At 42.5% G+C, this 72,089-nt stretch overlaps 3 protein-coding genes and 2 pseudogenes across 3 annotated transcripts; 2 read left to right on the forward strand and 3 right to left on the reverse strand.

Annotated features, from left to right (window-relative positions):
• The first annotated feature begins 14,862 nt into the window (after positions 1 to 14,862).
• Positions 14,863 to 20,533, forward strand: LOC139470068 (peptidoglycan-recognition protein SC2-like). The gene is made up of 5 exons (XM_071252358.1): positions 14,863 to 15,088; positions 16,759 to 16,822; positions 17,515 to 17,709; positions 18,336 to 18,449; positions 20,281 to 20,533. Exons 1-5 carry the CDS (start codon positions 14,879 to 14,881, stop codon positions 20,478 to 20,480), a joined length of 783 nt encoding a protein of 260 aa, XP_071108459.1. The 5' UTR covers positions 14,863 to 14,878; the 3' UTR covers positions 20,481 to 20,533.
• Positions 20,534 to 23,405: 2,872 nt separating this feature from the next.
• Positions 23,406 to 28,407, forward strand: LOC139470069 (peptidoglycan-recognition protein SC2-like; annotated as a pseudogene).
• Positions 28,408 to 29,638: 1,231 nt separating this feature from the next.
• Positions 29,639 to 38,988, reverse strand: LOC139470501 (uncharacterized). The gene is made up of 5 exons (XM_071252904.1): positions 38,714 to 38,988; positions 38,193 to 38,283; positions 32,597 to 32,723; positions 30,571 to 30,672; positions 29,639 to 29,792 (listed from the first exon to the last, which is right to left on the reverse strand). The coding sequence occupies exons 1-5, from the start codon at positions 38,986 to 38,988 to the stop codon at positions 29,656 to 29,658; spliced, it is 732 nt and encodes a 243-aa protein (XP_071109005.1). The 3' UTR covers positions 29,639 to 29,655.
• A 12,544-nt stretch (positions 38,989 to 51,532) lies between these two features.
• On the reverse strand, positions 51,533 to 66,355 carry LOC139470391 (uncharacterized). Its single transcript, XM_071252809.1, has 7 exons — positions 66,046 to 66,355; positions 57,430 to 57,510; positions 56,431 to 56,910; positions 55,280 to 55,340; positions 53,593 to 53,707; positions 52,211 to 52,387; positions 51,533 to 51,649 (listed from the first exon to the last, which is right to left on the reverse strand). Exons 1-7 carry the CDS (start codon positions 66,353 to 66,355, stop codon positions 51,533 to 51,535), a joined length of 1,341 nt encoding a protein of 446 aa, XP_071108910.1.
• A 4,593-nt stretch (positions 66,356 to 70,948) lies between these two features.
• Positions 70,949 to 72,089, reverse strand: part of LOC139470109 (uncharacterized) — a 10,479-nt pseudogene continuing 9,338 nt past the window's right edge.

Consider the following 72,089-nt stretch of genomic DNA (forward strand, 5'->3'; position numbering starts at 1 on the left):
TGCTGGAATATTGTAAAACCATACTACCTCACTCATATTTATGAAATGTCCTGTCAAGTACCATTAACCCCAACTAATTCACTCCACTGTGAACCAAGTCGTTATTGTAATCATTAAACTTAATAACTGCACATCCACATGCGCGCCTAGCTTCATTGGCTATATCTTACTTAAGATCAATACGTGCCACAGTCTAAGACTCCCAGACCCGTGAAAATTCCGGGGTAGAATAGGTCTTCAGCAACCCATGCTTGCCTTACCTGATAAAATATTAAGCCAAGTGTTAAATGTGCACGAATTTGGCTTAAAACGGTATAACTCTATTATTAGCTCTTGGTTATTGTTGCTGGACTGCTGTGCATCAAGGTTGTCTAATGATGGTGAAGCTGTAAAGACATTTAAGCCAAGTTGGTTTAGTTGAGGGGAAATGCATGAGCTGCAAAATGTATCACATAAGTTCAAATGACATTATTTTAAATTTATGATAATCACACACCAATGTATTTTATGTAAACTACAGAACATATATCACCAAGGCATGCATATCAGATTCACGTTAAGATATGCATATAACGTGGAAAGTTCTATTTACCTCTCCAGTAGAATTGGGTAGCACAGGATGCTTGTGGAATGTCTTGACCACTACTGCTCCACACGATCTGGAAACACCCGATATTTAAACAATATTTACAGCTTTTAATAACGTTCTGAAATATTGCCACGGTGCTCATGTTTAGGAACGTACGTGTTATTATCTTGAATAGTAAATGTCACATTTCTGTGGAATAAATTACAATCTGTATCAACATACGTTGGCGTGTGGCAGATGCAGCTTCCGAAGTAGACGTTCAAAGTTGTAGGTGGTCGCTACACACTGGAACCGCCTGGATAATATGGGGAAATATTTTATATATTTCTAAAAGGGAGTTAGTGAGTTGGGTTTAACGCCGCTTTTAACAATATTTCAGTTATATCGCTGCGTGTCAGCTTAATGTTGGAGGAAAGCCCGAAGTGATACAGGTTTCAGACGTTTACCACTTCGGTGAAACCCACGAGCACGGGTATGGTGCTGACAAACCTAGAAACATAATCGAGCTAATTGTAACTCTCTCTGTCTCTCTGTCTCTCACTCCCCATCTCTCTCTCCCCCCATCTCTCTCTCTCTAGAGTGAGTGAGTCGGGTTTAACGCCGCTTTTAACAGTATTCCAGTTATTTCACGGCGTGTCAGCTTAATGTGGGAGGAGAGCCCGAACCGGGATTCGAACCCACAATCATTGGTTTCTGGCGTGCCCAAGGGACGCAACTCTGCACAGCGAATCGCGGCGCCTGAGACGACTGGGCCACCCGTGCCCCCGAAAATGTTTTGTACAGTCTGTATACATTGTATTAATATTTATACATGTAGTATTGTTTCACAGTAAAAAGAAATAGTTACTACTATTCTTTTAAGGGTTATTTATAAGTTAGTAATTAGGTTGGAGTGTTATATTGTTTTTGTTGTGTTTATCTAAGTACTTACTCTCGTCAGACAACGAGCTGAACAAGTTGAGACTGGCTGTAACATGTGGCTTTCACGGGTCTCTCCGTCTGAGGTTGTCATTATTTGCACGATCGAAACAGCACGTGACATCTGTCTCGTGCGCCACGTAATAACGTCTGGTTTGAGTAATCGGAAGTACTCACAGATGTCAGGCTTCAGAACTTGGTGGCTGCATCCCGATTTTCAGTTTGAAAATTGAAACAATTTCTGTTTATGAGTAACTGAAGTTGTTTGTTATAAACACTTGCACCCCCCCCCCCCCCTTTTATTTCGAAAAAAATCTTATTTCTGTATAAATTACCACCAAAGACAATAAATAGATCTTAATTGTGCACCCCACCCCACCCCTTTTCAAAAAGCTGTATCCGCCCATGCAGTATATTGATCGGTAAAAGTGTTGTGTGATCATGAAGAGCACATGTACCTGATAGTATCGCCATGAGGTGTACGGCAGATGACAGGCGGATAGAATGTCGCGAAGTGTAGCATCACATTACGTGTGCTCTTCCTACTCAGTTACGTGCGTCTTCCCTCTCATATTCATGTATTGTGTTATACAAACACCTGGACATGCAGGTAGCAACATCGGTGATATGATAGCAGAGAAAGGTAAATTTCATATATTTTATTCTGAGTGAGTGTGTATGGTTTTACGCCGCTTTTAGCAATATTCAAGAAATATCACGGCGGGGGACACCAGAAATGGGTTTCACACATTGTACCCATGTCGGGAATCGAACCCGGGTCTTCAGCGTGACGAGCGAACGCTTTAACCACTAGGCTACCCGACCGCCCCTATTTTATTCTATTCTGAACAAATGTCAGATATTATATTTTGGGGGATATATTTTTGTAGTGAAGACATAAAACATATGCCCCCAATAATCATGAGCCCGTACCTTTTTGTTCAGTATGCTGTATAATACGTAGAGAGACACCAAACATGGGTTGTTGGCAATAACATACTAGTTATTTGAACATGATGTGGAGGAAGAACTGATTTACATTAGCCGTTACTAAGGGCGGCTGTATTTGTGTTTGGTGAGTGAATGAGTGAGTATGGTTTTACGCCGCTTTAAGCAATATTCCAGCAATATCACGGCGGGGGACACCAGAAATGGGCTTCACACATTGTACCCATGTCGGGATTCGAACCCTGGGCGTGACGAGCGAACGCTTTAACCACCAGGCTACCCGACCGCCCCGTATTTGTGTTTAGCTAAATACATATATGATAGTGGCAGTCTTACATCAATACAGGTCCTGGCTTGAGGCTTTAGTGTTTGATATTTGTTTGTTATATAACGCCTCCGTGGTCTAGTGGTAGAGCGTCCGCCCGGAGAGCGGAAGGTCCGGGGTTCGATCCCCGGCCGCGTCATACCAAAAGACGTTAAAAGATGGTACTTGTTGTTACCTTGTCTGACGCTCGGCATTAAGGGGCTAAAACAAGGACTGGTCGGCTCGGAGTCAGTATACTGTGTCTGAGTTGGGTATTCATGTTAAACTGCGACATGGTATCTCAGTACTATAAATCGGCATCAGTCCGGACTAGTACAAGCAGCCACACATACACATACACGTGCATGCACGTCGCTATATAAGTGCAATAATCTTGGACGCGACGTTAAACACCATTTCACCTCACCTCACCTCCAGCCGAGTGATTGACATAAGCAATTGGGCTACGATGACATGCATCAACCAAGTCAGCGAGCCTCGCCACCCTGATCTCTTTCGTCGCCTCTTACGACAAGCATCGTCACCTTCTACTGCAAGCATGGGTTGGTGAAGACCCACCCAGATCTTCACAGGTGCTTCACATGTACCTAGCTGTGCCTCTCTAAAACATGAAACACGGGTGGCAATGTCGTAATTCTCATGAATAATAGAATAGAGATTGTTCACGTTGTTCAAATAAAACTCGTCTGTCGAGTCGCCTTGGGCGTTGCAATTCTGCTGTTCAGAGTTGCGTTCCTTGGGTGGGTAAAGAAATCCGAATTGCAGGCAGTTTTGTGGGAAATGGGTTTGGACCAGTGGGTCTAGACAAGTTGTATATATGTGTCTGTATGAGTAAATAAATAAATAAATAAATAAATAAATAAATAAATAAATGTACATGATCACAGTGCAGTAATATAAATCAGATAACAGCAGCTAGGCTTTTTGTAACATGGCTAGTGTCACGGATATGTGCTCCTGATGTCAGGATGTCATTAAACAAGAATAAAGTAATACTTAGAAACGTGGTAAAAGTTCAGTTTTATTGTTACGAGCTGGTACACACCGTTTATGTTTCTAGGTTTGTCAGCACCATACCCGTGCTCGTGGGTTTCACCGAAGTGGTAAACGTCTGAGACCTGCATCACTTCGGGCTTTCCTCCCACATTAAACTGATACGCCGTGATTTAACTGGACTAATTTTAAAATCGGCGTTAAACCCAACTCAATATTATACACGGCTAGAATATTCATTAAAATAAAATTCTCACAGTTCAATTTGTAGCATTCGGCTAAAATGATCGAGATTGTCAGATGTTTTTTACGACACCACATTCGCTACTTTAGGCCATACAAAATAAATTAATAGATTTTCATCTGAGCCCAACACCATAGGTTTCTGGCACGTCCAAGGGACGCAACTCCCTAATAACTGAATCGTGCCATACAGTCTTGTGGATAATAACTGAATCGCGCGATACAGTCTTGTGGATAATAACTGAATCGTGTCATACAGTCTTGAGGATAATAACTGAATCGTGCCATACAGTCTTGAGGATAATAACTGAATCGTGTCATACAGTCTTGAGGATAATAACTGAATCGTGTCATACAGTCTTGAGGATAATAACTGAATCGTGTCATACAGTCTTGAGGATAATAACTGAATCGTGTCATACAGTCTTGTGGATAATAACTGAATCGTGCGATACAGTCTTGTGGATAATAACTGAATCGTGCCATACAGTCTTGTGGATAATAACTGAATCGCGCGATACAGTCTTGTGGATAATAACTGAATCGTGTCATACAGTCTTGAGGATAATAACTGAATCGTGCCATACAGTCTTGAGGATAATAACTGAATCGTGTCATACAGTCTTGAGGATAATAACTGAATTGTGTCATACAGTCTTGAGGATAATAACTGAATCGTGTCATACAGTCTTGAGGATAATAACTGAATCGTGTCATACAGTCTTGTGGATAATAACTGAATCGTGCGATACAGTCTTGTGGATAATAACTGAATCGTGTCATACAGTCTTGAGGATAATAACTGAATCGTGTCATACAGTCTTGTGGATAATAACTGAATCGTGCGATACAGTCTTGTGGATAATAACTGAATCGTGTCATACAGTCTTGTGGATAATAACTGAATCGTGTCATACAGTCTTGAGGATAATAACTGAATCGTGTCATACAGTCTTGAGGATAATAACTGAATCGTGTCATACAGTCTTGTGGATAATAACTGAATCGTGTCATACAGTCTTGTGGAAAATAACTGAATCGTGTCATACAGTCTTGTGGATAATAACTGAATCGTGTCATACAGTCTTGTGGATAATAACTGAATCGTGCCATACAGTCTTGAGGATAATAACTGAATCGTGTCATACAGTCTTGAGGATAATAACTGAATCGTGTCATACAGTCTTGTGGATAATAACTGAATCGTGCCATACAGTCTTGTGGATAATAACTGAATCGTGTCATACAGTCTTGTGGATAATAACTGAATCGTGTCATACAGTCTTGTGGATAATAACTGAATCGTGTCATACAGTCTTGTGGATAATAACTGAATCGTGCCATACAGTCTCGTGGATAATAACTGAATCGTGTCATACAGTCTTGAGGATAATAACTGAATCGTGTCATACAGTCTTGTGGATAATAACTGAATCGTGCGATACAGTCTTGTGGATAATAACTGAATCGTGTCATACAGTCTTGTGGATAATAACTGAATCGTGTCATACAGTCTTGAGGATAATAACTGAATCGTGTCATACAGTCTTGAGGATAATAACTGAATCGTGTCATACAGTCTTGTGGATAATAACTGAATCGTGTCATACAGTCTTGTGGAAAATAACTGAATCGTGTCATACAGTCTTGTGGATAATAACTGAATCGTGTCATACAGTCTTGTGGATAATAACTGAATCGTGCCATACAGTCTTGTGGATAATAACTGAATCGTGTCATACAGTCTTGTGGATAATAACTGAATCGTGTCATACAGTCTCGTGGATAATAACTGAATCGTGTCATACAGTCTTGTGGATAATAACTGAATCGTGTCATACAGTCTTGTGGATAATAACTGAATCGTGCCATACAGTCTTGTGGATAATAACTGAATCGTGTCATACAGTCTTGTGGATAATAACTGAATCGTGTCATACAGTCTTGTGGATAATAACTGAATCGTGTCATACAGTCTTGTGGATAATAACTGAATCGTGTCATACAGTCTTGTGGATGATAACTGAATCGTGTCATACAGTCTTGTGGATAATAACTGAATCGTGCCATACAGTCTTGAGGATAATAACTGAATCGTGTCATACAGTCTTGTGGATAATAACTGAATCGTGTCATACAGTCTTGTCGAATGTGTTTTGGAACTCGGATTCTTCATGTATAGATCTAAATACTACAACAATGGAGGCAGTGTCACTTGTACAGTCTTTCTCGCACTGGGTAAATCAGTTGAAGGAAATTGGTTATTTTATTAGTGAACGATATCAGATCAGCTATATACCTGATGCTTTAGGGCCGGTTCACACAGTGCAGGTTATGGCTCCCGTTTGAGATCAGACAGCGCTACGACACGAAAAGTGAAAAAGTCGGATTACTATCCTCAATGATCTGGAATATCCTATCATGGTCTGAACGCCGTCGTATACGTTCTACGGATCGGGAAAGGTCCAGAGAGGTCGGCCAAGCATTCACGACAGTATGGTGCATCCCGTAACATTCGGGAAACTCAACCGATTTTGTCTAGTCGGATTACAATCGTGACTATGTCGTGACAGATTCTGCTGTATCGGATCAAAATCGTTACAATGTCCTGTGTTGTCTGGACGGTGTCCTGTGGATCGGGACGCTGTCGTGATGAACGGGCATGAATTGTTGATTGCCGTTTCTTGTCGATTGAGTCCAGATTGCGTCTATATCTTGCCGAATGTGAACCGTCTTTGTCTGTTCACTGTCCGCTCACTGTCTGACTTCTGTCGGATCGCATTTAGGAGAATCGGGACGCTATCGGGGCAGATTGGGTCATTTTTAACCATGCGGAAGATACCAATCGGATGAGAGTCAGATTGAGAACGGGAGAATCGGGACGAATTCGGGCGGAAACGGCTGAATCGTGACGTTTCCTGACCATTATCTTATTGTTTGTAAATTTCCCGCCACGAATCACAGGATCGTGATCAAACTTTTGACAAATTTTAATTGGGAATGGTCCTATCAAGGACGGCAGTGAAAATCCTGAATGTGTGACTGAGCCCTTACTTAAACTTCCCGGCCAAATTACTTTGTATTGAATTTTCCAATCAGGCTCGTATGCACAAAGACACAGATCATCAAAGAGGGGAGCACATTTGGTGTCCATGGGCCTGTGCATGCCTACTTCTTTTCTAAATGTCGTATTCCAAAATTTCACAATAAACAAACAGACAATCTATTGCATCCAGAAATAATTCCTCACAGGTTTACAATTTGAAGATCTAGATATCTGAGACTCTAATCTAGAATTCACTGTCAGGAAGAAAAGACAGTAGGACTAAGTTGTTGTTGGTTTGTTGTTTAACGCCGCACTCAGCAATATTCCAGCTATACGACGGCGGTCTGTAAATAATCAAGTCTGGACCAGACAATCCAGAGATTGATATCATGATCATCGATCCACGCAATTGGGATGGATGACCTGCATCAACCAGGTCAGCGAGCCTGACCAGCCGATCCCGTTAGTCGCCTTTTACGACAAGCATAGTCACCTTTTACGGCAAGCACGAGCTGCTGAAGACCTATTCTACCCCGGAATCTTCACGGGTCCAGTACGACTAAGATTGAGTGGTTCAACCAAACTCATATATTGCGATTCTTCAGTTGTCATTATTGATTGCATCAATGCAACCTTGTCAGAAATTGACTTGTTGGAACTGTTTTGTCACTAATGCATAGATCTCAATATGAAACAGGGGGCACGGGTGGTCCAGTCGTCTAAGGCGCCGCGATTCGCTGTGCAGAGTTGCGTCCCTTGGGCACGCCGGAAACCTATGATTGTGAGTTCGAATCCCGGTTCGCCCCGATTATGTTTCTAGGTTTGTCAGCACCATACCCGTGCTCGTGGGTTTCACCGAAGTGGTAAACGTCTAAGACCTGCATCACTTCGGGCTTTCCTCCCACATTAAGCTGACACGCCGCAATATAACTGGAATACTGTTAAAAGCGGCGTTTAACCCGACTCACTCAATATGAAACAGACGAGGCGGTATTATTGGTTTGCTTTATTTCTAGTTCAAGTGGGTTTTGACTTTGCCAATATGAACAAACATTCTGATTAATATGCATAAGTAAACAGATCCACAAGAAGGGGAGCAGAATTGGTTCCCATGGGAATGGCTACACTTCTTCCCTAAATGTCTTGTACCCATATTTGTTGGACAGAACAAGACGGGACAGGCTCCTCACAGAGTGGATGACTGGAACGACCGAGAATCAACTCGGTCCGACAACTATCAAACCCTAACTACACTACTAATGTTGACGGTTTCATTGTGATATGTTGGAGCCTGACCTTCTTCTGTCATATGTCCTGATACATCGTTTTTATTTGTTAAACATCAGATCATGAACTGATATTTCTGTCGTGAATGGAAAAATACCGTGAACCACCTTCCAGTAAATCAAATCTCTATTAATTTTCTGTCGTAACAGTGTTTGGTTTCTCATTATTTATATTTTCTGACCCTGCTCATTGATTAGATGTCAATGACAGGATCGAGGCACTCCCGAATTTAACGGGGTAACATAATCCCTCTATTGATTCCCTTAACTCCGAGACTTTCTGTTTCTCTGATTTTTTTTCAAAATAACCAAGCACTGAATCTGTCGCTACCGTAGCCACCATTTTAAATGTTGAATTTGTTATAATTTTCAAAGGTTTTTGGGATGCGTTTTCTTGTATAACATCCCTTTTCAAATGCGTATAAGCTTTCTGCCAAAAGCTATTGCTCCTCATCAAAGCATATAAGCCGTCTTCATATAGTATTAGCCCACTTGAAACAGGTATTGGCGCTCTCTTCGACTCTCAGTTGACCCTCTTCAAATTCGTATTGGCCCTCTTGAAATCCGTATTGACCCTGCATCACAACTGCATGGTTCAAGCCGATTTGGGCATGTTAGGGACACTTCATTAATAATGTATCTTAATCCTATATCTACCTGTATGAGAATCCTATATCTACCTGTATGATAACAACTTGCAGTCGCTGTACTATAGGCTGGGGGGCCTTTAAATACAAATACACTATATAGTTGTCAGTGGCACGAGTATATGATATCCCTGAACTATGTCTCTGCACGTCATCCATACAACGAGCCCCAATTGTAATTATCTAACGTCAACATTTGGTGGTCACGCCTGTGCTTCAGATTCCCGTTGGCCTGGAACACACGACGCTTGAAACATGTAACGTCCTGAACTGCTGAGGAAAACATCAGTCTCCTTGGCCTATATTTCTAACACCTGGCCCATCATTTTACCAGGTAATAGGCCACGTGACTAATCAGTATTCATGACAATCTGTGAATATGTAAACATCCGACTGGTTATATGTGTGCGAATTGTCCTCCCTCACAGTATAGGCTGGGACCACTGCTTCCTCCACTGTATCGCATGAACAGGTAGGTTGCCATGGCGCATATTATTAATATAATCACATAATGCATTATGAAGCGCCGGACTTCAAACGCAGATAGCTGCTATGGCGCTATATTTTAACCTGGTCAAGGGATCAATGTTCACCCAATGATATTTAGATATCATACGTAGAGATTACAAGATAACTATTATCCAGAAGATCAACACGGCCTAAGGAAGTTTTTAGAATACTATTGATGCAAGTACCTACTGTCATGAAGCGTATCCAGAAGAAGAAAAAATGTAAATTGTATGTTGTACCTACAGAATCTGGAATAGGAATATGGCACATTTCATTTTAAGTTTTTATGTAATATAAAAGTAAAAAAAACAAACATATGATGAAAACATAACTTGTGATTTGTTTTCACAACAATGACTTCCTGAAATATTTCTTATTGTTTTTATCGATTCCCGACATGGGTACAATGTGTGAAGTCCATTCCTGGTGTCCCCCGCCGCGATATTGCTGGAATATTGCTAAAAGCGGCGTAAAACCATACTCACTCACTCACTTATTGTTTTCAAGGAGCAATATTAAGTTGACACAATTATAGTGGTATACTTGACACTGTTGACATATCTACAGTGGTAAAAGTATTAATATGTTTTCACAATTAATCTTTCCAACGTAATGTCTACATTGTTGTTATAATATTTTATGATGAAGTAGATCAGGGCCCACTTGCACAAAGCTATCTTAGCTCTAAGACTATTGTAAGCCTATATTAAAGTGTGGGAGTTACGATCATCTTAGCGCTAAGATTGCTTTGTGCAAGTGGGCCCTGCAGCCATTGTTAAAATTGAAACCCAAAACGCTTCTGTTGCGTTTTTTCTTTTTCATCATGAACCATACTTCTCTATGAGTTACCTCCCTAATTGTAATATGTTTTCTCCTGTAGTCTGACACGTCCATTATTCACACTGTCTAAAAGTGCTAATATCTCGCCACACGGAAACTGGTTAACGTTTCACGCATAGCGATGTGCTATAGGCCTGTCTTCGCCCCTGTCGACAGACCCGATTCCCGGAAATGGGTCAACGTTTAACCGTAGCGAAATGCTGTATAGAGAAATAGGTCCGACAGAGCTAGACTGGTACCCTGTCCATCGCCTCCTAGAGGCTACGGGTGAGGAGCGCAAGTGCTCTAGGGCAGGTAAACCAGTCTGGGACAGACCGTAGCTCCTTCTTATGATTGTTGCCGAATAACGCAAACAAGTTTCGTGTGATAATTTCGAGCTAGGAATGTCTCAAAAACATTTTCATAATTTATGTATTTCGTATTTGCGTATATCATTATACACATGTGAGACAAAAGGTTAAATTCCGTTACATTTTTCCAACGACTATTCATCGGCATGCCCCCATGTCAATTTCTCAAACCCATGACAAATTATACCAGCACGTGTGTCATGCTGATTTTACTAAGAGAGTGATCATGACAGAGTTTCGCAAAATCATTATGACACAAATGCGTGGGCAATAACTTCTCTAATACCCCTTATTTCTTCATTCTTTTGAGCTCCACTTTAGAAAAGTGGACTAAAGACGGTCGGCGTCTTAGAAAGCAACAATTGTCGAATGACGTCCACAGTCTTCAACCATGACGTCCATTCTAGTGTGACAAAATGCCGTCCGGATGACGTAGGTAATATTCTGGTGCGCGTGAAATGACTTTTCTGAACTCTGCCATGTCTAACCCTATGGGTAATACATCTTATTCTAGTCTAGGTGCATTTTAGTTTCAGTAGTGAGGACACAACTAATTATAAGTCAGTTATCATTTGATATCCAGCAGAATGGACGATTACTATTTTATTCTCGTTTTGGTCTTGGACATAAGAGATATACACAAACAACATGTAAACACAGACATGCGTTAGTGAGTATAGTTTTACGCCGCTTTTAGCAATTTCCAGCAATATCACGGCGGTGGACATCAGAAATCGGCTTCAGACATTTCACCCATGTGCAAACACTTTTTGATGTTTTCTGTAATCCAGGACTAGTTTATGTAAAGCAAAATACATATTTCGCTATGAAAATATCTTAATAACGAAAAATTAGTATTCAAGAGGGTGCCTGACGAACCTCATCTTTTGACGTCGCATGGGGGAACTCCCACTTGTATGTTTATTGCTCATGTATATTTAATGTTTAATTCCATCAGGTGTTAGCTAAACTTACTTTTTAGACGTTAACTACTAGTATATAACCACTTGTGTCTTTGTTGTATATATTACATCTTTTGCAAACGCTGTGCTTTATCATGATAGTTTTTTTACTGGTGTTAGTTAGAATGGTAGCCCGTGGTATCGGATTAACGTTTGTCAAAATCACACTCTGACATCACTCAAAAGTTGATTTCGAATTAGCGTAAAAGTGTTTCAAAACTGTTTACAGCTAGACTCATATCACTTATCACTATACAGTATACGTTGTTCCTCTTCTCTTCAAAAACACACACTATTTATATAACAAACCTGAAGTAAAGAAAAATACTGAACTTTCCCTTCCCCTTATTCCCTAAAGCAACGTGTGTTCAAACTCACCCTGACCCAGTCGTCTAAGGCGCCACGATTCGTTGTGCAGAGTTGCGTCCCTTGGGCACGCCAGAAACCTATGATTGTGGGTTTGAATCCCGGTTCGCCCTGATTATGTAGCTAGGTTTGTCAGCACCATACCTGTGCTCGTGGCTTTCACCGAAGTGGTAAACGTCTGAGACCTGCATCACTTCGGGCTTTACTTCAACATTAAGCTGACGATATAACTGGAATACTGTTAAAAGCCGCGTTAAACCAAACTCACTCACTCACTAAAACTCACCAATTTGGACATATGCGCTGCTGGACTTGGTTGTCACCTCAAAGAACAATGAAGGTCTAATTCAGAGTACAGTAAACTACGGTTATAACGAACTCAAAGGGACTACTATTTTTAGTTCGTTATAACCGTAGTTCGTTATAAGCATATATTCAGCATAACTACAGCAAATAGTCGGGACTAAAAACTTAGTTCGTCATATCCGTCAGTTCGTTATCAGCGTGTTCGTTATAACCGTAGTTTACTGTATTATCCATTAATGTTCAAAGATTCCAAGCGACATTTTGTAAACAACGAATCACAGAAATGGCAAATAAACCAAGACAGCTTCATAACTTCATGAATGGTCTTTTCGGGAATGAAGAAAAATGTGTTTTTCCTCCGACGAACGAACAAGCTGACGTGAATAGCCTTTTTTGAGTTGAAAATTCATGACAAAAGAGCATTTCTTCAAAACAGTAATACACAGACCGCAGGAATGTAATTGAGTCAAAGTCTGAGTTTAGCAGAACAAAGCTATTCCATTTTGAGCCTTCTGTTCTGATCACATCATCCAATATCACGACTTGCTTGAGCGATCCTGTCCCCAGTAAGATGACTGCAGATCACATGATTGATTGATTGATTGATTGATTGATTGATTGATTGATTGATTGATTGATTGATTGATTGATTGATTGATTGATTGATTGATTGTTGCTGAAGACCTATTCTACCCGGGTCTAATCTTCACTGGTCGCAGATCACATGAACTCTTTACTTCCAGTTATAACAGGTATGATCAACAAGAACTCATGTCAGCAGGAGTATTTCCAGATGAGCTTAAAAACGCCACTGTCAAACCACATATTTTAAAAAACTGAAACATGATTCAACCATCTTAAAGAACTACCGATCTGTTTCAAACTTGCCATATCTTTCCAAGCTAATTGAATAAGCTGCTTCAAAGAGACTCATGGAACACCTATATGCGAATAACATCCTGAATAAGTTTCAATCACCTTACTGGCCACATCACTCAACTGAAACTTTGCTGCTTTGAGTACAAAACGATCTACGATAGATAGTCGATAATGGAGACGCCGCAAACTTGATTGTATTGGACATAATCGCATCCGACGATACTGTAGACCATGAAATATTCCTTCGCATGCTTAAACATCAATTGAAGGTGAAGCCTTGTCATGGCTCCAGTCATTTTTAAAAGACAGCAGTCAACCAGTATTAACTGCAGACAAACTTTGATAAAGTTCCTTACTTTCATGTGCTGTCCCAAGGTTGTGTCTTGGGCCCAGTATGTTTTCTCATCTACACCAATCAGCTTTCACATATGATAGAGAACTTTAACGTCTCCCACTACTCCCATGCAGATGACTCTCAAACTTTCTCTCCTGCTTCACAGTCCTCGAGCTGATAGGAACATGCACTATTGGAATAAAAACATGGATGAACAAACAAATGTTCAAACTTACAGACGACAAAACCGAGGATCTTGTTGTTGGCATAAATCATCACCAAACTGATACAAGAAGTAATATTAACATCGGTTCAGCACAAGTCACTTCGCCAGGCTTGTGGAAGACCATGGTGTTTGGATTGAATCGGACCTCTCCATGGTGGCACAAGTAGACAGAACATGCAAATCATGATAGTACCATCTCCATTCCATTAGATACGTCAGAAAATATATCCCAGCTGAAAGTGCTCATGTTCTAGCCAGGTGTCTAGTGTAAGCGAGACTAGATTATTGCAGCGGGCTGCAAGCTGGCCTGACCAACCTCTATGATCAGCTTATACAACACATCGCAGCCCAAGCTATACACTTAGTTCGGTCCAAAGTATTCAAGTTTTGAAAGGAAAACCTGTACCTTCTTATCAATGTATACATATCTAAAAACTGTCATAATTCTTTGTAAATAAAATGCTCATGGCTTAAATTATGCAGATTCTTTGGGTCGAAAAAGGGTCCATATCATAATTAATCTTTCCATGTATTTTTCTATTTTCTATATCAAATCAAGTTTAGGTTTATATTAGATGACATACATTTGTTATTAAAATATCATTTTTACTTCATAATTGTATGTAGTTGCGACTGACAGCTTCCTTGGGTATTACTCTAGCTGCTAAGCATCACAAGATAGTTAAAAATAGCTGAAACATTCATTCTGTGTGTCTCAACTAGCTCTTACGACCAGATCAGATTGTTCGAATGCCACTCGTCAGAGCCCTTATTATTGTTTGTTTGTTGTTTATAAACTGAGTATTAAATGCAGTTAGATAAGACTATTCGTAATTTTGTTGTCTTGTCACGATGAGTGGAAAAGTAGTACTGGTAAGTGTTAGAACACATCTCCTGACCGTACACATGTGTGCACTTAATGGCTTTCTGGACCACGCGCTTTGTTTAACAGGGCGTCTGTTTAATTTGATAAAAGTATTTTCATTGCTCTACCAAACTTGGGAAGTTCAGGCATCAGCCATCACCCAGGCAACTGGTCATGGTGTATCATGAAGTAGAAACACCGTGTTCATTTGCTTTCTTCATTGCAGAGAGGTTTCCAGAATAAACATGGCGCTTATTCTCATCTTCCTTGCCTTCTTGGCAGCAACTGTGAGTGATGTTAGAGCTGCACAGTGCGCATGCGCTACTGGAAATGTTAATGTCCGCTCTGGGGTGGGAACAAGGCATTCGATCCTGGGCGTCCTAATAAAAGGACGCTGTACCTCCTTTGAAGGCGATCGGAGATCCGGCTGGGTACATGTCAACTTCAACGGCAGGGTGGGTATTTGAATATGATTCTTTAATTTGAAGTTTACACGATATACGGTTTTTCCTTTGGACGAGAGATCGGTCACATGGCCGCGACAAAAACGTTCATAAGTGTATGAACGACATAATTTGATGATCATACGTTTTTCACGCGACCGTGTTCTTGAAATGACGTTAACACTGATGGACTACTTCCACATTACTAGGGGAACCCCTGGGAATTCCTTTGCACGAATGCATACAGGAGCGTTTCTTTCTGATCATTAAGGACTATTAATGCATCAATATATGTAGGTCAGTAATGTCACATCACAAATGCATTATAAACTCATCTCATGAGGGTTCGTTACACAGCGGGCGGTCGGGTACCCTAGTGGTAAAGCATCCGCTCGTCACGCCGAAGACCCGGGTTCGATGCCCGACTTGGGTACAATGTGTGAAGCCCATAACTGGTGTCCCCCGCCGTGATATTGCTAGAATATTGCTAAAAGCGGCGTAAAACCACAATCACTCACTCAATTTTATCTTAAACTCAGCGTTTCAGTATACATTTAGCAACGCAGGAGAGTTTGACTGCATGATCGTTGACGAATATCCTCTCTACGACCGAACCTAAGTGAACAAAAGAAGAAATGCACATCCACAGTGTCGAAGTATCGACTCAATCCCAATCTCATTAAAATCAGATCTTAGCTCTCGCTAGCGCTAAACAAAGATCTGAGGACATTCCATTACGGGTCACGTCAGAACGACCTTACACCCGACAAATCAAAGCGTCGCTTACTAGATCATGAGAGTGACAGCCGGAATGTGTTTTTCTAGGCAGGCAACCTCGAAAGGAGGCGTTGCACAGTATGTGGGAAGACATTCCGTAAAGTCTGTTTGTTCAGTTTTCAAAATCTTAATCGAGAACTGTGTTAACATATTTGTCAAGCGTAGTCTGAAATGGAAGTCGCCTGGTTGAAACGACTGCCGTGAAGCTCGAGAAAACTGCTTTCTAATTGGCTGATGGCGACTTGTTATGAGTCATGTCAGTGGTCGGTCAAAGTTCGCGAAAGGTCGTTCTGACGTGACCCGTAATGGGATGTCCTCAGATCTTTGTTTTGCGGCAGCGAGTACTTAGATCTGATTTTAACGAGATTGACTCAATCCGTGTCTAGGCTGACAGTGACAGTCTACAGCATTCTATGAATTTTTCTTAGTGTAACACATCTTTAATCACCTTTTAATGATCGACCAGATGATTAATGATGACTAAAACATGTAACCACCATAGGTTCCTTTACATCTTCTGAACTCTCTCCCGACACGTTTATCGTGTCGGCCATTTTGACGTCTTGTGGTAGTACTTGATGTAAATGTATTACGACGCGCTGTCACTGTGACTGACTTACTGAGGTAGTTCTTATCAGACATTTCTCATCTTATGAGGATATTATTTGAATACATTTGTTGCAAAGAAATTACAAAAGTTGTTCCTGTGGAACATGTGGAGCATACATACGTTCATGTCACCTCTCGTTTTTAGGAACTATTTTATTCCGCGATACAGCTGGTTGTTGTATGGCTGTCAGTGTAAACATGAAGTCACACGTACTAAATGTTGCGTATAGATCTAAATCCTTTGAGGTAAAAAATAGTGATGTAAAAAATTATAAGAATTGACATACCTGTTACAGAACGGATGTATCTCCGGACGCTACGTCAACATACGGAGTTGTTCGGGTAGATCCGGTTCTTTAGGTAAAACCCTACTCCGCTTCACCTTTTGTTTCTCTTAAGGACTATTAATGCATCAATATATGTAGGTCAGTAATGTCACATCACAAATGCATTATAAACTCATCTTCATGAGGGTTCGTTACACAGCGGGCGGTCGGGTAGCCTAGTGGTTAAAGCGTTCGCTCGTCACGCCGAAGACCCGGGTTCGAATCCCGACATGGGTACAATGTGTGAAGCCCATTTCTGGTGTCCCCCGCCGTGATATTGCTGGAATATTGCTAAAAGCGGCGTAAAACCAAACTCACTCACTCACTTACTCGTTACACAGCGATATTTGAAATTAATCAGCGTTTAAAGCGGTGAGTTCAATTGTGATGCTCATGAAGTTTTATGAATTATTTTATCTTGATGTTTAGCAGAGCAAATCGTTTAGTAGAGTCAAAACACAAGGCACAGACACGTGTGAAATTTATGTAAATAAAATAGGCCACCATTTTTTCTATAATTATAAGAAATATCAGACATCAGAATGTTGCAATCTTGATCAAACAAGAGTGTACATGTGTGTTTCTTTTCCACGAAAGTTGTGAGATGCAGACATCAAGACAGGAGCTGCTGGAATATGGACATGAAGGGGAAGTTAAATATTATAATTAAAAGTTAAAGTTTTCCGTCTAGTCATACAAACGTTAACTGTAGTCATATCTTCCCAGGGAGTACCAGCTCTGAATGTCCCCGCATTATCACCAGGGCCGAGTGGGGTGCTAGATCTCCACGATCTACCAGCAATCTTGCCGGGGCTGTGAGATACGCCTTCATCCATCATGGACTAAGTAGTCCCTGCTCCAGTCAAAGCTCCTGCTCTGAGAGAGTCAGGAGCTATCAGAACTACCATATGAACAACCGCGGTGAGTGAGTGGGTCGTCGGGTTCGTTGTACATGAGTGAGTGAGTTGGGTTTATCGCCGCTTTTAACAGTATTCCAGTTATATCACGGCGTGTCAGCTTAATTTGGGAGGAAAGCCCGAAGTGATGCAGGTCTCAGAGGGTTACCACTTCGGTGAAACCAACGAGCACGGGTATGGTGCTGACAAACCTAGAAACATAATCGGGGCGAACCGGGATTCGAACCCACAATCATAGATTTCTGGCGTGCCCAAGGGACGCTACTCTGCACAGCGAATCGCGGCGCCTTAGACGACTGGGCCACCCGTGTCCCCTTGTACATTAAGAACTGTAAAAGTATATATGTCATATATTTTCATACAAGCTTATGGTGCAAATGAGACATAGGCCTGAAGCTAGAAACATGCTTTAAACTGAGTTCCTTCTCATAAAGACTGGTTAAAGCTTATAAAGAAACCATCATGAATATTAAGTAACCATTATTTGACTGGTGATCTCATTTGTCTGCTATAACCAAATCATCATGATCATAGGTTTCTGCAAATGTGTCAGTGTTTCTATCACACCTTCAGATGTATATATACATGTAGTCAGGGATGAAGGGGATTCTTGTGATTGATTACCCTCAGGCTGGAGTGACATCGGCTACAGTTTCCTCATCGGCGAGGACGGTAACGTCTACGAGGGTCGTGGCTGGGACAGGATAGGAGCTCACACCAAGGGCTACAACAGTGTTGGTCTTGGTAAGTCAGTGACGGGACAGGGACTCATGTCCGGGGCTACAACGGGCTCACTAGCGGGGCTACAACAGTGTTGGTCTGGGTTAGTCAGTGACGGGACAGGGGCTCATGTCCGGGGCTACAACGGGCTCACTAGCGGGGCTACAACAGTGTTGGTCTGGGTAAGTCAGTGACGGGACAGGGGCTCATGTCCGGGGCTACAACGGGCTCACTAACGCGGTTACAACAGTGTTGGTCTGGGTAAGTCAGTGACGGGACAGGGGCTCATGTCCGGGGCTACAATGGTTTTGGCGTGGGTGACAGGGGCTTACACACAGGGCTACAACAGTGTTGGTCTGGTTGTCAGTGACGGGAGAGGGGCTTACACACAGGGCTACAACACTGTTGGTCTGGTCGTCAGTGACGGGAGGGGGGCTTACACACAGGGCTACAACAGTGTTGGTCTGGTAGTCAGTGACGGGAGAGGGGCTTACACACAGGGCTACAACAGTGTTGGTCTGGTAAGTCAGTGACGGGAGAGGGGCTCACACACAGGGCAACAACAGTGTTGGTCTGGTAGTCAGTGACGGGAGAGGGGCTTACACACAGGGCTACAACAGTGTTGGTCTGGTAGTCAGTGACGGGAGAGGGGCTTACACACAGGGCTACAACAGTGTTGGTCTGGTCGTCAGTGACGGGAGAGGGGCTTACACACAGGGCTACAACAGTGTTGGTCTGGTAGTCAGTGACGGGAGAGGGGCTTACACACAAAGGGCTACAACAGTGTTGGTCTGGTAGTCAGTGACGGGAGAGGGGCTTACACACAGGGCTACAACAGTGTTGGTCTGGTAGTCAGTGACGGGAGAGGGGCTTACACACAGGGCTACAACAGTGTTGGTCTGGTCGTCAGTGACGGGAGAGGGGCTTACACACAGGGCTACAACACTGTTGGTCTGGTGGTCAGTGACGGGAGAGGGGCTTACACACAGGGCTACAACAGTGTTGGTCTGGTAGTCAGTGACGGGAGAGGGGCTTACACAAAGGGCTACAACACTGTTGGTCTGGTAGTCAGTGACGGGACACGTGTTCACACACAGGGCTACAACAGTGTTGGTCTGGTCGTCAGTGACGGGAGAGGGGCTTACACAAAGGGCTACAACACTGTTGGTCTGGTAGTCAGTGACGGGACACGTGTTCACACACAGGGCTACAACAGTGTTGGTCTGGTCGTCAGTGACGGGAGAGGGGCTTACACACAGGTCTACAACAGTGTTGGTCTGGTAAGTCAGTGACGGGAGAGGGGCTCATATCCGGGGTTACAACAGTGTTTGTCTTGTAAGTCAGTGACGGGAGAGGGGCTTACACACAGGGCTACAACAGTGTTGGTCTGGTAAGTCAGTGACGGGAGAGGAGCTCATATCCGGGGTTACAACAGTGTTTGTCTTGTAAGTCAGTGACGGGAGAGGGGCTTACACACAGGGCTACAACAGTGTTGGTCTGGTAGTCAGTGACGGGAGAGGGGCTCATATCCGGGGCTACAACAGTGTTTGTCTTGTAAGTCAGTGACGGGAGAGGGGCTTACACACAGGGCTACAACAGTGTTGGTCTTGTAGTCAGTGACGGGAGAGGGGCTTACACACAGGGCTACAACAGTGTTGGTCTGGTAAGTCAGTGATGGGAGAGGGGCTCACACACAGGGCTACAACAGCGTTGGTCTGGTAAGTCAGTGACAGGGCATTAGTTCACACCCGGGGCTATGGACATAATTCGGCGCAGCCTACACCATATTTCTGCTCATCAAATACGTGTGTGATTATCGTATCTGAGATAGGATATTATCTATAATTTTATCCAGGTTTCTGCATGATTGGAGACTTCCGGACCCGCGTCCCCAACAGTGCAGCCATCAACACCGTCAAGGCTCTCATTGCTTGCGGCGTCAGCATGGGCAAGATTCAGTCCAGCTACACCCTCAGAGGCCACCGCGACATGGGCAGCACCGAATGTCCCGGAACAGCCCTGTACAATCTCATCAGAACGTGGCCACACTATTGAAATGTCTATTCTGTAAGGAATACCATGGCATAATGCTGAACTGAATAAAGAAATTTAACGACAGAATTTCATTTGAAATTTATTTTTAAAATATCGTGATCATTATTAGATGGGGACTTATTTAGTCAAATAAGACAAACTAATTCCACAGTATTACTATCGATCATTATTGTCCGTATCCAAGATTATAATGCGAAGGTCCCTGTTTTATTTGTTTCAATGTCATCGTCCGAATATAAATAGTGTAATATCAAACCCGTGTGCGACATACGCTGCAGCCGGAAAGCGCACGTAAAATCCCCAAAGTAAGTAAGTAAGGTAATATCAAAGGTCAAGTAGGGACTACATTCAGTGTTAACAAACATACATAGAGTCGCGCGTGTCATTCGGCGATCGAGTCAGAATTAACCATCGGGAGTGACCCGAAATGGGATGTCTTCATATCTTTGTTTTGCGGCAGCTCCGATTATGTTTCTAGGTCTGTCAGCACCATACCCGTGCTCGTTGGTTTCACCCAAGTGGTAAACGTCTGAGACCTGCATCACTTCGGGCTTTCCTCCCACATTAGTGGCAGTTGCTGACACTGGAGACATCGAGGTACTTTGCTCCCGGCTGTAGTGATCCCGCTGCTAACAGACCTATCCCCGAACATCGTCCGCTCTTCTGACACAATCTCACTTGACATTTTTGTTTACTTAGTTCCGCAATCGTGGGCCTATTAATATAAATCTAGGTAAAGATTCTGATTGTAATTAATGCAATGTGTAGAATGTAGTCATTGTATTTGTGAAAATATTGTAACCATTAACTGCTGGATGGGTACACATGATACCAAAATTGACACTCGTCAAACCAGTTTTGGTCACCACCCGTTATTGAGTGAGTGAGTATGGATTCACGCCACCTTTAGCAATATTCCAGCAATATCACGGCGGGGGACACCAGAAATAGGCTTCACACATGTACCCATGTCGGGAATCGAACCCGGGTTTTCGGCATGACGAGCGAACGCTTTAACCACTAGGGTACTCTTCGAAACTATATTGGCTTTCTTTAAACACTCATTGACCCTCTTGAAATTCATACTGGCTTTTTTGAAAGCCATATTGGCTTGGTACCCCACTGTATGGTATCAATAAATGTCACAAACCCCTTTCCATGTTCATAAGAAAACTCACCGGTGCTACCCGAAACCATACTCGTCCTCTTGAAACACGCTCTGGCGCTCTCCAAATCTGCCTCTTCAAATTCGCTTTCTGGACTCCCATATTGGCCCTGTATCACCACTGTATTGTGGACAATTCATTAACATCACATCTATATCCACATCTACTTGTATGATAACATGCCTTGCAGTCGCTGTGCTATGGGCCGGGGGGCCTTTAATACCAATACCTAAATGTTACTTTATACCTCTCAGTGGCACGTGTCTATGATGTCCATGAAATATGTATCCACACGTTCTGCTCAACGAGAGCTAATTATTATTACCTAACATCCACATCTGGGAGTCGCATGTGCTTCAGATTGCCAATTGGCCCTGAGAAAATAACAATAAGCTTCTTGACCTCTTTTGCTGTCATTTTGCCAAACATTTTTCTAGATAATAGGCCATGTGACCCACCAGTATTCACATCAATCTGATGCTCTGGCATGTGAAAATCCACAATGTGTGCGAGTTGTCCTCTCTCACAGTATAGACTGGGACCACTGCTTACTCCATCGTATCGCATGACGAAGACAGGTGGGTATTATTAATATAAGCACATAATGTTTATAAAACGACCGACTTCCGACTTGGGTAGATGCTACACCATATTGTTACACTGGTCAATTGACCATTTTCGTTCTGCATCATCTTATCGGGTACCCATTGTTTATTGATGGGTGAACAGAGACATATTCTAATAAATGCCTCAGGAGACACCACATGTCACATGTGCCTCTCTGTGGGACAGGACCGAAGGCCTAGACTCTCAGGAGTCAAGCTTGATATGGACACATGCTATTCTAATGAAGGTGTACATATCGAAGATTCGGGGTAGAATAGGTCTTCAGCAACCCATGCTTGTCGTAAGAGGCGACTAACGAGATCGGGTTGTCAGGCTCGCTGACTTGGTTGATGCATGTCATCGATCCCCATTGCGTGGATCGATGTCAATCACTGGATTGTCTGGTCCAGACTCGATTATTTACAGATCGCTGTCATATAGCTGGAATATTGCTGAGTGTGGTGTAAAACAACAAAGAAACAAACATATCAGTTCCAGTAATGATGAACAGCAGAATCAAAGATTGCCTGTTCACTCTCGTTGTGCTCCTTGTCATATTGGATATACACTGACAACATATATACACTGACATGAGTAAGTGAGTATGGTCTTACGCGGTTTATAGCACTTTTCAGAATAATCACGGTGGTGCACACCAGAATTGGGCTTCACACAATGTACCCGTACTCACATCAATGTAGGAGAGAAGATGAGAACTAAATCCATATTCACGCCGATCATGGTATGGATTTCTTTGATAAGTATGTTATCCAGGACTAGTTTAGCTAAAGCTAAACATTGTTTTGTTTATCTTTGATCTTATGGACTGGGATTACAAGCATTTGATTGGATGAACATGTGTGGAACAAGGGGCACATATGTTGAATTGTCTAGTAGAGTCACAATGATGTTTTTTTCAATTGAAATTTATTATTAGCTGAGTATTCCTCAAGCGTTTGAAAGGACTTGTTTCGTAACGTTGTTGTCCTGTCATAATGGGTAGGCTAGTATAAATATCACCTGACAGTACATATATGTACAGTGTATATGGCGCCACCAACCTTGAGAGGCAGTCATCTAATCATTACGTATCACAAGTAGAAACACAGTGGTCATTTGCTGTCTTTATTGCAGAGAGGTTTCCAGAATAAATATGGTGCTCCTTCTCATCTTCCTTGCCTTCTTGGCAACATCTGTTCGTGAGGCAACAACTGATTTTGAAGCACCGTGTGTATGCTCAAGAAGCAGATACAGTTCTCCACCAATCCGGACCGGTCCGGGAAGGAGGCATCCGATTCTTGGCAACCTTTGGGGAGGATTCACAGGCCCCTGAAGCAGGATAGTGATATAACTGAAACAGTGGACCCATATATAAATAGACAAGGTACGTCACTCGCCATCTTGGCCGAAGTTGAAATTTCAAATGGAAATGTGTGCATGTCATGTTCACAATACCTCCCCACCTCCCTCCAAGTACGACCTGCATGCCACAAACCTTCATTTTTGGCAATTTATTACCTATATCGGGTGATTTTATCGAAATATTGGCTCGGTCGCGGCTGTGGGTCACGGAAGTAAACAAATAATCTCCGCGCTCAATGGCGTCGAGTGCTGTGATTGGTCAGTACTCAAACCATAACAGGCACACATGGGGATATTTACCAATCAGAGCGCTCAGGGACATTGAGTGCGGAGATTTGTGTATACTACCGTGACCCACAGCCGCGACTGCCCAAGATTGCAATGTAAAAGTTTCAGTGGTGCTCTCCCTTTGTCTCAACAACAGTCAGAGATTTTATCATGTGCAGATAATTCTTCGTGGAGTAAGTTAACTTTATGTCTTTAAGATAATTTAATGTCATACCTGTTGCAGAGAGATTCATGGGTCTCGGAGTTCGATGTGGATATCACCACATGCTGTTATCAGTCCGATGGTTCCGGCACCACAAGTAAAACCTCACGTCACAAACCTTCATGTCTCTCCTTTAAGTCACCAGTTATATATCCTCAATCTACGTAGGTCATTGGTTGTACATCGCAAATGAAGTAGAAACTCATCTCAAAAGTATTCGTTACATGCCGAAATAGACCAGTGTTTGAAAGCAGGTGAAATGTGACTTTTCAGCAAGAAAATGCATGCGCAGAAAATTTTGAAATGTAGACACCAAAGGCTGAAGCTGCTGAAATACATCTTCCCGAGGCAAGAGAGTTAACTGACTATAAAAGTCAAGTTTCCATCCTTGCCGAACTAGGATGGTATTATGGAGTTACATTTTGGCTGGACTAACGAGTCTATGCATAGTCCAATAAAAATCGCGCAACGAAATCGAAATCCGGTTCGTAAACTGCCGTGCAGATTTCGGTCGATTGCAGGATTTGCAAAGCAAGTGCACCACCAACTCGTCTGCATACATTTTCCAAATCTTTTCATGTTTTTAATCAAGGTGCTCACGTGATTTGATGCACGCGATCTAAGACCCGTTTTATCACAATATAGATCTTGATTATTGATCAGATCGTCCTGACTGGGCGCCGCCATCTTATTTGAAACAAACGCAAGTGATACGAGAGGCGGAATCTGATTGGTCTTTAGGAGAGGCTTAGAAGGGACATAACTGGTGATAGCCACTGGTGGCGCTACGATCGAGCCCAGGAATTCCAGCCTTGTTCGGCAAGGATGGAAACTGGACTTTTAAAGTCAGTTAACTCCCTTGCCTCGGGAAGCTGCTGAAATATTGCTCGACATTTATGGAACATTTGAAGGCATCCCTCTTGGCAAGTTTAAGTCAACCCTCCTGGTATACAAACTAGAGGTCAACTCTTTACAGGTAGTACCAGCTTTGATTGTCCCCGCATTATCACCAGAGAAGAGTGGGGTGCTAGATCTCCAAGTTTTATCACCAATCATACCGGGGCTGCAAGATACGCATTTATCCATCATGGAGAGAGTAGGCCCTGCTCCAGTCAAAGCTCCTGCTCCGCCATTGTCAGGAGCTATCAGAACTACCATATGGACACCCACGGTGTGTGAGTGAGTGAGTGAGTGAGTGAGTGATGGTTATAGGGTATGTTGGTGATTGAGTGACACAGGTCGATATGTACATGAACAACTCTACCAGTACATATCAACCCATTCACTGTTTTTCGACCCGTGAAGATCCTGGGTAGAATAGGTCTTCAGCAACCCATGCTTGCCGTAAAATGTGACTATGCTTGTCGTAAGAGGCGACTAACGGGATCGGGTGGCCAGGCTCGCTGACTTGGTTGATTCATGTCACCGTTTCCCGTTTGCGTGGATCGATGCTCATGGTATTAATCACTGGATTTTCTGGTCCAGACTCGATTATTTACACTCTGCAATATAGCTGGAATATTGCTGAGTGATGCGTTAAACAACAAACACACACTGTTTTTTATGTTGTCACGAGTTTTTTGGTGCAATCAAACGTTCAGAAGTATATTAATGTATAGTCAGAGATTAACTGTCTGTGTCGGTTATGACCAAACTGTACTACCTGTGATTATCCCTCAGGCTGGACCGACATCGGCTTCAACTTCCTCATCGGCGAGGACGGCAACGTCTACGAGGGTCGAGGCTGGGGCAGGGAACCAGCTTACACCCGGGGATACGACAGTGTCAGTTTGGGTAAGTCACGGATAAGGCAGGGACTCACATCCAGGCTATACCAGTGCTGGTCTGGTCAACAGTGATGGGACGGGCTCACACCCAGGGCTATAACAGTGTTGATCTGGTTAACTCAGTAATGGGACGGGCTGACACCCAGGGCTACAACAGCGTTGGTCTGGTTAACTCAGTGGTGGGACGGGCTCACCCCCAGGGCCATGACAGTGTTGGTCTGGTTAACTCACTGATGGGACGGGCTCACAGTGAGGGCGACAACAGTGTTGGTCTGGTTAACTCAGTGATGGGACGGGCTCACATCCAGGGCTATGACAGTGTTGGTCTGGTTAACTCAGTGATGGGACGGGCTCACAGTGAGGGCGACAACAGTGTTGGTCTGGTTAACTCAGTGATGGGACGGGCTCACAGTGAGGGCTACAACAGTGTTGGTCTGGTTAACTCAGTGATGGGACGGGCTCACAGTGAGGGCGACAACAGTGTTGGTCTGGTTAACTCAGTGATGGGACGGGCTCACAGTGAGGGCGACAACAGTGTTGGTCTGGTTAACTCAGTGATGGGACGGGCTCACACCCAGGGCTATGACAGTGTTGGTCTGGTTAAATCAGTGATGGGACGGGTTCACACCCAGGGCTATAACAGTGTTGGTCTGGTTAACTCATTAATGGGACGGGCTCACACCCAGGGCTACAACAATGTTGGTCTGGTTAACTCAGTGATGGGACGGGCTCACAGTGAGGGCTACAACAGTGTTGGTCTGGTTAACTCAGTGATGTGACGGGCTCACAGTGAGGGCTACAACATTGTTGGTCTGGTTAACTCAGTGATGTGACGGGCTCACGCCCAGGGCTACAACAATGTTGGCCTGGTTAACTCAGTGATGGGAGGGGTTCACACCCTGGGCTACAACAGTGTTGGTCTGGTTAACTCAGTGGTGGGACGGGCTCACAGTGAGGGCTACAACAGTGATGGTCTGGTTAACTCAGTGATGGGACGGGCTCACACCCAGGGCTATGACAGTGTTGGTCTGGTTAACTCAGTGATGGGACGGGCTCACACCCAGGGCTATGACAGTGTTGGTCTGGTTAAATCAGTGATGGGACGGGTTCACACCCAGGGCTATAACAGTGTTGGTCTGGTTAACTCATTAATGGGACGGGCTCACACCCAGGGCTACAACAATGTTGGTCTGGTTAACTCAGTGATGGGACGGGCTCACAGTGAGGGCTACAACAGTGTTGGTCTGGTTAACTCAGTGATGTGACGGGCTCACAGTGAGGGCTACAACATTGTTGGTCTGGTTAACTCAGTGATGTGACGGGCTCACGCCCAGGGCTACAACAATGTTGGCCTGGTTAACTCAGTGATGGGAGGGGTTCACACCCTGGGCTACAACAGTGTTGGTCTGGTTAACTCAGTGATGAGAGGGGTTCACACCCTGGGCTACAACAGTGTTGGTCTGGTTACCTCAGTGATGGGACGGGCTCACACCCAGGGCTACAACAATGTTGGTCTGGTTACCTCAGTGATGGGACGGGCTCACACCCAGGGCTACAACAATGTTGGTCTGGGTAGGTCAGTGATGGGAAAGGCTCACAGCAAGGCCTACATGAGTGATGGCCTGGTTAAATCAATAATAGGACAGGGGTTCACATCAATGGCTATACTAGTGTTTGTCTGCGTGGGCCACTGAAGGGACAGAGGCTCAAACTCGGGGCAGCAACAGTGTTGGTCTGGTTAAATCAATGATAGGACAAGGGCTCACGCCAATGTCTACAACAGTGTTGGTCTGCGTGTGTCACTGAAAGGACACAGGTTCAAACTCGGGGCAGCAACAGTGTTGGTCTGGTTAAATCAATGATAGGACAGGGATTCACACCAATGGCTACACTAGCGTTTGTCTGCGTGTCACTGAAGGGACACAGGCTCAAACTCGGGGCTACAACAGTGTTGGTCTGGTTAAATCAATGATAGGACAGGGGTTCACACCAATGGCTACACTAGTGTTTGTCTGCGTGTCACTGAAGGGACAGAGGCTCAAACGCGGGGCTACAACAGTGTTGGTCAGGGACAGGGAGTGACTGAACTGGATAGGGGTAAATCATTTCCCATAACATTCACAAAGCTTTTACCACTGCAGTGACGTCAACATAAGCATTGTTTTGAGAACCAAGTTTGAGCCATCTTTCATGTGTCCAAGTGGATTAAATGTAGCTTATTATGAACATATATGGCCGCAGCCTTCAACATCTGCTGATGAAATATTGGTATGATTCCCGAATCTGAAACAGGATATTCCCTACATTTTTCTCCAGGTTTCTGCATGATTGGTAACTTCACGACGCACGTCCCCAACAGTGCGGCCCTCAACACCCTCAAGGACCTCATTGCTTGCGGCGTCAACATGGGCAAGATTCGGTGCAGCTTGATCCTCAGAGGCCACAGCGACATGGGCAACACCGACTGTCCCGGGACAGCCCTGTACAACCTCATCAGAACATGGCCACACTATTGAAATGTTCATTTGGTAAGGAATTAAATGAGAATCATAATATTATTTTGAATAAGGACAATCATACACACCTATTTCTGTTTCCACAACCCTCCTCATCAGTGATCCTGTTGGTTGATTATCTCACTGTACATAATAGCCAAGAATGCATAAGAATCGATTGGGAAGCTGTTACGGAACATAAGAATTAATTACGAATGGATTACAATACAGCCACGAAATTGCAATTCGGGGACCCTTCCACAAACAAAACCTTTCTCGCCGAACTCCCGCGAACTGTACGAATGTTTGGGAATGAAGAAAAAGATTCATTTAAGAACTTCAAGAAATGATTGAGATTTATTTAAGAACATGACAAATTTCCGATTCGGGGTGATTCGGGATATTTGTGGTGTAGTGAAATGGGGGCATAATTAAGTGAGTGATCTTTTCCTGTTGGCCTACGCGACCGGAAACTAGCTTATATTCCCTCGTGACTTGCACGATCCGGAACCTAAACTCAATGATATTTTTCTGTTGACCTGCATGACCAGAAACTAGTAGTCATATTGCCCCTGGACTACCGGAAACTAGTGATCATTTCCTTTTGAATTGCACGACCACAAGAATGTATTATGATTTCCTGTTGCCCTGAACAACCGGAAACTGGTGTTCATTTTGCCCCCCACGACTAGAAACTAATGACCATTAACTCTGGTCCTGCACGGCCAGTAACTAGGGATCATGTCCTGTTGCCCTGCACTACCGAAAAGTGGTACTTACATACTGTTGTCGTGCACGACGAAAATGCCCAGGAAACATTCTTCAAGGTCAAGGTCATTTTCACGCTCTGCGATCATTTTCTTTTGTCACACACGTTAGGAAAGAAGCAATGAATGTATTATAATAATAATCATTATATTGTCATGCACTATGAAATTTCGTGATCATTTCCGGTTGACAAACACCACCGGAAACTAGGGTATAGTTTCTGTTGCTGAGCACAACCGAAAATTAATAACCGTTAATCAGTTTCCTATTTCCCTTTACGACAAGAAACTAGTATTCACTTCCTGTTGCTCTGTACTACCGGAAGTTGCCATGAAACATCCTTTTAGGTCAAGGTCGTATTTATGCTCTCTTACGGATGGTGTGAAATATCTTCTTTACCCTCCATGCCTTGTCATGTCGCCACCACCAAACTATAAACAACGATAAAATACACGTAAAAGCAAATAAATGCAGAACACCAGAATATCCTTATTTTTTAATTTATTTCCGAACTGGAAGAAAACACTTGGGTGGGTGGCAGTTGTTCCAGTACTCGTTCATCTTGTCGACATATTCCTGTGTCTCACAGCGGCTGGCGGGACAACAGACGCCGGTGAGTGGTCTGTAACAGGCTAACCCTGCAAACACAGAACAGAGGCGTGAACACAATAAACCAGCATCATATATATATATAGTTTCAATCTGTTATAGGGGGCACGGGTGGCCAAGTCGTCTAAGGCGCCGCGATTCGCGGTGCGGAGTTGCGTCCCTTGGACACGACAGAAACCTTTGATTGTGGTTTGAATCCCCGTTCGCCCCGATTATATTTCTAGGTTTGTCAGCACAATACCCGTGCTCGTGGGTTTCAACGAAGTGGTAAACGTCTGAGACCTGCATCACTTCGGGCTTTCCTCCCACATTAAGCTGACACGCCGCGATATAACTGGAATACTCAATCTGTATTACGTCTCAGGAAACAACCGCTTTGATGGCCAATGTTTCAAAGAACAAACATTTTTTTTGGAGCAAAATCACAAAAACCTTCGAAACTCATTGAACATTGATAATCTTTCCTATGACATGTCACTCCGGAATTTTTTTTTCGAAGTGCTACAGCTGGTAGTATTGCCAAATACAAGTCGGCATGATACTTCTGGAATATTGCTCATTGCAGGCCGCCCCGGTACAGCTGTGATATCGCTGAGTACAGGTCGCCGTGGTACAGCTGTGATATTGCTATCTTCAGGTCGCCGAGGTACAGCTGTGATATTGCTGACTACAGGTCGCCGAGGTACAGCTGTGATATTGCTGGGTACAGGTCGCCGTGACACAGCTGTGATATTGCTGGGTACAGGTCACCATGGTACAGCTGTGACTGGTCGCCATAATTCACTCACAAGACTCACACTGACTCACCTGGAGCACACGGGCAGCCTCCGCTGCACACTTCCTTCAGCTGGGCTGGGCCTGGCTGACACCTACCATTGCCTGCAGCTGTTTGACCAAGGAGGAGATCATCTGCAAGAACAGTTAAGCTTTCATCTCACACACAAAGTTCCATCACATACGAAAATTATTTAATCATACACACAAACACGCCACTCGAGGTTGGTCTTAAGTTTGTACTGTAGAGAAGTTAGTGAGGAGGGCAGACAAATACACAAAGTTCCATCACATACGAAAATTAATTAATCATACACACAAACACGCCACTCGAGGTTGGTCTTAAGTTTGTACTGTAGAGAAGTCAGTGAGGAGGGCAGACAAATACATCTCATTTCGCATCTCCACGTAACACGTCTTTTGAAACATTATACTTCAGCGCCGTTCCAGACAATGCAAACAGAAGATGCAAAGTCAAGGATAAAAAAACGCTCCTGAGGATTTGGTTGACAATCCAAACATGAGGGAGAGGGACAACCCCGGCGGCCCTGATGCCGTGGGCTTGTCTTGACTTCATTGTTAAACTATCCCGATGTCCCCCTGAGAGGGTATGTAAGACCACGTCTTTCAAAGTATATTTATTTCTGCCACGTTTTTATTTGTAGTATATTTGTTCGTTTAACCTTGGCTAAATGTTTCAATAATCGCCAACAGCTGAGGGGGCGGTGTAAATCCGGCTAGGGACCTTGCAGGTAGCAAAGGTACTGTAAGTCCCCATGGACCTTAGCATGGTGATCAACCTTCAGTTGGTGGCGATCTATAGCCCGTTTTTATAATGTTTGATGAATTATTAGTTAGTTATCTATTTTTACATGTTCTCAAACTAGTTTTACGAAAATATGTGATATTCTAGTTATTACACTGCTCTTCGTCGGCAGAATTTTATACAGTGTAATATATATTGTTAATGTCAAATTTTGTTTCGTCACGATATGGCTGAAATATTGCCGATGTGACGTTAAACTTTAACTCACTCACTCACCTATTCCGGGGAATAGTGCTTTACCTGTCTTATAAACCGGGATCTGAAACCCACGTTTTATAAACTTTAGAAAACGGACGTAAAATATCTCTCGCTGGTAAACATGAACTTCAAAAAGAGATTCTTGTAAGCCTTCTCGTTTATCAGCGCCCGTGGTGACTCACTCACTTGGCTACAAATACTAAGGTTTGATCTCATTTAAATACAAGTTACATTTGCCGTTTGACTTTACATTTTCTACATTTTCTTTGCAATGTGTGTTATGTAGATTGTGTTCAAGAGTAAAATCGGGCTTTCCTCCCACATTAAGCTGACACGCCGTGATATAACTGGAATACTGTTAAAAACTCACTCACTCACTCAAGAGTAAAATACATTCCTTGCGAGAGACATTCTATTCAATAAAGGGGGACTTATAGTCGGGCAGTAAGCTGGGCCTAGAGGGGGGGGGGGGGGGGGGGGGGTTATGAGCCTGTCTTGGGGGGTCATATGACTCCAGAGTCAGGAGCACGGGTGGCCCATCGTTTAATACACTGCGATTGGCTGTGCAGAGTTGCGTCCCTTGGGCAAGCCAGAAACCTATGATTGCGGGTTCGAACCCGGTTCGCCCCGATTACGTTTCTAGGCTTGTCAGCACCATACCCGTGCTCGTGGGTTTCATTGAAATGATAAACGTCTGAGACCTGCATCACTTCGGGCTTTCCTCCCACATTAAGCTGACACGTCGTGATAAATCTGGAATACTGTTAAAAGCGGCGTTAAACGGGGGGGGGGGGGGGGGGGGGGGGGTCGTTTGGGACAGAGGGACTTCCTATAAAATATCCAGGGGGCAGGGGAACGTTATACAGAACATCCCAGGGACATGTACAGGGGGATATTTTGTAGAACGTCCCTGCTTAGAACATATTCAACGAGATGAATACCACGTAGACACAATAGGATTTACTTTGGAAGTAACAATATACTCGTGTTTATTTTCAGAGAAGTATCACCTCAAGGAATACAGGCAACACGTACTTTGGAAGCTCCACGCAGTGTCCAGGAGTTTGTTGTTGGCGTCTCTGCAGCATGTGCCGGAACTACAGTAACGTGACGTACTGCACGTAGTTTCACGTGGGTATAGCCTTACACTCTCGGCAGCCACCTGGTGATTAAAATTCATATTTAATATATAAAATCAGCATCAATATCATCAATATTCTAGGAATATCAGGATTGGACGTAACGAGCGTGGGCTGGAAATATCGTTTTCATGCAGCGATTCGAACACATTTACCACCAGGCTACCCAACCTCCCCTCTGAAGTGCTTGTGTTTACAACAACGGTACCGGTTCGCCCCGATTATGTTTCTAGGTTTGTCAGCACCATACCCGTGCTCGTGGGTTTCACCAAAGTGGTAAACGTCTGAGACCTGCATCACTTCGGGCTTTCCTCCCACATAAAGCTGACACGCCGTGATGTAACTTGAATACTGTTAAAAGCGGCGTTAAACCAAACCCACTCACTCACTGTTATGGTACACTATTACCAGACTATTTTGGAAATCTGTATTTGTTTCTGGTAAATAACTATTAAACGCAAGACGTTGGTTAAATGTATCCTACACACGTAACGGCTCTTATCATTGTGGTCCAACTCTGTTACATGTCTAATGTCAGAGTCCTGGTGCACGTAGATACTTTAATTTATTGATAGCAGATGACTCATGGAAATTTTGCAGGTTAATTATATTTTTCTCTCGATTGTAGAAACAATATGTTAATCCATCTGTAAGTAAAAGAATTTAGTTTGAAACTAACAAACAACCAACAAATGGTATACAATTAACAAACATATATCAAAATGTACCAAGTCTACAAATCAATACAAATTATTTCACATCAACTACAATGACAGTACACAATGAGTGAGTGATCATGAGTGAGTGTGTATGGTTTTACGCCGCTTTTAGCAACATTCCCGCAATATCACAGCGGGGGACACCAGAAATGGGCTTCACACACTGTACCCATGTCGGGAATCGAACCCGGGTCTTCGGCGTGACGAGCGAACACTTTAACCACTAGGCTACCCGACCGCCTCTCAGTACACAACGAAGTGGTTGTACAATATTCAATGGCAGTATATAATATGATGGTAGTGGTCAGTATCAAATACAAAAATACAGCGGTGATAGCAAAAAATCAGTGAAAAATATATAGCCACCCAGTGGCGACAGTTATCAAGCTTCAGTGATGGGCAAGGCTAGGAATCAGGGATTATATGGCACAGCATTCCTGACGACTAATCACCGCCCAAATACAATGTGAGCGTCTACCGATTCTCATCCCAAACAATGTAACAGAGTTACAATCATTGTTAAACAATAAACTATTCTTCCAAATAACACGATAAAAACTCAAAATTAATAGTGTTAAACTTTAAATCATTTTCGAAAAAACACGACACACAAGCCCAATTATTCCGAAGTTTAAAAATTCAAAACGTATTTTAATGTAGCAATGTTATTAAAATAAGCAATAAGCGCTGGCATATATTTAATTGAAACTGAATGTAACCATTTAAAGAGATTGAACTATCAAAACTCGATACCATATATCAAATATTATGTGTATTGACAAATAGATATGGCTTTATTCGGGCTTATTGCAGCTGAAATAAACATATACTGTTTTCCTTGTACAGCTAAGCATCAATATCACGACTGCGATTCTTAAACCGTTCATGTATAGTTAATAGGAGGATACGCACATAACTTGCTCCTTTTGTTGATGCATGTCATCGATCCCAATTGCGTGGATCGATGCTCATGATATTAATCACTGGATTGTCTGGTCCATACTCGATTATTTACAGACAGCCGTCATATATCAGGAATATTGCTGAGAGCTGGCGTTAAACAACCAACCAACCAACCTTTTTTTTCATCTAACTGAATCATATGTTGGAAATATAAATTTGGAAACAAACGACCAACAACTGAAAATAATAAGTCAGATTACATTGCAAACAGAATAATTTTTATAACCGTTTTATTTTGCGAAGAGGATTAATTTTACAACTGCAATACGCGAGTCTCACTGTTTCGCATACGCAATACCACTGAACGCCAACGGAAAGCGAGTTATCGTTCGTGATTGAAATACATGTAGTTCTGTTCATACGCCCATATGGAATCTTTCAGGAGAGGCATCAGTTGCCATTCGGCTTCATTCGTCACCACTCGCCCCTTTCCGTAAACTGCATTTGACCTGCCCCGGAATCATTCGTGACCAAATCGTGTTATTCCGGGACAAGCCGAATAGCGTTTTCTCGCAGGTTACGGGAAGGGGCGAGTGGTGACGAATGCAATCGGCCCTCCGTAATACTAACGTATGACATATCCCCCCTCAGGTGTTACAATTACCACTATGACACCAGTGTTTGCCTTGAACATTTACTTTACTCACGCGAGTAAATATACGTCCTTCTCTCCCTTCAATGCTGTACAGTAACCCAAGGCACAAACAACAATAGGTGACAGCTGACGCGGGTCACGTAACTCGCACAGCTCCTCGGCTACATTACCAGTTTAGTGTGTAAACCAAGGAGTAATCTATGTAATTTAACTACCTGATTCACATAGAGTTGACGCATGTATTGGTAATGCTGAACTGCATGGAATCGACAGGAACATCAGCCTATGGCTGTGCCCTACCTATTCCAGACTTACATCTTACATGTGTTGTTTATATTGAGGCCCCTATTTGTATCTCACAGGACCGATGCAACGATGGATAATGATAATAAAATGTCCTGTTACTACTACCACTTCTTCTACTATTTATACTACTACTACTACTACTACTACTACTACTACTACTACTACTACTACTACTACTTCTAAAACTACTACTACTACTACTACTACTACTACTACTTTTTATACAACCACTACTACAACAACAACTACTACTATTACTATTACTATTACTATTTATACTACCACTACTACTTCTACGACTGCTACTACTATTGACACCCCAAAGACAAACACCACCAATACGACTTGATAGAATTACGACCACCGCCTACACTGCTTGAGAATTACAACCTCCACCATATAAATGCGAGAATTACAACTCTCCCATACTGCTTGATAGAATTACAAGCCCCTCCCATACCACTTGGTATAATTACAACATCCACCATACTGCTTGATAGAATTACAACCAATATCCATACTGCTTGATAGAATTACAACCCCAACCATACTGCTTGATAGATTTACAACCACCGCCCATACTGCTTGATAGATTTACAACCACCGCCACACTGATTACGAGAATTACAACCACCGCCCATACTGCTTGATAGAATTACAGCCACCGCCCATACTGCTTGATAGAATTACAACCCCCTCCCATACTGCTTGATAGAATTACAACCACCGCCCATACTGCTTGATAGAATTACAGCCACCGCCCATACTGCTTGATAGAATTACAACCCCCTCCCATACCACTTGATATAATTACAACATCCACCATACTGCTTGATAGATTTACATCACCGTCCCATACTGCTTGATAGAATTACAACCACCTCCCATACTGCTTGATAGAATTACAACCCCCACCATACTGCTTGATAGAATTACAACCCCAACCATACTGCTTGATAGAATTACAACCTCCACTATACTGTTTGATAGAATTACAACCCCCACCATACTGCTTGATAGAATTACAACCCCCTCCAATACTGTTTGATAGAATTACAACCCACACTAACTGCTTGATAGAATTACAACCTCCACCATACTGCTTGATAGAATTACAACCTCCACCCATACTGCTTGATAGAATTACAACCTCCACCATACTGCTTGATAGAATTACAACCTCCACCATACTGCTTGATAGAATTACAACCTCCACCATACTGCTTGATAGAATTACAACCTCCACCATACTGCTTAATAGAATTACAACCTCCACCATACTGCTTAATAGAATTACAACCTCCACTCATACTGCTTAATAGAATTACAACCTCCACCATACTGTTTGATAGAATCACAACCCCCACCATACTGCTTAATAGAATTACAACCTCCACCATACTGCTTAATAGAATTACAAACCCAACCATACTGCTTGATAGAATTACAACCTCCACCATACTGTTTGATAGAATCACAACCCCCACCATACTGCTTGATAGAATTACATCCGCCACCATACTGCTTGATAGAATTACAACCCCCACCATACTGCTTGATAGAATTACAACCTCCACCATACTGCTTGATAAAATTACAACCCCCACCATACTGCTTGATAGAATTACAACATCCACCATACTGCTTGAGAGAATTACAACATCCACCATACTGCTTGATAGAATTACAGCCTCCACCATACTGCTTGATAGAATTACAACCTCCACCATACTGCTTGATAGAATTACAGCCTCCACCATACTGCTTGATAGAATTACAACCTCCACCATACTGCTTGATAGAATTACAACCTCCACCATACTGCTTGATAAAATTACAACCCCCACCATACTGCTTGATAGAATTACAACCTCCACCCATACTGCTTGATAGAATTACAACATCCACCATACTGCTTGATAGAATTACAACCTCCACCATACTGCTTGATAGAATTACAACCTCCACCATACTGCTTGATAGAATTACAACCTCCACCATACTGCTTAATAGAATTACAACCTCCACCATACTGCTTAATAGAATTACAACCTCCACTCATACTGCTTAATAAAATTACAACCTCCACCATACTGCTTGATAGAATTACAACCCCCACCATACTTCTTGATAGAATTACAACCTCCACCATACTGCTTGATAGAATTACAGCCTCCACCATGCTGCTTGATAGAATTACAACCTCCACCATACTGCTTGATAGAATTACAACCTCTACCATACTGCTTGATAGAACTACACCCTCCACCATACTGCTTGATAGAATTACAGCCTCCACCATACTGCTTGATAGAATTACAACCTCCACCATACTGCTTGATAGAATTACAACCTCCACTCATACTGCTTGATAGAATTACAACCTCCACCATACTGCTTGATAGAATTACAACCTCCACCATGCTGCTTGATAGAATTACAACCTCCACCAAACTGCTTGATAGAATTACACCCTCCACCATACTGCTTGATAGAATTACAACCTCCACTCATACTGCTTAATAGAATTACAACCTCCACCATACTGCTTGATAGAACTACACCCTCCACCATACTGCTTGATAGAATTACACCCTCCACCATACTGCTTAATAGAATTACAACCTCCACCATACTGCTTGATAGAATTACACCCTCCACCATACTGCTTGATAGAACTACACCCTCCACCATACTGCTTGATAGAATTACACCCTCCACCATACTGCTTGATAGAACTACACCCTCCACCATACTGCTTGATAGAACTACACCCTCCACCATATTTCTTTTTATAACTGACATGGCCACTTCTATTAGAAATAATAAAATCACTACAACACATGTCTTCAACCTATTATAATACATACACACACACTGGCGTTTTGTAAATCAACTGAAAAACTTACGATGGCTGCCAGTAGACAGATCAGACCTTTCATTGTTGACACGAGCGCTATGACTGTCGCTAGCAACAGCTTGCCACTTAGGCGCAGCCAGCTGCTTTATACACTCACTCCCGGATCTGACACAGAAAACGTCGCATCGGCAAATCAAGTGATGTATACCTCAGTCAAACATTACCTAGATCTAGAACTGCGACGTAAACAAACAGCCTAGCCTGTCGTGATCCATGGTCTCACCTGTAACCATCATCCTGACTGCCGCGCCCGTACCAAGCATTTCACCTCTCAAACTTGAGTTTCTTATCTGTAGCCTTACATCAACATCCCTGTATCTTAAACCCTGCACATGTAGTCCCGCACCTGTAGCCTGTACCTGTAACCTTGGACGTGTAGCCCCACACCTGTAGCCTGTGCCTGTAACTAGGCACATGTAGCCCCACACCTGTAGCCTGTACCTGTAACCTTGGACGTGTAGCCCCACACATGTAGCCTCTGCCTGTAACTAGGCACATGTAGCCCCACACCTGTAGCCTGTGCCTGTAACTAGGCACATGTAGCCCCACACCTGTAGCCTGTGGCTGTAACCTTGGACGTGTAGCCCCACACCTGTAGCCTGCATCTGTAACCTGGCGCATATAGCCCGGCACTTGTAGTCTGTGCCTGTAACTAGGCACATGTAGTCCCGCACCTGAAGCCTGTACCTGTAACCGGGCACATGTAACCCCGCACCTGAAGCCTGCATCTGTAACCGGGCACATGTAACCCCGCACCTGAAGCCTGCATCTGTAACCTGGCACATGTAACCCCGTACCTGAAGCCTGCATCTGTAACCTGGCACATGTAACCCCGTACCTGTAGCCTGCATCTGTAACCTGGCACATGTAACCCCGCACCTGAAGCCTGTACCTGTAGCCTGGCACATGTAACCCCGCACCTGTAGCCTGCATCTGTAACTGGGCACATGTAACCCCGCACCTGAAGCCTGCATCTGTAACCGGGCACATGTAACCCCGCACCTGTAGCCTGCATCTGTAACCGGGCACATGTAACCCCACACCTGAAGCCTGCATCTGTAACCTGGCACATGTAACCCCGCACCTGTAGCCTGCATCTGTAACTGGGTACATGTAACCTCGCACCTGTAGCCTGCATCTGTAACTGGGCACATGTAACCCCTCACCTGAAGCCTGCATCTGTAACCTGGCACATGTAACCCCGCACCTGAAGCCTGCATCTGTAACCGGGCACATGTAACCCCGCACCTGTAGCCTGCATCTGTAACCTGGCACATGTAACCCCGCACCTATAGCCTGTACATGTAACCTGGCACATGTAACCCCGCACCTGTAGCCTGCATCTGTAATCTGGCCGAGTAGCCCCGCACCTATAGCCTGTACCTGTAACCGGGCACATGTAACCCCTCACCTGTAGCCTGCATCTGTAACCTGGCACATGTAACCCCGCATCTATAGCCTGCATCTGTAACCTGTCACATGTAACCCTGCACCTATAGCCTGTACCTGTAACCGGACAGATGTAACCCCACACCTGAAGCCTGCATCTGTAACCTGGCACATGTAACCCCACACCTGAAGCCTGCATCTGTAACCTGGCACATGTAACCCCGCATCTATAGCCTGCATCTGTAACCCAGCACATGTAACCCCGCACCAGTAGCCTGCACCTGTAACCTGGCACATGTAACCCCACACCTGAAGCCTGCATCTGTAACCTGGCACATGTAACCCCGCACCTGTAGCCTGCATCTGTAACCTGGCACATGTAACCCCACACCTGAAGCCTGCATCTGTAACCTGGCACGTGTAGCCCCGCACCAGTAGCCTGCATCTGTAACCGGGCACATGTAACCCCACACCTGAAGCCTGCATCTGTAACCGGGCACATGTAACCCTGCACCTGAAGCCTGTACCTGTAACCGGACAGATGTAACCCCACACCTGAAGCCTGCATCTGTAACCTGGCACGTGTAGCCCCGCACCAGTAGCCTGCATCTGTAACCTGGCACATGTAACCCCACACCTGAAGCCTGCATCTGTAACCCAGCACATGTAGTCCCGCTCTTTAGCCTGTATATGTAACATTGGACGTGTAGTCCCGCACCTGTAGCCTGTACCTGTGAAACTGTAGTCTGCATCTGTTACCAAACACCGATAACCCCGCGTCTGTCATTTCATGTAGACATGCACCTTGAACATTATGACTTTTGACATAAACCCAGGTAGCAGCTTGTTCTAATGTGTGCGACAATAGTTATTCCTTCATAATCAATACTTATTATTTTTAATCAAGTTTAATTACCCTCGAAATATAAACATGACTTACTGAGGCTATATAAAATACCATCTGGGTGAGAGGAGATACAGTGTGACCAATGCTGGCAGTAAATGACTACTTAATGGATATGTGGTCAGACTCTGTGACTTGGGTGGTCCGTCTTCCCTTAACGGATGGGTGTGGCCCGGGTTTATCTGGTCCAGACGCGATTATTTACATGTGCCAGGTTACAGATGCAGGCTTCAGATGCAGGATTACATGTGCCTAGTTACAGATGCAGGCTACAGGTGCGGGGTTAAAGGTGCCAGAGTACAGATGCAGGATTACATGTACCCGGTTACAGATGCAGTCTACAGATGCGGTGCTACATGTGCCCGGTTACAGATGCAGTCTACAGATGCGGGGTTACATGTGCCTGGTTACAGATGCAGTCTACAGATGCGGGGTTAAATGTGCCCGGTTACAGATGCAGGCTACAGGTGCGGGGTTGCATGTGCCCAGTTACAGATGCAGGCTACAGGTGCGGGGTTATATGTGCCCGGTTACAGATGCAGGCTACAGATGCGGGGCTACATGTGCCCGGTTACAGATGAAGGCTACAGATGCGGGGCTACATGTGCCCGGTTACAGATGCAGGCTACAGATGCGGGGTTATATGTGCCCGGTTACAGATGCAGGCTACAGATGCGGGGCTACATGTGCCCGGTTACAGATGCAGGTTACAGGTGCGGGGCTACATGTGCCCGGTTACAGATGCAGGCTACAGATGCGGTGCTACATGTGCCAGGTTACAGATGAAGGCTACAGATGCGGGGCTACATGTGCCCGGTTACAGATGCAGGCTTCAGGTGCGGGGTTACATGTGCCCGGTTACAGATGGAGGCTACAGGTGCGGGGTTTCATGTGCCCGGTTACAGATGCAGGCTATAGGTGCGAGGTTACATGTGCCCGGTTACAGGTACAGGCTATAGGTGCGGGGCTACTCGGCCAGATTACAGATGCAGGCTTTAGGTTTCATGTTTTCGTTGTCGAATTTAATTATAAGCATTGACTGTGGCAATCCTTAAATAAACAAATACACCTGAGCCAAACGTCATACATTTTAGTTCTATATAATCATACATTTGGAACAGACGATAAATGAACAAATAAAATATTTGGAAGATTTCGCAATTGTTATATAAACAAAATAACTTTTTCCTATGGCTAAATTATACCTTTGACCTGGAACGCGCAGTGACCCGGATCTTCCATCAAAAACATTGTTTGTCGACATCCCTTTCCTCATTTGCCTCAGGGCTCTCATAGAACGCAAGCGGATATAAAAACTCATACTTGATTGGCCGATGACGTCATAACTAGTCTCACAGACATACGTACTTACAGTTTCCTAGAACTTTCAAACCACGGTTGGTACAAGAGGAAATGGAATCTAATGAGGTACATGTACGTTTTATATAAATCTGAGAGTACATCCACAATCCCTATTGGACTTGACGTTATTAAAATGTTATGTCATTCTTAGCAACTTGCTTATAAACCTCCGGGACGGTCGGGTAGCCTAGCCTTGATAATCTTCTTTATCTCCAAATAAGTTGTTTTCATTAGGTACATCTGCAACTATTTAATCTTCCCAAAGTACCCTTCCTTGTCATTCTAAAACAACATCGTAAAGAAGCTAATGAGTCTTCTTAATTACAGGAGGACTATACCATTATAACAATAGGTAAACTCAATCAGCCATGACAACTCTCTGTAGATGTTTTGGCATGTAGACGTTTTGGCATGTAGAAGTTTTGGGAGTGAACCGGTTAAAGCGTTCGCTCGTCACGCCGAAGACCCGGGTTCGATTCCCGACATGGATACAATGAGTGAAGCCCATTTCTGGTGTCCCCCGCCGTGATATTGCTGGAATATTGCTAAAGGCGGCGTAAAACCATACTCACTCACTATAAAACTCCAGAGACGTAATGATTTTGTCATTTGATGTTTGTCTTCGATAAAACTCTCGTGACGTCAGCTGATATCCTTCTGTTCCAGGGCTATTCCACAGTATTTTTGGTTTAATGTCGCGTACAAGATTATTCCACTTATATAGTGACGTGCATGCACGTGCGTGTGTGATTACTTGTAATAGTCTAAAGACAGATTTTCAGATTTTCTCATGACTTGAAGCCACCCCCGTGCCTGTTTCTTCTTTAGGATATATAGGAGTCTGTTTTATAGTATTTGACCGTCATGTCGAAGACCCGATTTCGATTCCCCACATGGGTACAATATGTGATGACCATTTCTGGTGTCCCCCTGCTGGAATATTGCTAAAGAGGCGCAAACCCATACTCACTCACTTAATTTCTCAACTTTTAAAACTTGTCCCAATTAATAACCAGATGGACGGACGGAAGGACGGGAGAACTCTGTTCCTACACCCCCCGCTCCACTTCGAGGCGGGGCATAAAAACCACCTCAGAAAGGTTTGCTTGTTTGTTGTTTGTTGTTTAACGCCGCTCTTAGCAACATTCTAGTTACAGACTGTTAAAGCGGCGTTAAACCCAACTCACTCATTCACTCTAGTTTTAGAACGGAAGTCTGTAAATTATCGTAATTGGAACCAGTCAGTTCACTGGATTAACATCATGTCATGCCCATAGACCGACGCAATGGGGATACGATGATATGCATCAGCCAAGTCCAAGCTGATCTTTATTCTGACGAACGATCCTAACATTTACATTTTATGATCCCTTACTTGTTTTGAGGAGTATATATTACTGACACAACTATGTCTGTTGCGATGACTTCTCCCAGTGCAAGTGGGAATCAGAATGTCGGCAAACAAAACTTGCCGTGTGTTGATTGTAAGTTGTTTTATTGTTTAACGGTAGACGACATACTGCAAGGCCGAGGCAGAACTTCCTGATCAACAATATGAACATGCCTGTATTGCCATGGTCTTCGTGTTCTCGTGGCATGAACCCCATTGAACATTTGTGGAGGTCATCTTGATAGGCATAACAGAAGGCGACCGATACCACCCGTCAACAAATTAAACAGATAACTTGATGAATCAAATAATCTATTTTAAATGTAGACGATGATTTGTGAGTTCAGTGAACGAAATGAGTTTTTATGCAATTACATTACTTAAGCCATCACCTGTGTGAAGGTGTACAGAATGTGACTATATGACTCAAGGAACACGCCTCTTCAATGAAGATAATGGGCAAAGTGAACACACCTGCACAATAATAATCGTTTGTTTCCTAAGAACAAGCACTTCAGCTTGTACAGCCGTGGCCCCAGCCTACCACCTTGCATCAGGTTTTAACTCAGATGATGGAGTAGAATACATACATTATTATAGTATCAATGAAACAAAGTGTTGAACATGAGGCTTGTGTTGCTTATAATCATCACAATAAAGCTTCCGTGATGACTGGAATTCTTTAGCACGATGAAGATGAGATGATACAAAAACATGTAAATATGTATGACCCCCCTCCCCCCCCGACACACACTTTCACACACTTTCACACACACACACACACACACACACACACACACACACACACACACACACACACACACACACACACACACACACACACACACACACACACACACACACTTTCTCTCTCCCTCTCACACACACACACACACACAACATACACTCACACACACACAACATGCACTCACAAACACAACACACACACAAGACACAACACACACAACACACACACACACACAAAACGTACACAACACGCACACACACACCTTTGGGAGACTAGAATAGTCTTCTGTGCCTGCTAATAGCTATCGGGTGATAATAATGTGTCACTTGGCTGATTGTGTGTCATCCTTCATCCATTATATTCCTACTTCTTCAAAAGAACAAAGAAATAGCAGGTGTTTCTCAGTGGGGAATAAGGTTATTACTAAAAGAGCAGACTTTCAGTTTGACAGGCATATAACAGGAAACAGGTATACATCATCCAATCATTACCAGGACATATTCCTTGAGTATTTTTATGAAAAGTATTTAAAGCACAACCTATCACTCATTCCAAATCATCAGAGAGCTGAAATATTCTTTGGCACATTGTGCAAATTTCTATTTATGAGGAAGTTTACAAGGCAAAAGAGCTAGGAAGATCCGGGTGTGTATTAGTCCTCAGTAACACATGCTTGCCGTATCCCAATAGCGTAGAACGATGCTCATGATATCGATCACTGGATTGTCTGGTCCAGACTTGATTATATGCAGACTATCGTAATGTATTGCTGAGTGCTCCGCCAAACGACAAGCGAACATTATATTTAGGATATCTTACATTTTTTCTCATTGCTATACATTATGGTTATTGCTTCACTGAATGGTTTAGTGTGAGCTCTGGTGAAAAACAAGGATGAGTATTATAACCAACACTTTATGCTCTGTTTTATCAATGAATGAGATTTATTTTTTATGTGGTGTCCGAGTGGAAAACAAAATGTACATTGCACCTGGCGTCCACTCACCGCAGAAAATGTTTACAAATTGATTTACAAAATGGAAACTAGCTAAACATTGTAGAAAGACAAAAATTGTCCTTGTAATTGATAAACATGACTTTTCTGATTTTGTTTTTAAATGTTCTTGCACCAATATACTTTATTCTCCAATGTACAAACACCTAGGTTTTTCGGTTAATGGGTTTTAGAATAGAATGTAATTACAAAATAGATTGCAAAATCAGCTGGTCGAGCTTTATCTGTTATCATGTTAAGTTCAGAACGGAGTATCTGTACACAAAAAGGCGAAGGGGTTTGCATAGCTTCCACTCCCATTCACGTTCAAGGCTAGTCTGACATTTAGCCCAAGAAATAAAGTTATCTCATTTAAAAAGCTATGTCTGTAAAATATAAAAATATGAAATGGATCCTCGGACAACACTTAATTCCTAGTTCTTGTTTGTTTGTGTGTTGTTTAACGCTGCATTCACAACATTCCAGATTATATGACGGCGGTCTGTTAACAATCCCGTCTGGACCAGACAATATAGTGATTGACATCATGAGCATCGATCCTGGCAATTTGGATGCGATGACATGCATCAATCAAGTCAGCGAGCCTGACCAACCGATCCCGTCAGTCGGCTCTTACGACAAGCATAATCTCCTTTTACGGCAGGCATGGGTTGCTGAAGACCTATCATACCCCGGGTCGTCATGGGTCTCTAATTCCTAGAGCTGAGGCGATCTTACCCTATCATTCCGAGTTCGAGTTGGATTCATTTCTTAAACGACTGGGCTACCTGTGTCCACCTCTAAGTCAGAGGTCAACGGTTTGTCAACATGATATGGAAACAGACACACTTCAATGACGAAAAATTTAGAAATGACGACACTTGCACTGTGGTATCAAGAGCGTTTACCAATAGCCAAATCGACATGAGTTAGTGAGTGAATGAGTATGTTTTTTCGCCGCTTTTAGCAATATTCCAGCAATGTCACGGGGTCATGAGAAATGGGCTTTAAACATTGTACCCATGTGGGGAATCGAACCCAGTCTTCGGCGTCACGAGCAAACGCTTAACCAATAGGCTACCCGCCGCCCCTTATCAATATGAAAAGCGAGATTAGTTTGACGCCACTTTGAACTGTATATTCAAAAGTATTTCACGGCGTTTCAACGAAAAGGAGGGAAATATATAACATACTAAAAAAAAAAAGTACTCACGGAAATGAAAAAAACCTCCTTCTCAATTTAAAACTCGACACAAAGTGTTACGTGGCTGTAAATACGAAATAACAAACCAACTCGAAAAGTACTAGCCTGGATTTGCTAGTTTGATCTCAGTGAACAATAAAAAATGTACTTTACAGGAGGTAATTTGTCGGCACTTTCAACATTCATAAATAAAACTAAGTCAAAAATACATAGCAGAAACATGCTATAGGCATTATGCACCTGTTCTCACCTGTCGTCAAGGTGTCATAGGTCATGGACATTCAACTTGATCTACTTACACCTGGTTATGCCCTGTTTCACAATACTCTGTTTTATTCACATTTTTACACACTTTTACATGTAAAAAGGCATAAAAACCTTTGATACGCTGTATTTGTGCCAAGGCCCAATTAGTACTTATTGAGTTGTTCGAATATTTACATATTTTGTATATCAACTGCATTTATTTAAGATCTGAGGTCGAAAAAACAGGGTTTTTTTCATTTCCATGAGTACGTTAGTATAATGTTCACGACATTCAAAAAGCCTACGACATGGTCTTCACATGTCGGGTCATCAACGGGGAATCTGGGATTCGAACCCATGGTCTGTGGAACCTTCTGCTGCACTTGACTACCCGTACCTTAACCTTGTCAACACTACGTTTCCTCGTATCACTAATAAGTTGCCTTCTAATTGCATGACGTAGACAAAAGTGAAGGCTAATCCCAGTAGTGCAGAGACCAGGTGCTTCTCAACAAGATCAAGCACTAAACAATAGGGTTACTCCTTACAATTCATGGGACCTCTGCAGCTCGCACGTGTTATTTGTCATAGGCTATTTCACATAGGTTGTTTCCCAACAGTGATGAAAAGAGACTTGTAGAATCAATAATGTTTTGTGATGAAAGAAATATACTTGACGTAATGACTATATACTTGAAAAACATTCTGTGATGCTACAAGAGCGAAATTGGTCATCCGCATCACCGCCTGCATCTGTATCAACATGTATTTCTTCTCATGCATCTGCAGAACTTGCGGAGGTGCATTTTGAATGTCAGAAATTACATAGTTTTCCAAACAATGAATATGATGAAAAGAGTTGTGTCAACGAATCAAGTTTTATTGATAAAATGAACTTGGCGTAATGTCTATACATCAAATAGTTTACATGTTTTGTGATACTACAACAATACAAAGAATATCTGCCTCTACCCCTTCATTTGCAGAATCGTATTCCTGTTGACAGAACGTCTGTCCTGATAGCGTGGCTCGGTGTTCAATCCTCTGATCATGACCATCATACAAACGACGTTGAAAAATAGCTCTTGTTGTAATTACCCTGCCTTGCACTCGGCATTGCGAGGATCATCAGCAGCACCTGCATTTCAAGTAAGAGGCCACAGGCCCATAGAACATGACATTACAGGAATACAATTACTGAAATTAAGGGGATATAACAAGGACTGGTCGGTTCAGAGTCAGTTTCAGGTGTCCTTGCACTATAAATTAGTCCGGACTAGTATAAGCAGTAACTCACGTGCATACAAGCCTCTACATAAACAGGCCGCCTCCGTGGTCTAGTGGTAGAGCGTCCGCCCGGAGAGCGGAAGGTCCGCGTCATACCAAAAGACGTTAAAAGATGGTACTTGTTGTTACACTGTCTGGCGCTCGGCATTAAGGGGCAAAAACAAGGACTGGTCGGTTCAGAGTCAGTATACTGTGTCTGAGTGGGGTATCCATGTTAGACTGAGACATGGTTCATCGTTTGTCTTGTCGTAAGTCCGGACTAGAACGCGATGTAAAACTCCATCTCACCTGATCTCACCTTCACTTACAAATACATGCAACTGTACAAGGAAAAGATATAAATGTTTGTCCGTGATTATTAATGATAAATACTAAATTACATACACACAATACATATTCAAGTTATCAAAACGACAAAACAAACTTGAAGAAAACACTAAAGGTTTTGTTTGCTCGACGTGCGTCGAACCATCGAAAATACAAGAAACCTTTTTCTGTTCAGAAAAAAAGCTATCAATCTATAGTTAAATCAATAAGAGATGCTGCTAAATCTATCAATTACACATTTCTCTACTAACACGGCTCTCCAAGTCGTTCAGTCACCCGATGTGCACATGTACTGACAGGAATAGTACGTCAGTTTAACTCGTGATAAACAGGTTTATGAAAAATGATGACATAAGCAGAAATATTTGTTTTAGAAAACTATTCAATAAATAAATTTGCTAGATACAGTGTCAAGATACAGAATGGTGGGGGTGGGGTGGGGTGGTGGTTACGAAGCTTAAGTTTGAATTTTAGCGAGTGACGTACCTTAGATGACTCGGGTGGAATCGGGCTCACGATGCACAGAACATCATAATCACGTGTCAGTAAACTGATTGTGTCTTTTTGTAGTTGTTGCTGTTGTTTTTCATTATTTTCTGTTTGTTTGTTTGCTTTTGCTGGTGTTTTTTATGTGCGTGTGTGTGTGTGTGTGTGTGTGTGTGTGTGTGTGTGTTGCACAGGGATTTCGTGATGCAGCATTGGTTAAACAGATCATAAGATCATAATCATAAACTATAACAAGAGAATACACAGTTTCTCAGTCCTAACTGTTTTAAATGGTTTCTCAGCTGACGGCTTGATCGAGAGTGAGCCATTACTTTTTTGCAATGAGGAGAATACCCACCATTCTCAGGAGTCGGGTCTATCGACGGTGAAAATAGCTGAAGTTATCAGGATATTTGACTTCAAAGAGCGGGGACTAACGCCTATGTTCATACATTGTTAGGGCCTAACGTCATGAAGGTGACTATACATGTTTGCACGGACAGCTGTACTAGCTGTGTGCTGGAAGAAAATAGATCCCCAAGACGAGAGAGACATGTGTGTATGCTCAAGTTACTCTTGATTAACAGCTCTTTTGTTTTGTTACAACAAACCGATTTAAATACTATCTTTAGATGGGGAACGTCTGTTGAGAACTACTCCAGTAGGTCAGTCACAGTGAGAGGGCGTCGTAATACATTTACTTCTTGTACGTGACGTCAAAATGGCTGACACTAACATCGTGACAGGGGAGATTTCCAAAGTTGTGATTGTTTCTGTGGGGATCCTGTGCTGGTCATCACTGATCAATGCCGATCACTCCAACGGTGTGTAGAATAGATACTGATTACTATTGATAGATTGCTGTAGAATGTAGTTGACTGCCACTGTCAGCCTAGATACTGCTCGGGTTTGGGTGTGCATTTGTTTGGTTTTGTTCACAAGGATGGGTCATAGCGAGGACATTCGATCACGGAAACGCAAAGACTGAATGCAAAAACAGTGAGTTCAAGATTAATATGTCTTAAATGGTCAGAACAAACGCTTCTGTATCAATACTTCTCAAGGAGGTAGTCCGTCAGAGTTTTCGTCATTTTAAGAATATGTGAGGAAAAGAAAAGAAAAGTATTTATGTCATATACATGTTCCCGAGGCAAGGGAGCTAGCTGGCTGTAAAAGTCCAGTTTCCACCCTTGCCGAACTAGGATGGAATTTATTGGTTCGATCGTAGCGCCACCAGTTGCTGTTACGAGTTATGTCCCTTATATGTCCATCCTATTGACGAATCAGATTCCACCTCTCCTATCACTTCATTTGCTTCAAAACAAAAGTTGGCGCCGAGTCAAGACAATCTGATCGATAATCAAGATCTATATAAAAATACGGGTCTTACGTCGCGAAGGGCGTCAAATCACGTGAGCACCTTGATTAAGAACATGAAAAGATTTGGAAAATATCTGTTGACGAAAAGTTGGTAGTTCACAAGCTTTTGAAATCCTGCTGTCGACCGAAATCTTCATGACATTTTACGAACCGGATGTCGATTACGCAATTTTGATTTGACCATGCATAGACTTGTTAGTCCAGCCAAAAATAACTCAATAAAACCAGCCTAGTTCGGTAAGGGTTGACACTGGACTTTTAAAGTCGGCAAACTACCTTTCCTCGGCAAAACGGTCAAATACGGCGAAAAGTCATTTGGATTTCAGGGTTTCCAATCGCCCTTAAATTTATATGGTCATTGTATGAAAACAACTAGTTTAGATTATCCGCCGAAACACTTTCAATTTGTCGAAAGGAATAAAATAGCGGTGATGATTATATCAATGGACAGCTGAAAACCAGTGATGACACCAGGTGTTCGCGAAAGGGGTAAAGATGTCCTGCACTACCGGTACCAGCCGCATTCACACATTGTGCAGAACAGAGCAAATACTATTCATTGCTTGACTCTGCGCATCAGTACTCCTGCTGTTCTACGTCGGTCTGTCAACAAAACCAGACAACCTAAGGATCGATGAACCAGAAAATTCAGTGACACCATTGTGAATTACTGATTTTGAAGAAACAATTGCTAGGAAATATGGAATTGACATAACACCAAGAAAATATAGTAGGTATATCAATGCTATTAGGAAGGCAGAACATGTTTAGTTTCCAAAACGCGGGTCCTATAGAAATTGAACCACATCCTGAAGTTCAAGGAATCAGACTTGCTGACACACCTTGTAAAAGTAAATGTTGGTATGATACGATCTATAATGTGTTCCAAGTTGCTTACGAATATATTTTAAATGGAAAAAAATGAGAATGAGAATTGGAAACAATTATAAGCAGCTGCAATTCAAAATTCTACACTCAATGATTCCTTGTAATCAGTATTTAAACAGAATTAACATTAAAGAAAGTAATGTATGTGAACATTGTGATAGTATAGATACTGTTAGACATTACATGTTTTACTGTTCAAATGTATTACCCCTTTTGGATAGAATTCTTTAAGTGGGCGAAGGTTAATGTACATAATCAGATTTATGATAATTACAGAGATACTGTATTGTATGGTATAGAAGGAGGCACAGAGGAGTGTACTTTGATGAATTATTTACTACTGCTAGCAAAGTATATTGTGTACAGATGTAAAGTAACTGAAACCGACTGCCTTTTTAGAATATTTAAAAGAGAACTAGAAATACAATACAAAGTACTACAGTATAACAATGTTAATCTTGCAGAAAAAAATAAATGTGTACTGAATAATTAGATGGGTATTATTGCTTTTAGCAACTCAAACCCAAATATAAAAATATAAACCCTGGTATGCCAGTCCATTTGACAAAGTACAGGGCCATGTAAAATCGTGGACAATTAACATGAATAAATGATGTCCAAAAAAAAGACGAAAAAAAAGACAAAAAAAACCTGTGGCCTATACTCTAATTTGTTTACAATTACCATCAAGACAAGTCTTGTATTGCATGTCGGGAAAGTTTGTTTATCGCGAACTGGGATCGGTCATTCCTACAACTTTGACAGCGTCTATCTCTGTAGCCCCATAGGCGAAATACGGATCCACCCATATTCGGATGACGTCAGACTTGAAGCTTGCAGGCTGAAAGTGCAGGTATTGATTATGGGAAAATATAACACAGCTACGTGATAAATCGCAGGGACGAATGAAGATAGAATACAATCCGACCTCGGCAATGTGAAACAAGTATTTCCTAGATATTCTCACAATTGCCACGTCGATTATCTGTACCTTTTCTCCCAATACCGATTGTTATATAAACTCCATTTTTGGATGCGATCGTTTGGCAATTGCTTTTTTCTACGTTTCCCTCGGGTGTATCTATTTAATAAATTGTGTTTTTATGTTTCATTAAGAGGTTGTATTTATCGGTATGACTTAAAAGGGCAGTAGGGTAGGCTTATAGTTAAAGCGTTTGCTTCGAATTCGATTCCTCACATCGTACAATATTACTATGAGGCTTAAAACCATACTCGTTCACTCGCTCAATCACTTTATGACTTGTAGTTACAAACGTTATATCATTACATATATATTTATATCAAATTTAACTTCTATAAATATTTTCACTTTAGCATGTTACAATATCGAGAGAAAATGATGATAATAAAAACTCGGAGAAGGGTGAGAATGAGTTCTTACATTTGTTAGAATGACTTTGAAGATTCGAGCTGAAGAGCGACGGGATAAAGAGGTCGCCCTATACATTACATAATATACCCCAGAAGGCGCCAGCAGCTCCACCTTAAACGTTGCGCCTGCGCGGTACGTCTCATACACGTGCACTTCCGATATGTAGAGTTTCATGGCGTACTGCAACTGGAAACAAGTGCGACCTGAATGATGACTCTCTACAACTTCATCAATATGGGGGGGGGGGGGGGGGGTTGCAGTTGTCTAAGGCGTGCTCGTAGGTTTCATCGAAGTGGTAAACGTCTAAGACAGACCTGCATCACCTCGGGCGTTCCTCCCACATTAAGCTGACACGCCGCGATATAACTGGAATACTGTTAAAAGCGGCGTTAAACCAAACTCGCTCACTCACTCATCAGTATGGCATAGCTTTCCATTAACATTCTTCAAAACACAATTCTTAGATATCGTAGACATTTCACATATCTAGACAAAGCAAAATCGTTTGTTTTGGTCCTGTTGTTTCACAGGACCCTGCTAATAAACGATCTTGTCATGCTTCACTGCATTTACTCAAATACCTGGTCCTGTCACATGAAGGTGACACACCATGATTTAAGTGAAATATTCACTCACTCTCCCACCCACCCACCCATCCACTCACTCACTCACTCACTCACTCACTCACTCACTCACTCTCCCACCCACCCACCCATCCACTCACTCACTCACTCACCCATCCACTCACCCACCCACCCATCCACTCACTCACTCACTCACTCACTCACTCTCCCACCCACCCACCCATCCACTCACTCACTCACTCACCCATCCACTCACCTACCCACTCACTCACTCACTCACTCACTCACCTATCCACTCACTCACTCACTCACCACCCACCCATCCACTCACTCACTCACTCACTCACTCACCTATCCACTCACTCACTCACTCACCACCCACCCATCCACTCACTCACTCACTCTCCCACCCATCCACCCACCTATCCACTCACTCACCCATCCACTCACTCACTCACCCATCCACTCACCCACCCACACATCCACTCACTCACTCACTCACTCACTCACTCACTCACTCTCCCACCCACCCACCTATCCACTCACTCACCCATCCACTCACTCACTCACTCACTCACTCACTAACTCACTCACTCTCCCACCCATCCACCCACCTATCCACTCACTCACCCATCCACTCACTCACTCACCCATCCACTCACCCACCCACACATCCACTCACTCACTCACTCACTCACTCACTCACTCACTCACTCACTCTCCCACCCACCCACCTATCCACTCACTCACCCATCCACTCACTCATTCACCCACCCATCCACTCATCTTTGTTGTTGGGCCACTCACCTTCACATACTGGTTGTGTCTATAATAGTTTATATCGGACTGTCCCCATGCTTTGACGTCGTGGCCGTAGACGGGGTAGACATCGGGTTCTCCAATCACTTGGCTAGCGGCGTTGCTGACAAACATTACCGTTATCTAAATTCCACATGAATATTGAACAGGACGAAATGGTAAGAGATTTGTGGGTAGACGGTACTGAAGCTCACCTGTGTCGTGAAGCTCTTCTATCGCAATTAATCCAATTTCTGAATTTCGTCTTACTGTGAACGATTTTCTTTTGGTCATATATGTACAATGTAAGTTGTCAATAGATCTAGGGGCACGTGGTGTGATGTACCCCGTTCATGATCATGTGTACCAGGAGGCGTCAGGCTACCGCAAACCTTACAGTTCGGCAAGGGTGGAAACTGGACTTTTAAAGTCAGTTAAATCTCTTGCCTATGGAAGATGCGTTAAACAAACAAACAAGCAAATAAATAAATAAATAAATAAATAAACACACAAACAAACAAACATTGTGTTCTTCCATCACCAATAAACGCATTCAACCAATAGACAAGTGCCACGCATGGAACGATGGGGACCTATTCCTCCCTTTAGGGGTCAAAGTGCAGTGTATTGCTCTAGCTTGAACCGCAACAATATTATTCAATGTAAGTCGAACTCGGTCTTTATGTAATTAATTTGCATGAATTTGATGGGACCGATAATTTTTCTTAGGGAACTTATTTGTTAATATTGTTAAAATTCATGATCACAATGCTTACTTGTGGTATGTTTACTGTATATATATATTGAGTGGCTTAAGAAACATTCGCTAAGCACAAGAACCGTACATCTCACTCACTTATAGAAGACAGCCCCGACATGGGTACAATGTGTGAAGCCCATTTCTGGTGTCCCCCGCCGTGATATTGCTGGAATATTGCTAAAGCGGCGTAAAAACCAAACACACTCACTCACTAAGAAAGGCAGCTCTATCTTAAAATTAAGCCATCATCTGAGTATTTACAATGTCGTTGTGACGCCACAACCCTCGTATAAACGGGAGTACTCGCGATAAACATGGCCTTCCGAAAACGTATGATGTCCGAAAACATATATAATCTGACGAGAAATCGAAGGGTTACTTTAATATTTTATCATTTTTGCAGCTGGATTTGTTTTTTTGTGTGGTAATAATCAGCAATAGAGCAAATCCAAATAATGTCTTGATGTGTCCATGTGTCTTTAGTCGGACGACTCCGTAACCCGAAAATAAATGTATTGTTTGTTATTGAAATCGACTCATATATTGAAGATAAAAAGTACCGTATTCGACGTAATCAGCACACCACTCTAATAAGCGCAGACGGCGATATTTTCTAATTTATTGGCTAATGAACAATCCCAATTAGCACCCCTTCCGATTGATCAATGTTCACAAGACTTATTTATTCGTTTATAATACACACTCGTGTGTTACGTGTACCCTTAATTATGGGCAATTAAATTCTGGAAAATATATCTGTCGTGTATGATACGCACATACTTTCTTTTGTGCCCTTTCAGGCTGTCAGCATAAACTACGAAATTAACAATCCTTCAACTCTGTTTTTTTCTCATCAAAATTATATTCTAATAAGAGCCCCCTATTTCTAATTTTGAGAGCGCCCTTGGCGCTTATTACGTCGAGTACGGTAGTTACTTGTCTCCGGAGTTGTCCTGTGACGAGTAGTCCAGCACAGCTGTCGCCCACAGTTCCACCTCTACAATAAGGACGAGGTCAGATGAATTATGTGCGGACAACTACAACTACATCAACTACAACTACATCCACTACGACATGTTATCGTTAGTAACAAATATGAATATTAGTCATTGTAAACAGGGGTGGTAATGTGTTCGCTCGTCACGCCGAAGGCCCGGGTGCCTTTTACCCCGTGTAAGATGTAAAGCCCCTTTGAGGTGTTTCCTTTATCTCCTATGATATTGCTGGAATATTGTTTAATTAACCAATGGTTAAAACTCCCTCCCTCGCTATCTCACTCCCTCCCTCACTCCCCTTTTGCACCATCTTCCCGAGGCAAGGGAGTTAACTGACTATAAAAGTCCAGTTTCCACCCTTGCCGAACTAGGCTGGCATTATGGAGTTACATTTTGGCATAGTCCAATCAAAATCGCGCACCGAAATAGAAATCCGGTTCATAAACTTTCGTGAAGATTTCAATCTATTGCAGGATTTGCAAAATATGTGCACCGCTAACTCGTTGTCAGCAGATATTTGCCAAATCATTTCATGTTTTTAATCAAGGTGCTCACGTGATGTGATGTATTTTTTGGTCCATAGGAGAGGCTCAGAAGGGACATAACTCATAATAACCACTGGTGGCGCTACGATCGAGCCCAGGAATTCCAGCCTAGTTCGGCAAGGGAAGATGCTTTTGCACTGGACAGTGCAATGTACAACGGTTTGAGAGAAAAAGATAATTTTGATTTGTTACTTTCTATATTGAAAGAGCTACCTGGTCTGTCTCGGCGAGTGACGGGCCTCGTGATTCAAGCGTTCGCTCGTCACGCTAAAGGCACGGGTTCGATTCCCCACATGGGTATAATGTGTGAAGCCAATTTTTGGTGTCCTCTGCCGTGATAGTGCTGGAATATTACTCAAAGAGGCGTAAAACGATACTCACTCACTCACTCGGCGAGTGACTGATTATGATCACAGTTACACGACTGATCAATCCCGAGATATATTTCATATCGTCGCCACCCTGTTTCGTTTCCAGTTATCAATATCTTATGCGATCTCAGTTGCTTCAGATTTTGAGGATTCATCAGGACAGACAGGTTCCATACCTTGTGATGTAGCCTCCGTAGTCGTCGTTATTGATGTTGTCGTGGTAGTTGTAGTTGTAGTTGTAGATGGAGTGGTAGTAGTAGTAGTAGTAGTAGTAGTAGTAGTAGAAGAAACAGTAGAAGCAGTAGTAGTAGTAGTCGTTAACGAAGTGGTCGTTGTTGGTGTTGTCGTGGTAGTGGATGCAGGTGTAGATGGAGTGGTAGTAGCAGTAGTAGTAGTCGTCGTAGGTGAAGCAGTAGCAGTAGTAGTGGAAGAAACACTCGTAGGAGAAGTGGCGGCGGTGGCGGTTGTGATGGCGGTCGTCATGGTTTCGGTTGTTGTACTGGCGGTTGCCGGGGTTGTTGTAGTCGTTACAGTTGATGCAGTTGTCATCGGTGTTGGATGTGTCACAGATGATGCAGTTGTTATCGTTGTTGGCGTTGTCACAGTTGATGCAGTCAGTGGAGTTGCAGCATTGACGGTTGATGTGGACGAAACATCTATGCGTTTCACAAGCATTTTATTGTTATCATTGTTATTATTTGTGACGGAAATTAGTTTAGTGTTTTAGGTTAAAATGTGGAAGGCGATATTTTCGATTGTTAATATTTCATAAATTTAAATTGTTCGTTCCAGAGAAGACTTGACAAAATAATCTTGCCTCAGATTTTACAAAACAGAGAATGGTTTCCTTTGCATGCTGAATGTGGTTCAAAGAAACCATGACCGACCAATTGGAACTGACATTTAGAATACAGGACACAAAACTAATCTTTGGATCTATGTTAGTATGAAATACCGATTGTTATTCTTCAAAACTGAGCTATATAAATTGGTCCAATCAATATTTTCGGTCTGGTCACCATTGGGAGATCAATAATTTACCACAAGTTCCAGGTTCCAGGGCGTAGAAGTCAATATGTCAGAATTTGGAAGAACTGTTTGATATTTGTAACTTGTAAACGTAAAAACATTGCTTCAGAATGTACATGTACATCAGTCACAAAGGTTGTTATTACCTTCAGTCGTTGTCAGGAGCGTTAAAGTTGCAGTAGGTGTCGTTGTCTGTGCCATTGTTGTTGTCGAGAATGGCACTGCACCTGTTTTGATAAAAAATATCCTACTTGTAGTTAGACTGCAGTGTCTTACTAATTACATCCCGATTTCTTCAAACAACAGAAGCGACACTACATATCCATATAATCTGAATCAATTTGAAGATTATACTTACGATATATTACACTGCGGTAGTACAGGTCAGTGTGATATATATCTTACTTTGGTGGTAGTAGACGTCAGTGTGAGGTATATCTTACGTACGCCGTAGTAGATGTCAGGGTGAGATATATCTCACCTTGGTGGTAGTAGATGTCAGTGTGGGGAATATCTTACCTTGGTGGTAGTAGATGTCAGTGTGGGGAATATCTTACCTTGGTGGTAGTAGATGTCAGTGTGAGATATATCTTACCTTGGTGTTAGTAGATGTCAGTGTCAGGTATATCTTACCTTGGTGGTAGTAGATGTCAGTGTGGGGTACATCTTACCTTGGTGGTAGTAGATGTCAATGTGAGGTATATCTTACCTTGGTGGTAGTAGATGTCAGTGTGGGGTATATCTTACTTTGGTGGTAGTAGATGTCAGTGTGAGATATATCTTACCTTGGTGGTAGTACATGCCAGTGTGAGGTATATCTTACCTTGGCGGTAGTAGATGTCAGTGTGAGATATATATTACCTTGGTGGTAGTAGACGTGAGTGTGAGGTATATCTCACCTAGGCCGAAGAAGATGTCAGTGTGAGATATATCTTACCTTGGCGGTAGTAGATGTCAGTGGGGGGTATATCATACCTTAGCGGTAGTGGATGTCAGTGTGAGATATATCTCACTTTAGTGGTAGTAGATGTTAGGGTCAGGTATATCTTACCTTGGTTGTAGTAGATGTCAGTTTGAGGTTTATCGTACCTTGGCGGTAGTAGATGTCAGTGTCAGGTATATCTCACCTTCGCGGTAGTAGATGTCAGTGTCAGGTATATCTTACCTTGGTGGTAGTAGATGTCAGTGTCAGGTATATCTTACCTTCGCGGTAGTAGATGTCAGTGTCAGGTATATCTTACCTTGGCGGGAGTAGATGCCAGTGTCAGGTATCTTACCTTGGTGGTAGTAGATGTCAATGTGAGGTATATCTTACCTTGGCGGTAGTAGATGTCAGTGTGAGGTATATCTTACCTTGGTGGTAGTAGATGTCAATGTGAGGTATATCTCACCTTGGTGGTAGTAGATGTCAATGTGAGGTATGTCTTACCTTCGCGGTAGTAGATGTCAGTGTCAGGTATATCTTACCTTCGCGGTAGTAGATGCCAGTGTCAGGTATATCTTACCTTGGCGGGAGTAGATGCCAGTGTCAGGTATCTTACCTTGGTGGTAGTAGATGTCAATGTGAGGTATATCTTACCTTCGCGGTAGTAGATGTCAGTGTCAGGTATATCTTACCTTGGTGGTAGTAGATGTCAATGTGAGGTATATCTTACCTTGGTGGTAGTAGATGTCAATGTGAGGTATATCTTACCTTCGCGGTAGTAGATGTCAGTGTCAGGTATATCTTACCTTGGTGGTAGTAGATGTCAATGTGAGGTATATCTTACCTTGGTGGTAGTAGATGTCAATGTGAGGTATATCTTACCTTGGCGGTAGTAGATGTCAGTGTCAGGTATATCTTACCTTGGTGGTAGTAGATGTCAGTGTGAGATATATCTTTCCTTCGCGGTAGTAGATGTCAGTGTCAGGTATATGTTACCTTCGCGGTAGTAGATGTCAGTGTTAGATATATCCTACCTTCGTGGTAGTAGATGTCAATGTGAGGTATATCTTACCTTGGCGGTAGTAGATGTCAGTGTGAGGTATATCTTACCTTGGTGGTAGTAGATGTAAATGTGAGATATATCTTACCTTGGTGGTAGTAGATGTCAATGTGAGGTATATCTTACCTTGGTGGTAGTAGATGTCAATGTGAGGTATATCTTACCTTCGCGGTAGTAGATGTCAGTGTCAGGTATATCTTACCTTGGTGGTAGTAGATGTCAGTGTGAGATATATCTTTCCTTCGCGGTAGTAGATGTCAGTGTCAGGTATATGTTACCTTCGCGGTAGTAGATGTCAGTGTTAGATATATCCTACCTTGGTGGAGGTAGATGTCAATGTGAGGTATATCTTACCTTGGCGGTAGTAGATGTCAGTGTGAGGTATATCTTACCTTGGTGGTAGTAGATGTAAATGTGAGATATATCTTACCTTGGTGGTAGTAGATGTCAATGTGAGGTATATCTTACCTTGGTGGTAGTAGATGTCAATGTGAGGTATATCCTACCTTGGCGGTAGTAGATGTCAGTGTCAGGTATATCTTACCTTGGTGGTAGTAGATGTCAATGTGAGGTATATCTTACCTTGGTGGTAGTAGATGTCAATGTGAGATATATCTTAACTTCGCGGTAGTAGATGTCAGTGTCAGGTATATGTTACCTTCGCGGTAGTAGATGTCAGTGCTAGATATATCTTACCTTGGCGGTAGTAGATGTCAGTGTGAGATATATGTTACCTTCGCGGTAGTAGATGTCAGTGTGTGATATATCTTACCTTGGCGGTAGTAGATGTCAGTGTGTGATATATCTTACCTTCGTGGTAGTAGATGTCAGTGTGTGATATATCTTACCTGGGCGGTAGTAGATGTCAGTGTGAGATATATCTTACCTTGGCGGCAGTAGATGTCAATGTGAGGTATATCTTACCTTCGCGGTAGTAGATGTCAGTGTCAGGTATATCTTACCTTGGTGGTAGTAGATGTCATTGTGAGATATATCTTTCCTTCGCGGTAGTAGATGTCAGTGTCAGTTATATGTTACCTTCGCGGTAGTAGATGTCAGTGTGAGATATATCTTACCTTGGTGTTAGTAGATGTCAGTGTCAGGTATATCTTACCTTGGTGGTAGTAGATGTCAGTGTGGGGTACATCTTACCTTGGTGGTAGTAGATGTCAATGTGAGGTATATCTTACCTTGGTGGTAGTAGATGTCAGTGTGGGGTATATCTTACCTTGGTGGTAGTAGATGTCAGTGTGAGATATATCTTACCTTGGTGGTAGTACATGCCAGTGTGAGGTATATCTTACCTTGGCGGTAGTAGATGTCAGTGTGAGATATATATTACCTTGGTGGTAGTAGACGTGAGTGTGAGGTATATCTCACCTAGGCCGAAGAAGATGTCAGTGTGAGATATATCTTACCTTGGCGGTAGTAGATGTCAGTGGGGGGTATATCATACCTTAGCGGTAGTGGATGTCAGTGTGAGATATATCTCACTTTAGTGGTAGTAGATGTTAGGATCAGGTATATCTTACCTTGGTTGTAGTAGATGTCAGTTTGAGGTTTATCGTACCTTGGCGGTAGTAGATGTCAGTGTCAGGTATATCTCACCTTCGCGGTAGTAGATGTCAGTGTCAGGTATATCTTACCTTGGTGGTAGTAGATGTCAGTGTCAGGTATATCTTACCTTCGCGGTAGTAGATGTCAGTGTCAGGTATATCTTACCTCGGCGGGAGTAGATGCCAGTGTCAGGTATCTTACCTTGGTGGTAGTAGATGTCAATGTGAGGTATATCTTACCTTGGCGGTAGTAGATGTCAGTGTGAGGTATATCTTACCTTGGTGGTAGTAGATGTCAATGTGAGGTATATCTCACCTTGGTGGTAGTAGATGTCAATGTGAGGTATGTCTTACCTTCGCGGTAGTAGATGTCAGTGTCAGGTATATCTTACCTTCGCGGTAGTAGATGCCAGTGTCAGGTATATCTTACCTTGGCGGGAGTAGATGCCAGTGTCAGGTATCTTACCTTGGTGGTAGTAGATGTCAATGTGAGGTATATCTTACCTTCGCGGTAGTAGATGTCAGTGTCAGGTATATCTTACCTTGGTGGTAGTAGATGTCAATGTGAGGTATATCTTACCTTGGTGGTAGTAGATGTCAATGTGAGGTATATCTTACCTTCGCGGTAGTAGATGTCAGTGTCAGGTATATCTTACCTTGGTGGTAGTAGATGTCAATGTGAGGTATATCTTACCTTGGTGGTAGTAGATGTCAATGTGAGGTATATCTTACCTTGGCGGTAGTAGATGTCAGTGTCAGGTATATCTTACCTTGGTGGTAGTAGATGTCAGTGTGAGATATATCTTTCCTTCGCGGTAGTAGATGTCAGTGTCAGGTATATGTTACCTTCGCGGTAGTAGATGTCAGTGTTAGATATATCCTACCTTGGTGGTAGTAGATGTCAATGTGAGGTATATCTTACCTTGGCGGTAGTAGATGTCAGTGTGAGGTATATCTTACCTTGGTGGTAGTAGATGTAAATGTGAGATATATCTTACCTTGGTGGTAGTAGATGTCAATGTGAGGTATATCTTACCTTGGTGGTAGTAGATGTCAATGTGAGGTATATCTTACCTTCGCGGTAGTAGATGTCAGTGTCAGGTATATCTTACCTTGGTGGTAGTAGATGTCAGTGTGAGATATATCTTTCCTTCGCGGTAGTAGATGTCAGTGTCAGGTATATGTTACCTTCGCGGTAGTAGATGTCAGTGTTAGATATATCCTACCTTGGTGGTAGTAGATGTCAATGTGAGGTATATCTTACCTTGGCGGTAGTAGATGTCAGTGTGAGGTATATCTTACCTTGGTGGTAGTAGATGTAAATGTGAGATATATCTTACCTTGGTGGTAGTAGATGTCAATGTGAGGTATATCTTACCTTGGTGGTAGTAGATGTCAATGTGAGGTATATCCTACCTTGGCGGTAGTAGATGTCAGTGTCAGGTATATCTTACCTTGGTGGTAGTAGATGTCAATGTGAGGTATATCTTACCTTGGTGGTAGTAGATGTCAATGTGAGATATATCTTAACTTCGCGGTAGTAGATGTCAGTGTCAGGTATATGTTACCTTCGCGGTAGTAGATGTCAGTGCTAGATATATCTTACCTTGGCGGTAGTAGATGTCAGTGTGAGATATATGTTACCTTCGCGGTAGTAGATGTCAGTGTGTGATATATCTTACCTTGGCGGTAGTAGATGTCAGTGTGTGATATATCTTACCTTCGTGGTAGTAGATGTCAGTGTGTGATATATCTTACCTGGGCGGTAGTAGATGTCAGTGTGAGATATATCTTACCTTGGCGGCAGTAGATGTCAATGTGAGGTATATCTTACCTTCGCGGTAGTAGATGTCAGTGTCAGGTATATCTTACCTTGGTGGTAGTAGATGTCAGTGTGAGATATATCTTTCCTTCGCGGTAGTAGATGTCAGTGTCAGTTATATGTTACCTTCGCGGTAGTAGATGTCAGTGTTAGATATATCCTACCTTGGTGGTAGTAGATGTCAATGTGAGGTATATCTTACCTTGGCGGTAGAAGATGTCAGTGTGAGGTATATCTTACCTTGGTGGTAGTAGATGTAAATGTGAGATATATCTTACCTTGGTGGTAGTAGATGTCACTGTGAGGTATATCTTACCTTGGTGGTAGTCGATGTCAATGTGAGGTATATCTTACCTTCGCAGTAGTAGATGTCAGTGTGGGGTATATCTTACCTTGGCGGTAGTAGATATCAGTGTCAGGTATATCTTACCTTGGCGGTAGTAGATGACAGTGTCAGGTATATTTTACCTTGGCGGTAGTAGATGTCAGTGTCAGGTATATCTTACCTTGGTGGTAGTAGATGTCAGTGTGAGGAATATCTTACCTTGGCGGTAGTAGATGTCAGTGTCAGGTATATCTTACCTTGGCGGTAGTAGATGTCAGTGTGAGGTATATCTAAACTTTGCGGTAGTAGATGTCAGTGTCAGATATATCTTACCTTCGCGGTAGTAGATGTCAGTGTGATATATATCTTACCTTGGAGGTAGTAGATGTCAGTTTGAGGTATATCTTACCTTGGTGGTAGTAGATGTCAGTGTCAGATGTATCTTACCTTGGTGGTGGTAGATGTCAGTGTCAGATACATCTTACCTTGGCGGTGGTAGATGTCATTGTCAGATATATCTTACCTTGGTGGTAGTAGATGTCAGTGTGATATATATCTTACCTTGGCGGTGGTAGATGTCATTGTCAGATATATCTTACCTTGGAGGTAGTAGATGTCAGTTTGAGGTATATCTTACCTTGGTGGTAGTAGATGTCAGTGTCAGATATATCTTACCTTCGCGGTAGTAGATGTCAGTGTCAGATATATCTTACCTTGGTGGTAGAAGATGTCAGTGTCAGATATATCTTACCTTGGCGGTGGTAGATGTCAGTGTCAGATATTTCTTACACACCTGTGGGTGAGAAACCCATTTGAGATAACTGGTATCAAACATATGTGTGAGATCGAATTCAAGGCCCGTGATTGGCTACTCCATGGTGATGACCTGGGGTCAGATGATGACGGACTACTTTCCTGAGTGTAAGTCATTCATAAGTAGCTCGTGCTTCAGTCGAATGCTCACCTACGTGTGTATTGAACAGCAAGACCGTGTAATTAATAATAAAAATAAACAAACTCGTCTTCGTCTGCGAGTTTGATTGTTATTATTATCAGTTACATTATCTGTTGTTATGTCAACATTATCGTTTTTTTTCACAGTGTAATTATACCCCCCTGGCTGCCACAGCGACACATATGTCCCTTCTCTTCAACCCTCACTTCGAAATCGAATAAAATTCAAAAAACATCACGCAGAATCTTCACAGTTTTGAATTCCCCCTCCTGTTTATCATTTACTGTCATTTTTGGCAATTCAAAATTACTGAAAGTGACTGAAAGTTAGGTACATTGTAAATCTCGCCAAATCACAATTTACGGCGTTATATACATATGTACTGTGTGTTTAGAAATCTAAATATCGAATATTTACTCGAATAATTAAAGTAGAAAAATAGCATATTAGTGATCACGGGTATCACATCACTAATGATAATTCTGAAACGTCGCTGATAAGCCTAGAATCGTTTAGAATGTTTTGGAAAATACACATACACGAACGCCGAAGTGTACGTTCCGCCATATTGGATTGTTTACAAAATGCCGGTTATGAGACGCCTATTCGATCAGGTATATTTCAAACTCAGCTGGCATACATGCATCCCTGAATTCCTCTTACATTTTCAAAACAATGGATGGATGGTCTTTGTCACGAATGCAACTTTTCTAGATGAAATCATGCGAAATAGATTAGGTATGGAAACGAAAACTGTGCTCGGAAAACTGTACTTGTTGAAATGTAAACAAAGCAAAATTCAGATTTTACACTGTGTAGCATTTTTAGAGGTACTTTCGACTAATTGTTGCATACATTGGCTCCATCACGCGTTTGAGAATAATCATGGGAAGAGTATCGTTGCACTAATTAGGGAATTACACATATATACATTACAATGATTTGGTAAATTCAACAGAAGCCGTAAAAGTTTCCGTCCTATGTGACGCCATGACTGACGCTAAATCAAGCACAACGATGACGGTAGTTGTCTGCATTTCTGACTAATTCTCTTTGTTACATTGGAAAACATGGTAAACAAATAACAGTACGCAGATTGTCAGAATGTTTCTGATTACTTATGTGACACATTTATGTGTATACGATCCCTCAATCAACGAAAACCTCCCCTGGAAATCCCGCGTACTGTTGTCAGTGAACACGCCATTTTGTAAAAGTCGGTCATCGGTAGTGATGTCATACGGAAGTAAACATTGTTGTACATATTTGGTAATTTCTTTGAGGTGTAAACTTTCAACTTGGCACACAGCGTGTTCTTGGTTTTGTCTAGTTTGCATTTTCATCATCGCCTTGATAATCCACATATATGACGGAAACCTTTTAGTGTAGGGTCACATTATTTATTAGTAGTAAGCAGCACAAAGGATGACGTCACTGATATGACAGAGGTGTTATGTATTAATGCGCTACTGCAATCATGAGAATAGACAAAATTCATCGGTTCGATACTAAAAGGGTGCGATTTTAGGGTGTGTAAGAAACAGATTACTGTACTCGTGCCTGTCAGATACCATTGATCTTACAACTCGTTGTTACAAAGCGTATCTAACTCGCTTTCGCTCGTTAGATACGTTTTGAAACAACTTGTTGTAAGATCAATGGTATCTGACAGACACTCGTGTAGTAATCTCTATATCTTACCTTGGCGGTAGTAGATGTCAGTGTGATATATATCTTACCTTGGAGGTAGTAGATGTCAGTTTGAGGTATATCTTACCTTGGCGGTAGTAGATGTCAGTGTCAGGTATATCTTACCTTGGTGGTGGTAGATGTCAGTGTCAGATATATCTTACCTTGGCGGTAGTAGATGTCGGTGTCAGGTATATCTTACCTTGGTGGTGGTAGATGTCAGTGTCAGATATATCTTACCTTGGTGGTAGTAGATGTCAGTGTGAGGTATATCTTACCTTGGTGGTAGTAGATGTCAGTGTGAGGTATATCTTACCTTGGTGGTAGTAGGTGTCAGTGTCAGGTATATCTTACCTTGGCGGTAGTAGATGTCAGTGTCAGGTATATCTTACCTTGGTGGTAGTAGATGTCAGTGTCAGGTATATCTTACCTTGGCGGTAGTAGATGTCAGTGTCCTGTTTACTGACCACTGTCAGAGTCTGTGGCAATTCGCCGTGGAGGACACACTCTCCTGAGCCTGAATACGCCATAGACACACACCCTTCCTCTTGATAGCACAGGACAGAACACTCTGTCCGACTTGGCACCATTTTGCCACTTAAAACGTAATCTGTGGCGGACTTGTCTCTGTATATCAGTTCAAAAACCTCATCCACACACATACTGCTTCCATGAATACTTATAAATACACCGTTCAACATGACCAGAACAACGAACATCGCTTTCAAAATGTCAGACATTATTGGAAATCCTCTTAATCTTCAACGAAAATAATCTTCGCAGTCATTTTTTTCAATAAATCTCGTGTGCTTCCATCTCCTACCAGAGCAATATCCTAATGCGCATGCCTTTTGTGAAACACGCATTCGTGGACGAGTCCATGTGATTTCACACCTGGCACTGACAATGTTGTTTTAACATGAACCAAGGGGGTTAATGAAGTCTCACGACACCAAATTAAACAAAGTTCAGCTGTATGCAATTACATTACGTATCAATGCGAAACGAACTGTGAAAGGAACAGAAATTATAAAGAATGTGACCACATGATTGAATGAACACGTGCAGTTCAGTTTGTACAATAGTGTCTCCTGTCTGGCATGATAGACAAGCATATATAAAGTATCAATAAACAAAACGGTCGAAAGTATAAGGCTTCCGTAACGATTGTAATTTTTTGACACGATTGTTAGACTTCATTATTGGAATGGTTTCAGAGGAGAAGTTGTAAAGACAAGTAGACATCAGTGAGGACCCTCTTGGGTATTCCAGTGAGAACAGTCACTTCGTGGTTGTGTCATGCGCCGACTAATGGCCATCGGATGATTACAATGTGCCACTTGGCTGATTTTGCGTCAACGTCCTCCTTTGACTTTCTTCTTCTTGACATAAATCAATATGAGAATATCTAGAACCAAGCATTTTTTCATCTTCCCTCGACAATGGCCAGAGTTGACGATTTTAGAAAACGATCAATCTGCACCTGAGACATCCAGGTGTTAATTTTGATACATATATGTTTGTAATCATTACATTGTTTGTTTAAAGTTATATCAACAATGCGTCGACAGTGTACACTCACATCAAACATGGGTAACTTCTCCTCCTACAGGTGGCCATAAGTACGATCAAGATTAAGTAGATTTGACGACCCCCTGTGGACGATTATTTGATAAAATAAACAACCTACATCACAAAAGCTTCTTTGATATTTTGTATAGATGTTTAGTATCAAAGCATTGTTCCTTTTAAATGAATTCAGCAATGTATTGATGGCTCAAGTTAATACTTTAAGCTCACTCAGAAGATACATTCTTTATTAACGTCATTACTTTAAACAGACTGATAATGTAGCTGTGACAACAGTACCTCGGCGCTATGTATCACTCTTTATAGTTAGGTTCAGGTTGTAGAACAACCACCCACAGCCAGCCGGGGGCCGTATTCATGACGATTCTAAAAGCAATCTCAGAATTATAATACATTGACTGACATAATTCATAATTGTATTTACGGAATTGACTCAAGAAATATAACTTCTGGTATTTTCTAGAATTTGTATAAAGCACTCTAAGATTTGCTATGAATACGCCCCAGGTAATGTAAGTTTACGACTCCCTCGAAGATGATCTAGCTTTGGTAGTCATCCTCATGTCAGTCTATAGAATTGTACAAGTATGTGTTATTTGAATCTGAGACATATTTGAATTTTTACTGTCCTTCGTCTGAAATAGAACTGAAAAATATTAACAGTTAAACTTTTATTACTGGGATATCAAAACAATAGTCTGACATACTGAAGATCACTGTCTAACTGGAACTTAGCTGAGGCATTTAACAAGTGTGTTACCCTTGAAGACATAAATTGCATAACAACTTAGCTGAGACACAAGCCTAGCAGGATCAGTTCTACATCTGTGCTTGTAGACCTCTGCGGCTCGGGTCTTTCCCCAAACATTAAAACAATTAGATTTGATAGAAATGTGGCAATTTGTTTCAATTAATCCTGACTCTGCATTTGTAATGTTGGGATATGTCTGGCAGACTTTAAACTAACATGACGTTTCACTGATTAGAGTAGCTTCCCTTTGATTATAAAGAGCACTAACCGATGGAGGCAGCGGAAGGCAGATAGAAACAATATGTGCAGGCAATTGTTAATTTGCCTGTACATTGTTACGCCCACCACAGGTTTTGTTTGAAACAATGTTTACATTGTCACTGTCCGACTGATGTATCTTTTGATCACAGACAATCCTGATTTGACACAGCACTTCACAGGGGTTAACTTTACCTCCTCATCTGTTTCATATTTAGATCTATGCATAAAGATTTAGAGTGACAAATCACTCTCCACAAAACTGTAGGACAAGAGGGATGACTTTAACTGTCCTATAGTCAACTTCCCCTTCATTTCGAGTATTTTTCCAGGAGCTCCAGCCGTTGGTGTTTATATTTGGCAACTTTTGAGATACGGTCGTGCATGATCTTTAAAAGAGTGTCATACGACTCTTCATCAGAAGTTGGTTGATCAAGATTACAACAAAGAAAGCCACAGTAAAGCTTTCAACAAGTTTTATGGGAGACAAGTGGAGTACATTTCTAACTTCGAGAAATCAGTGACAAAAATGATGTCCGAAGAAATTCATTATTTTGACTTGCACCATATATTCCCGTCTTTTTCAGGTGAACAATCGACTTGCCTTTGCATGTGTTTGTGACAGGTGCGACCGGTGGGGAAGGATACGTTCACCTTTTCGCGAACACCTGTTATCATTACGATCTGTTAGTGATTCATAAACACATGCTCATGATCGACTCTGTTTTCCGCAGAGATTTCTAATGGATATGGAAAGGGTTTCTTTGCGAAATATTTTTGTATGATCTCCACCACCGCGGCTTGCACTGTATAATATAATTTGCTATGAAAGAAGCAGCAGGAACGCTGTCCTCTTTTGATGATGCCCGGAATACTGTAGGCCATACCCCTGATAGATTTCCCGAGAGGAAATATATCATCATGGTGTGCGTCAAAAATTTACTGCTAGATTCAGTGTAATGAAAACCAAAATAAGATTGTTTAACTATTTATTTAAGTAAAGCTAGTTTTCTCTAACACGTGTCTACAAACTAGTTGAGTACAGGTTTAGCTGATTAAATGACCCACACAATCACGTCATCTGAACTCAGGAACTCAAACAGAATTAGATCCTCAAGAAAATCATTTCATTCAGAAACATTCACCACAACGCAACATCGGTTGAGTGACTAAATATATTGCAAGACTGCAACATATGAAACAGCAATTTCAGTAAATACACTTTTGAAGCAATCACTAGAACAATCACAATTTAGTAAATACACTTTAGAAGCATCCACGAAAACGCAACATCAATTCGGTAAATACATTTTGGAGGCATTCATCAGTTTGAAACATAATCAAAGCGCACCGGGATTCAAACCCGTGATCATAGGTTTCTGGCGTGCCAGTGTCCTAAATACCCTTTGGAAGCAATCAGCTTCGTGAATACACTTCGCAAAGATTTACCAAAACGCATCAAAAGTTACTAAATATATTTCGATAACAATCATGGAAATGGAACAACAGTTGAGTACATACAGGCTACTTTACGCTACAGTACATGACTGCAACATCAGTTCATTAAATACACTTTCGAAACATTCACTGAAACGCAACATCAGTTCACTAAAAACACTTTCGAAACATTCACTAAAACGCAACATCAATTCAGTAAATACATTTTGGAAACATTCATTAGTATGGAACAGCAGTTCAGTAAATACACTATGAAAAAGGACACATTGGAAGCATTCACGAGCACGGAGCATCAGCGTAGTGGATAAGCTTTGGGAACATTCACCAAAACGCAACGTCAAATCGGTAAACACACTTTGGAAGCATTCACTAGTATGAAAAAGCAGTCCAGTAAATACCCTCTGGAAACATTCATCTAAACGCAAAATCAGTTCAGTAAATACACTTTGGAATCATTTACCAGTACGTAACATCAGTGAAGTAAGTACACTTTGGAAACATTAAAACGCGACATCAGTCTGGCAAATGCACTTCACTGATCATTCACTCAGGCACAACTTCTGTACTCAGTGTCCACCACACTCTGTCGGCCTGAAGTCTCTCATTCACTCAGGCACAACTTCTGTACTCAGTGTCCACCACCCTCTGTTGGCCTGTAGTCTCTCATTCACTCAGGCACAACTTCTGTACTCAGTGTCCACCACCCTCTGTTGGCCTGAAGTCTCTCATTCACTCAGGCACAACTTCTGTACTCAGTGTCCACCACCCTCTGTTGGCCTGAAGTCTCTCATTCACTCAGGCACAACTTCTGTACTCAGTGTCCACCACACTCTGTCGGCCTGAAGTCTCTCATTCACTCAGGCACAACTTCTGTACTCAGTGTCCACCACCCTCTGTTGGCCTGAAGTCTCTCATTCACTCAGGCACAACTTCTGTACTCAGTGTCCACCACACTCTGTTGGCCTGAAGTCTCTCATTCACTCAGGCACAACTTCTGTACTCAGTGTCCACCACCCTCTGTTGGCCTGAAGTCTCTCATTCACTCAGGCACAACTTCTGTACTCAGTGTCCACCACCCTCTGTTGGCCTGAAGTCTCTCAAGTTGGAATGTCTGCTACCACACCAAGGGCTCCACTGTCGATACTGACTGACCCGTGTCAACTTTCCTTGAGAGACGGGTCTGCTGTCTCAACAATCCATGGCTATTGCAATAGAGAATGGAAAACTCCCTGTTTCTGCGTCCGTCAGTTTCATACTTAACCGATACTTTCATGCAGAATACTTTCTTTGCCCCTAGGAAACTAGGCACCCTATACCTCACAAAACGTAATTAAAGTTTTCCAAATCGATATTTTATATTGATGTCAGCATTTGATAGCATACTGAGCAGATTGAACATTATCTGATCATTGTTTCTTTTGTTGTTTGTTGATACCAATGCGCGCCTTTCAGGGACAATTCTGCAGTTTATCTGACAGCAGATGTTTCAGCCATGTTGTCTCCCGGACAGGCAAGATAAATTACTGTGGCTCCAGTTTAGACGGAATTGGGGCGAGTCTACGGTGGAGATAAACGGTTTCCAGATGAATCATATAGATTGTGGAGGCCTTGAGTTGAGGTGAATACATCACCTGTATTCATCGACGTTCCTTTGACATAATATATAGACGGGAAAGAAGATGTAATATGATGCCTTTGTTGCCTCCCTGATAGGCAAGATGAAGTAAACTATCACCACATGTATCAACCAGCAAAAGGTTCGCCCTCTTAGAAACCAGGAGGTCAAACACATTTTTGTGTCCTTGGAGTGCTGCAACCATTATGGGTGTCCATCCATACATTCCTCTTTTGTTGATGTTAGAATCTGACAGCAGATGTTGTACAATAGCCACGTTGCCTCCCCGACAGGCAAGATGAAGTAAACTAGCCCCACATGAATCAAACAGCGATAGGTTCGCCCCCTTTGATTCCAGGAGATCAAACACACTTTTGTGTCCACCTACAGCTGCAACCATTATCGGTGTCCATCCATCCATTTTTGTTTTGTTGATGTTAGAATCTGACAGGAGACGTTGTACAATAGTCATGTTGCCTCCCTGACAGGCAAGATGAAGTAAACTAGCACCAGATGGAGAAACAAGAGAGAGGTCCGCCCCCTTTGTTTCCAGGAAGTCAAACACTCTTTTTTGAGCAAGGAAGGCTGCAACCATTATCGGTGTCCATCCATGCATTCCCAATTGGTCGATGTTAGAATCTGACAGGAGATGTTGTACGATAGCCACGTTGCCTCCATGACAGGCAAGATGAAGTAGACGAGCACCAGATGCATCAATCAGCGACAGGTTCGCCCCCTTTGATTCCAGGAGATCAAACACACTTTTGTTTCCATTGGCAGCTGCAACCATTATCGGTGTCCA

This window comes from Haliotis cracherodii, unplaced genomic scaffold, assembly GCF_022045235.1.
Source record: "Haliotis cracherodii isolate W230 unplaced genomic scaffold, xgHalCrac1.p SCAF_20, whole genome shotgun sequence".
Lineage (NCBI taxonomy): Eukaryota > Metazoa > Mollusca > Gastropoda > Lepetellida > Haliotidae > Haliotis > Haliotis cracherodii.

Bases quoted from the DNA above. Each gene is read 5' to 3' on its own strand.
- LOC139470068 (XM_071252358.1), top strand. From the start codon at position 14,879: ATGGCGCTTATTCTCATCTTCCTTGCCTTCTTGGCAGCAACTGTGAGT. The intron at 17,710-18,335 runs GTGAGTGAGTGG...GATTACCCTCAG, and splicing joins CTACCATATGAACAACCGCG to GCTGGAGTGACATCGGCTAC. The intron at 18,450-20,280 runs GTAAGTCAGTGA...AATTTTATCCAG, and splicing joins CTACAACAGTGTTGGTCTTG to GTTTCTGCATGATTGGAGAC.
- LOC139470501 (XM_071252904.1), bottom strand. From the start codon at position 38,988: ATGTGCCAGGTTACAGATGCAGGCTTCAGGTGCGGGGTTACATGTGCC. The intron at 38,284-38,713 runs GTGTGGGGCTAC...TGTATAAAGCAG, and splicing joins GTTACAGGCACAGGCTACAG to CTGGCTGCGCCTAAGTGGCA. The intron at 29,793-30,570 runs GTGAGTCAGTGT...CTGTGTTTGCAG, and splicing joins AGGCTGCCCGTGTGCTCCAG to GGTTAGCCTGTTACAGACCA.
- LOC139470391 (XM_071252809.1), bottom strand. From the start codon at position 66,355: ATGTCTGACATTTTGAAAGCGATGTTCGTTGTTCTGGTCATGTTGAAC. The intron at 52,388-53,592 runs GTGAGTGGCCCA...ACTTGTTTCCAG, and splicing joins GACACAACCAGTATGTGAAG to TTGCAGTACGCCATGAAACT. The intron at 51,650-52,210 runs GTAAGAACTCAT...CTGCACTTTCAG, and splicing joins TCAAAGTCATTCTAACAAAT to CCTGCAAGCTTCAAGTCTGA.